Source organism: Vulpes lagopus, chromosome 2 (genome assembly GCF_018345385.1).
Source record: "Vulpes lagopus strain Blue_001 chromosome 2, ASM1834538v1, whole genome shotgun sequence".
Taxonomy (NCBI): domain Eukaryota; kingdom Metazoa; phylum Chordata; class Mammalia; order Carnivora; family Canidae; genus Vulpes; species Vulpes lagopus.
Genome location: NC_054825.1, coordinates 14,145,936 through 14,206,883, shown reverse-complemented (window position 1 = coordinate 14,206,883; position 60,948 = coordinate 14,145,936). Strand labels below are relative to the sequence as shown.

Below are 60,948 nucleotides of genomic sequence, written 5' to 3'. Positions count from 1 at the left end.
TTAACTCCTAATATAGTACTGTCTAGTAGGTGCTACTCATATAATAAGTAATTCAATCACCTGAGTGACCCCATGGGGTAGGAACCATGACTATCCCCATTTTACAAGGGAGGAAAGGTGCTGTGAGGCTCACTAGCCCAAGGTCACAACTAATAAGTGGCAGAGCCAGAATTTGGACCCAGGTGATTGGGCTCTAGATGACGGTACTGCTACGTTATATTGCCACACAGGTAAGATGGGCAGGTTAGCCATTATTAGACATGTTCATTGTTTAATTCATACATATTTTAGGAGTCTGTTCGTAGTAAGTGAATGTGTGCACTCAGAAATGTGTTAAGGGAAGAATACTCAAAATGTATAATCCTAATTTAGAAACATTGTGCCTTTTAAATGTTTGTTATCTATCATCCCAAAGCCTTAAAATAACTTTCAAGAGTGACTCAGTGTGTGCTTAACCAAAATATTGCTAATGATGAAACAGCAAAACCTCAGAAGTTTTAATCACCTAATAGAAGACACACCCTGCTAATTATATCTCTCAACGTGGAGCTAGGAGTGTAGGCTATGGCACATTACTTTGTGGGGCACAGGGATTAAAGGTGGTGTGAGCTCCATGTTCCTCTGGACCTAGAATTTAAATGTTGAATGGTATCATTTTGGAGAAAATCGCTTAATATTTTATAGCAAGGTGATTTTACAAGTAAAAACCTTCAAGAAGAGTTGATGTGATTTTAAAAATCAACTTAGATGCTTGCATTTTGGATTGCTCCACTCTTACTCTTCAGCACATCAACAGGTAAGACTCCTAATTCATTAGTTCCTTAAAAATAGGGAGTATAGTGAGTCACATCCAAAATGTGATTAACATGGACTTTGAAATAATGGCTCTGTTTATATTTTGATTTTTGCCATAAAAGTATCTAAGGGAAATGCGTTAATTTAGTAATACTAAATCTGATGAGTATATAACCATCTGTTTCCAATAATATAAAAGTTGCTGGATTGTCTTGTACTGAGCTCCCAGCTCTGCATGTATTTGCCTATGGACTTGGTCCATAAGGTTCACGAGATAAATAGCTTATCTGTCAAAATCTTAATTTCTTCACTTCAAATATAGATGTGTAACAGTAAATAAGAAAACACATTCATATTTCTGATTTCAGTACCTGTTTCACTGTAGATGCTGAATGAATGAATGAATGCATAAGTAATGCTAATTGGAAATTCCAAGTTGATTTTTTCTATTTGGATCATGATTTCGGGAAGGGATTTTGGTCTGTGAACATTTCTTTTTTTTTTTTTTTTTCTGTGAACATTTCTGACCCGCTAACTCAATATTGACTTGCACTCTTTACGTCCTTATGCATCTCCTATGTATTGGTTGATTTTTGCTGTTTTTACCTCCTTGGTTCAATGGTGATCCTGTAAGCACAACAAAAGTTAGTTGATATGTTTTAACCAAAAGAGAATCAAAGAATATCACACTGTTTTTAGTCTCTGCCCTCCAGCTCTGTCCTATGGGATAAAAGTGGATGGAGCTATTGTTAGTTCTAGATATTCTAAGAAGTGTGCTCTATTTTCCATATTTGTCCTGCTCCCAAAACCGGCCTGATTTGAATGCTGAAAGCAGTTAGATTGATGAGCTCCAGAGCAGAGTTGAGTGAGTGACATTTGCCCTGGTCCATTTTCCTTTATTTGCCACCTTCTTTCCTCTGGTGGTCTCTCCTCCTCCCAGGTTCGGGGCTTCTTTGCCATCTCTACACACAGCCCACCCCTCATAATCCTCTCTGAACAAGGATGATAATATGTTTTATTTTAATCAGCAAATACAATCACCTACTATGCGCCGGGTGCTGTGTTAAGCTCCAGAGACACAGCTGTGATTGACAAGTCTTCTCTAGGCCCATCAGAAATGTACGCTTTTCAGTAGGGAGTGATTTCTGTTTGCAGGTTTATTGGATTGAACACAAATTGTAAAATGGCAACTACCAAAGAATTGAATGCAAATGGACTCTGCTACAAATTTAATGGATGCCAATATAAGTAACAGTACAAATGTGATGTAGACTCAAATTTTTAATTATGGCAGCTCTGTAATGAATATATGTGTGCTGTACAAATATACACACACACACATATAGTCTAAATTTCATATAACTGCCTATGTTTTAAAATTTATTTGGAAGCTAACTCTCTCCTCAGTTCCCTCCTTACTCAGTTTAAATCTCATGGTCCATCATGATCACTCCTTAGCATAGACATTGAACTCTCTGCTGCTCTTGCTTCTCTTGGCTTAACCTCAATCCCAGTTAAATCCAACACTCCATCTCCTTTGTACAGCTGAATGGGCAGCTGAGTGTGCCTGGAGAAAACCCCATACCATGCAGACCGTCTCACTGCGAATTCATGGTTAATCAGGCTGAAAGGGACCTTGAAGCTGCCAAGCCATCTTACTCTTCTCCCCTCGTCTATTCATATGCCTGGCTTCCTGGATTGTTTCATTCTTCTCTCTACTCAAACCTCCAACACCTTCCTGCTCACCCAGCTGATGGCCTGCATTCCTATTTCCACCTTTGTAAGAAAATGGAAACAAAGAGAAGAGGCCTTCCTGGAGCTCCCAGTACCACATCTGACCAGCTACCTGCGTGCACCTGCCCATACATTCTGCATTCTCTCTCACAAGAGATGAGCTGTCCTTGCTTCCACGAAGGCCAGCCCTTCCCCCTATGTATGTGTTACACATCTCCTCTCACCTGCTCAAGGATTCTACTCAACAATACTCTCTTCTATTTCTCCTGCCCCACCAGTTTTCTTCCTCTTTTCTCGGACATTCCCCACAGCACGCAAACGTGTTATTTCACCCATCTTTAAAACCCACTTTTGAGTTGTGTACATGAGGTTTCTTATTTCTCCTCTCCTTCTTTTTTTGAACTCACTCTAATCAGGCTTTCACCCCAGAAACTGCAATTGTCACAGCCACTAGTCACTCCCATGTTGACAAGCCAGTGGTCATTTCTCCATCCTCATCCATTTAGACTTAGCAGTATTTGGTATTCTTGATCGCTCCCTCTGCTAGCAGCAGGTTTTTTTAAGTTGGCTTCTAGGATGCCACACTCTTCTGGATTTCTTCCTGCTCCTCTGATGACTTCTTGGCAGTCTTCTCTGCTTCCCTCTCATCATCTTCCTGATGTTTTAATGATGGAGTGTCCTAGGACTCCATCCTTAGATTATCCCTCTTCTTTACCTGTCGTCACTCCCTTAGTGATCTTATCCATATTCATGACATCAAACACCAACTTTAGGTTTAAGACTTCCAAGTTCCTGTCTCCAGCTAAACTTCTCCCTGGAAATCCAGTCTCATAGTCACCTGTTCCTGTGGCATCTCCACTCTTTGTCTAATTCTTATAGAAGCTACATATGCAGAGCTGAGCTCTTGATTCCACTCCCAAATCTGTCCCTTCTAGAGTTTCTCCATCTCAGTTAATGGCAACTCCAGTCTTCTGGGAACTTCATCCATAAACCTCAACATCATCCTCAACTTTTCTATCACACCTCCCTGCCAATTAATCAGTAAATTCTTTTGGATTCTCCTCCACAATTTATCCAGAACCTGAGACCACTTCTTACTGCCTCCCCCACTACCACCACTCTCTCTTGTCTAGTTTACTACAATAGCCCCCTGGCTGTTCTCTCTGCCTCTCCCCTTCTCCTACTCCAATCTATTCTCAGAACAAAAGCCAACCTAAGTCAGTCTGCATCACTTTTCTTTCCAGGGCCCTCTAGTGACTATCCCCCTCACCTTGGAGTAAATGCTGAAGTTCTTCCAATGACCTGCCACGTGCTGCATGCTTTATTCCTCTATAGCCTCTCTAGTATCATCCTCTGCTACTTGTCTGCCATCATTCAATCCCCTGTTCCAGAATTCAGATTTTTCTTTTAATTTGAGAACGGGACTGTGGTAAGTACACTATAAAATATAAAACCCCAAGAGGAATCCGGGGCAGCACCCTGCAAACAACCACACAACTATTTTTGTGATAAAATCTATGAATATTCATATTATGTGGGATAACGAATGTATATATATAGCCTTAGGTCAGTTTTTGCTGCCAAATGAGTCTGCTGCAAATTGAAAAACAGAGGAACAAGAAAGTCATAACCCTACTTCTTTTCCCCAGAGATTTTTATATTTTGAAACCACAGAATAAGGTGCAGTGGACATGTCTTTCCTCACTGTTCCCTGAGCTCTGGTCAAGGTGGCCTCTTCATAATTCCTCAGTCATCCTAAGCACACTCCTTCCCCCAGAGGCTTGAATGTTCCCTTCCCTTTGTCTAGAATGCTGCCCTCCACCAGAAATCCCTGTACTTTGCTCCTTACCGCCTTCAGTTGTGGATTCAAATGTCTCCTATTTTAGGGGTGCATGGGCGACTCACTTGTTAAGCATCTGACTCTTGACCTCAGCTCAGGTCTTAATCTCAGGGTTGTGAGTTCAAGCCTCATGTTGGGCTCTGGGCTGGGCATGGAACCTGCCTAAGAAAACAAAAAAATACCACTTACTTTAATGAGGTCTTCCCTGGCCACTCTATTTAAACAGTAAGCCCCTCCCCACCTAAACACACGCGTACCTTCATTTTATTTACTTATTCACTGTCCCTACAACCCCACTAGCCTATACTCCTCGAGGGCTAGGATTATTTTTCCCACTGTTGAATCCCCAGTTCTGAGAATGATATCTGGTGCATAATAGGCACTCAAATAAATATTTCTTGAATAAATTAATGAATCTGTTTTAAAGATTTTCATGTCATTAAGAAAGGCTGCTCATGGTAAGATAGAGAAATGACTCATTTAGAGAATGGGAATTAAGAAAATATGAACTGATATGCCAACCTATATGATTTCTTAACCAATTAAACTTAGCTTCACGTAATGTGCTATATTTCAGATGCTCTTTTAAAGAACTTTTAGGTCAAAGAGGAAATAAAACACTTCAATTGCAGAATATATCAAAATATAATGACTCTAGAACTGAAGAAACTAGAAAAAGAACAAGTAACAGTGAAGGAAGAATTTCATTAGTGAAAATAAAAGTAGAGGTTAATACATTGGAAAAACATGAGAAAAGCAATCTAATTGATAGATATGTGTGGTGGTTGCTTAATAAAACTTAAAAAATAGAAAAATAGAAAACCATGATGACAGACTTAAATAAACACAGGGAAATAACCACAGATGTGGAAGAAATTAAAATGATTATACTTATATAAATTGAATTGAAATTCTAGATGGAAATATTACTCTTTATACCAAAATAAATCTCAGATCAATGAACATTTAAAATAAAAATGTGAAACAAGAAAAGTATTAAAGAAAACAGTGACATTGTTAATAATCTTGAAGTAAGGAAGGCTTTTCTAAACAAGAAGAAACCCCAAAGCCATAAAGGAAAAGATTGATCATTTTGTTGAGTAAAATGTAAAACTTCTATAAAACAAAAATATAAACAGCAAACTAGAATATCTTTTCTCAATAGCTGACCAAAGAGGAGCAAATCTCTCTACAATTCAAAGAGTTTTTACAAAAAATCAGAAAAAAGTGCATAGGACACGAAGATCTCACCCACAGATGTGCAAAGGGCCAGAAATGCAAATATATTCAAGTATTTAGGCAATTCAAGAAGTGCAAATTTAAAGGACCCTGGTAAGTTACAACCATAGAAGATATAGAGTATTTACAACATTCTTCATTTCAAAATCCAAACTCACTTCCATAGACTGAATAATGTATTGAGAGAGAGAGAGAGAGAGAGAGAGAGAGAGAGAGAGAGTGTGTGTGTGTGTGTGTGTGTGTGTGTATAAAGCCAGGCAATGCAAAAAATAAAGTCAGTTAGATATTCTAGAAAAAACAGAAGGTTATAATTAGAAAGGCATGATCCAGGGGCACCGGGGTAACTCAGTTGGTTAAGCATCCAATTCTTGATTTCTGCTCAAGTCATGATCTCGGGGTCATGAGATGGAGCCCCAAGTCAGGCTCTTGCTGAATGTAGACTCTGCTTGAGATTCTCTCTTTCCCTCTCCCTCTGCCCCTCCCCACCAATGCTTTCTATTTCAAATAAATAAATCTTTTTTAAAAAGGCATGATTGAATGTGAACTCATTGGTCCAAATAAGAACTGGATAGATGTGTGCTTCAACAGAAAAAACAGAATAGATTCCAGGCAAGAGAAATATTGATGGAGGAGCCGCACTATACTAGGGATACATTGAAGAGGGCACATGTTTACTCTTGCAACTAGAAAAACAAAGGCACCAGAGAATCCAGGAAAATGAAAACAGCACAAGAAAATCATGATCCAAATATGGAGCAAACTAAAATGGCACTGATCTTGAGCACTTCATGTCTATGAAAAGATAATTCATTTGAATATTCTCCTTTGAAAGGAATGGGAAACTGAATAAAGAGTGCAGACAAGGAAATGTAATTATAGCATGCTAGCTGGCTCTGAAAGGAAAAATATTTATCTAGTCATAATAATATAAATTCTGTTTATTGACATTCAATTTTTTGGAGCCAGCCTACAGACAAAACATGAAAGACTTAATTATGATTATAGAACAAAGGCTGAATGTTATCAACTTTGATGGTATGAAAGTCAAAGTGCAGCTGGCAAATCTTGGAAGATGGGAGGAAGACAGGCAACATGGCTTAAAACTTGTCTTGCAAAGGTAGGCAGCCAAGTTATGAGGAGTAGGAGGTATGGATCAAGAAACAGAAGATTACTGGAGCGCCTGGGGTGGCTCACTTGGTTAGGCATCCTACTCTTGATTTCAGCTCAGGTCCTGATCTCAGGGTCTTGAGATTGAGCCCTGCGTTGGGCTCCATGCTGGGTAATGAAGGCTGCTTAAGATTCTCTCTCTCCCTCTTCCTCTGCCCCTCCTGCCTCTATGCACACGTGCACTCTCTCTCTCTCTCTCAAAAAAAAAAAGGTTACTATTTAAGTTTACTGTGAAAGCCAATTAATGAGCTAAAAATAGTGTCATAGGAGAAAGAATTGAGACAATGGACAGCAGGACCTATCGGAGCTCTTGTCCTGAGCTTCAGGCCAGCCCTTGCCTGGCCAGCCTGGGATGCACAACCACAGTTCACCCTGTTCAGCCACTCCCAGAGAAGTGCTGTTGGTAGGGATGCTAGAGGGACACTGAGGCTCCATGTGGGAGAAGGGAGGTGTTCCTTCCTATTGGCTCCTGGTTCCTGTCAGTGCTTTACCAGCAATGACTTTTCACCCCTGCATGAACAATCATCCAATAGCAGCAGGTGGCTCCAGTTTGCAGCCGTTCTAAAAGTCTCAGAACCAGGTGCACGGTGCCCACTCACAGATGCCAACACTAGCCATATAGCCCCCCTCTTCAGGGACCAAACCCCAGCTCTGGAGACAGCACCCCTCCCCCGGGGTTAGCAGCCCTTCCTCCAAGTTTCCTCATTTGAATAACTGAACCTCTTCTGTGTCTTCCACCAGCCCCCTGATAGAAGCTGCTCCCTGCAGTTGTCACATCAGAGCTACTACATGGTTTCCCTTTTTGCCTTCAATACCTGATTGATAACAATTCGTTCTATTAAACTCTCACAGTTAAAATAACCATTGTGATTTGTTTCTTGCCCTGATCTTGTTGGCTGATCCTAATGATAGGTGGGTTAAATCCTCATTTATTATTGAAGCAAGTTCATAGATCATGTGTGACTAAAGTTAATAAATCAAACCTTGGCAGTGTAAGCACGTTATATATACATATGGGGGTAACCACCAGAAGAACTGCCGCCTCTGGAGAGAGAGCTGAGTTTGGGGGTGAGCAAGGGATATTTGATCATCTACAATTTCTTTTTAATGTACAAACACTTCTTTGATTAAAAAAATTGTAATTCTCTATTCTCTCTCTTTATATTTATTATGGAATCTCTTTAACAATGAGATTAGGGAATGGAGAAAACGCAAACTCTCTTAAAATTTTAAAGTAAAATCCGATGGACTCAAAAGTGAAAGACTTATTCAACATTTTTTGGTAAGTGATAAAAGAAAACTCTCAAATTCAAGACTTCGAACAGCTCCTCTGATACTAATAGTCACAAAATGAATAAATGAAAATCAATTTAATAAATAATAATAAATTGAATAAATAATTATTATTATTATTATTATTATTGAATAATATTATTCCTCCCTTAAACAGCAGAAAATGAAGTTGTTTTTGACTATTAAGTGAAAAAGAAAGGCCATGTTGAAAAGGTAAATCAGTCAGTGGATGACAGAAACATTAAGACTCAGTTTCCCAAAAGCTTCTCTTTGTAGAGATGAGTGAGGTGAGCGCCAGAAGAAAGAGACTTGGTTACAACTGAAGAGACCTTTGCTGTCAACTATACTCTTGGGAGACCTATGCTGGACTCTTACTGCATGTCAGGCATAGTGCTAGGCTCTGGGGACTCCAAGATCCCTTTCATCAAAAACTTTCAGTCTCATAAGAAAAGGCAGGAATTCAGGGAATTCACAGTATCCCCTCTTACGTCCAGGCCCATTCACAAGGGCTGTCCTATGTAATAGTTCATTTAGTCTTCCTATTAAGGCTGTAAGGTAAGTGGGATTAACTTCACTTTGCAGAGGAAGAAATGGAAACTCTTAAAAGGTAAAAGAATTGCCCAAAGCCAGGAATGTCTGATTCCAAAGCCACTATGCTCTCCTCTGCCACACTGTGATCTACAAAGTCATGGTCGGAAATAATATGGAAAGGAGAGAGGAGAACATATTTTAAAGAGAGTCTTCCTGAGCCAGACTTGCTTAACTTAAACGCTTATTTCAGTGAACCCTCGTGGTGGGAAACACAGCCTCTCTCTGGGCCTGGTTCCTACGATACTGACACTCCATCTTTTTGCTGCAGGAAAAGAAGTTTGCTATGAAAGGGTGGGGTGCTTTAAAGATGGTTTACCGTGGACTGGGACTTGGTCAAGACAGTTGGCAGGTTTGCCCTGGTCTCCAGAGGAGATAAATACTCGCTTTCTGCTCTACACTAGACATAATCCCAAAGCTTATCAGGTAAGCTCACTTGCTGCCTTCATATACAGGTTTTTCTAAAATAGAAGATGTAGCTCTAGATACAGAAGACCTAGGTTCACTAACTTACCCTGTCATAAACTAATGACTTTAAGGCAAATATTTTTATTTAGTGTTGTGAGCCAGATTTTCTTGTCATATTATTTGTCCTAGTATTTAAATATAAAGACTACTCTGAATCTATTGTTTCATATGAGGTAAATTTGATACTTCATTCAATTAATGTATTCATTGAGAGCCTTCCACGTGTAAGACTGTGAACAAAGTAACTATTATGTATTAAATTGAATAAACAAGATAGTATCCCAAATTTATTATATTAGGGGAAATAGGGTATATAAATAATTAACCTCTGTTGCAGCACAGATGATGACCTGTTACATAAGATACAACCAAAAGAATCTGGGAGCGTAGTGAGGAAGGACTTACCTTCCCCTTGGGGGTAGGATGGGAGCCAGGAAAGGCCTTGAGGAAGACACCTGTTTGAGGTGTGTCCTGCAGGGTGGGCAGGGCTTGCGTAAGCAGAGACATACAGGGAAATGACAAATGAACCAGCGTGGACAAATTCATACAGGAGAGAGCCTGCAGAGTACATCTGATGAATACAACATGTTGAGTTAGACTGGGGATGGAAAGGAAGTCCTCAAATATGGAGTTAGTTAGAAAAGTAGTTTAGAGACAAATTATATAACCCCTTGCTGGGGTCTTTGGAGTTCATCCTGTTGAGCCGTGAGTCTCCCACTGGGAATTTTTAAAGAGGCTGTAGCATATTTACCCTGGTTACAGTGCACCTTCTTGACCAGATCCGGGAGAGCCTGCAGGTGATTGCCAGACCGTTTAGTACCCTGCCACCCAACATGGTAACCATGAGCTACGTAGGTATTAAAATTGAATAAAATTAAAAATTCAGTTTTTGGCTGCACCAACCACCTATCAAGTGCTCAGTAGCTCCAAGTGGCTAGTGGCTACCATTTTGGACAGTGCAAATATAGGATATTTCCACCCCCACAGAAAGTTCTCTTTGAGGTTGCTAGAAAACTATAGTGCAGTTTGAATCAGACTCAGAGAACTAGCCTGAGCCAGAGAATGAGCATGAGTATGACAATAGAAAATTGACATGATAAATATCATAAGCTGTCCTGAGATCTTATACATGAGTCATAGGAAGAATAATGACCCCCTTGTCAAGAAAATTTGATTGAGGATGCTGGAGAATGAGTTATATTTTGGACCAGTGAGTTTTGGGCAGGCTATCACAAATTTTTGTCTTATAGCTCAGTGGGCAGTCTAGAGCTGGAAAAAGAGATTCCAAAGTGTCTTAACTAGAGGTGAGAGTTGAAGCCCAAAGAGTGATATGATCTCAGAGGCAGGGGGAAAAAAAAGCATGATACTAGATCCAGGTGGGGCAAGAGCATTCTCGAGAGCAAGATAATTTCCAGTCTTTTCCTGCATCTGTATAACCTTGAGGCTTACTTTCCATCAGATTTAGCCAAGATGGCCTCTGCTCTGCCTTCGCACCACACAAACAGACTCTGATTTGTAGCTGTCCACTTAATAGACACACACACACACACACACACACACACACACACACACGTATGGGCACCGGGCTCTTCACTGAATATGCCATTTGCTCTGTAGATGACAGCTCTATCTAAAACAAAGAAGAAAAGTCCTACTTTTGGGTACAGAGAAATTTACAAAGAAAGTGTACTCAAAAGTGTGATTTCTATAACTATTAAAAAGCAGAGAGAGGAATATTGCTCAGCGTTAAAAAGAAATGAAATTGTGGTAGATGCTACAATATGGAAAAACCTTGAAAACATTTTTGCTAAATTAGATAAGCTAGACACAAAAGGACAAACATTGTATAATTCCCGTTACGTGAAACACCTAGAATAGTCAAATTCGTAGAGATAGAAAAGTAGAATAATAGTTACCAGGGGCTGGAGGAGGGAACAATGGAGAGTTACTATTTAAAGATGTAGGATTTCTGGATGCCTGGGTGGCTCAGTAGTTGAACGTCTGCCTTCGGCTCAGGTCGTGATCCTGGGGTCCCTCTTCTCCCTCTGCCTATGTCTCTGCCTCTCTCTGTGTGTCTCTCGTGAATGAAAGAATAAACTCTTAAAAAAAAAAAAAAGGTGTAGGATTTCAGTTTGGAATGATAAAAAATTCAAGAGGGATGGAACTGATGGTTGTACAACAATACTAGTGGCTTAATGTTGCTAAATTGTGTACTTAAAAATGGTTAAGATGTTAATTTCTATATTATGTATATTTTACCACAATTTTTTTTTAATGTAAAGAGAATCTATGTTGAATACAAATGTTTCAGAGCGGGTTAGGATGTGTGTGTGCATTCAGGACTAACTATATCCCCTGGTCTTGACCCTCAATCCACTTAGGACTCATTGGTTCTTTATCCTTCTGCATAGTGGCCATGCACTTGAACACTCGCAGAGCACAGGCACTAAAAGAAGTGATGAAGGTCAGTCTTTAGGAGAATCTGGACCACGCTAAAGGCAATGAAAAAATATCAGACACCAAGCACTCTCCTAATAAGGTGACCATAAAGGCAGTATTCCTCACATATTTCCCACTCCCTTCCATTTGGAAAAAAAAAAACCACACACAACAAACCAGATCTGTACCTGAATTATGCAATGGATGGAAGCCTGAGTCTTGGAGTCAGCATGTTTTGTACCAACAGTGAGGATATAGGATAAGTGAAGGTACAGTACTAAAAACCCGAATTGCCCCAGGCTTGACTCACATGCTACACTGTGCAAATCTGACTTTGTGCATGACAAAGCAGAAGTTAACCATGCAATGTTAACATACTCTTTTCTCGGAGGGAGGAATTGTTAAAGCTAAACATGGTGCAATAAACTTGACTCTTCTGAGAGTCATAAGTCTTCCCAGCTACATTTCGGCAAGAATAAATCCAACCTGCTATCCCCTAGAGTGGCTCATACAGTCGCTAGTGGTGACACATATTTTGCATAATTAGTAGTAGTCTCTGGGCCTGCAGCTTTTCTCAAGGCTGGGACATACCTAACTGGTGACTGCTTTTGATTTACTAACAAATGAGATCACCTAGAGTGTAGTCATGCTTTGTAGAATGGGTTGATCTCAGATCAGTTAGGTTCTATGATTCCTCAAAGAACATTAAAAGTAAAGGCCTGAGCACCCAGTTAAACATTGTGACCTTAACTAGCCCTTGCTGAGGGTAACCTGTTCTGTCCCAATGCCCTTGTATGGTTCTGTGCTTGTGGCAGCAGAAGCTGAGGTGTCTTCTTGGACTTGATTATATGATGTTGTTTTGAGTTTCCTGTTTTCTGGGTTAGTATGCCATTTCACAGGGGTGTGCCAGATTGAATAAAGTGAACAAAAGTGTTTTTCTATCTTTCCTATTTTATTAAATTCTTTAAGGCTTTCATGACGGTGGAGGATGCTTTGATCCCACAATACGTGTCAGATTGCCACTTTGAAGCTTTCACAAGGCCCCATATCCAGCTATTCTCACGATGGAGAAAGATTAAAAAAACTTTTTCTCCCAAGACCCCTTTCCCAAATTGATTTGCTTTTTTTTTTTTTTTTGACATAGAAATAGAAATATAGTTGGTGTTTAAGGAGCTCCAGCTGGAGTTGGAATTAACATCTGGATTCTTTTAGATATATAGATGGACAAATGTTTTTGCACTTGGATTCCATTATGCAGCAGAGCAGGGCTTCCAGGAAAGCCCAGATACATCAGCAAATCCACATCTGCTCTGGGCCCTATCAGTATAAAACAGTATGGTCAGATCCCAACTTGAGAGCTCAGCGGTGGAACACATGGCTTCAGAGAAAGACCATGTGGGTTTCAGCCCCCCCACTCCAGGGCTCCTTAGCTGGAGTGCTTTTGGACAAGTGACTTGATTTCTCATTTGTGCCCTCTCCTAATCTGTAGTTAGTACCTACCTCAGTGTTGTGGAGTTAAAATGAACTACACTATAAAGTGCTTAGAACAAGTCCTGGCGCATGGGCAGATACAAGCATAACTATATTATAGTTACTGCATAAACCAACTTAAGATTCTCATCACTGCTTACTATCTCGAAGATACTTTAACTAGCCAGCAAGTTGTATGATTAATTTGCATGTTACTATTAAACACAGGTAGCTAGTAATAGGCTCTTTGTTTGAAGGCTCTTTGTTATAGGATTCACCATTGTCAAACCTGCAATTTGCTGATTAGAGTGTTCATTTTTTTTCTCAAAATAGAATTTTGAGCATTACCTGCATTGTGCCTTTTCATTTTTCTCTTAATAACAAAATCACTTTAAATTCATAGTGTCACTTAAAGTGAGTTTGGTTGGTTATAAAAACAATCCAACAAAATACAAGAAACACAAAAGAAGATTTAAGGCAATTACATAAAATTATCTTTAATATACTATTGTACTCATGTGATGAGATCCTCACCTTTATTCCTCACTTGTAAAGTGGGGTGAACAATCTGTTTTGCCACTTTTGTAGCGTGCTTCTAAGCCTCAAATAGCACATTATTGACAACAGAGATTTACTATACAAATGTAAGGCTGACGAAGTCCTGACTGAGACTGACCCAACATCGTCTTATAAACCTCGCCTTAAAATCAAATACTTTTCTTTCCTTGCCTTGTGATTAAATGTGTATATTGTATTTTATAATGCATTAATAATTTCTTGGTACTTTACAGTGTGTAGCAGTAACTATTTCTTTGGTAAAAAATATATTAAAGAAGGCTGTTAAATCAAATTTAGTGGAAGACTTTTGAGCAGAGTTAGAATAATTCTACTAAATGTCAAATAACATTGAATTATTATTTTACCTTAATCTCTTTTCACTTGAAATAGGAGATCAGTGCAGTTAATTATCTAACTATCCAAACCTCGCACTTTGGAACAGACAAGGTGACCCGCATCAACATACCTGGATGGAAATCAGATGGAAAGTGGCAGCAAGACATGTGCCATGTATGATGTGAATAAACTCTTCTTCATTCTAGTGTAAAACCTGTATATTTAACAGGAATGTAGTTTGCATATATTAATGCATATTCATGGGAATTTGTCCATTCAGTTACATTGTCCCTGTCCCAAGGCCCCATTTCTGCTCACTTATTATGGATTGCATAGATTATAATGGGAGCATATTTCTTTGTAATTATTCTTTGATAAATTCTCACTTTTGATGAAAGATTGAATGATATGATAAATTTCTCACTTACGGGAAAAAAATGTTCCAGGTTCACTCCAAGAAATTAATTTTTCTCTCTTACACTCAAGATTAATAGAGTGCTAACATAGTAAGCAATTAATTATTTGTAAGGCCATATAGTAGAGTCAGATGCCTGAATTTATACCATGGTTCTACTTACCATGGTCGTGGGCAAGTTTAATTAACCTATCTGTGCTTTGGATTCCTTATTTGTAAAAGAGGATTAAATAAATTAATATATGTAAAAGGGTTAGGACAGGACCTAGCATGCAGTAGGTTCTCAATATTTAGTAGTGTTATTTCTTATAATGGAAGCTGTTGCTCAGTCACTTTGGCTTTCTTTAATTCTTATTTCTTAAATACTTATAATAAATCTTTGTATCAGGCGTTACTACAAGTAGAAGATGTGAACTGCATTAACATAGACTGGATTAACGGTTCGCTGGAGTACATCCATGCTGTAAACAATCTCCGAGTTGTTGGTGCTGAGGTGGCATATTTTATTAATGTTCTCACGGTAAGAAAAGTTGCTTTTCCAAAAATCATGTTTAATTAGTTTTGCATCATAATACCAAGAATTTGAGTCTCTTTTTTTTGGCTTTTTTGTTAGCTTACACGCGTTCTGAACATGTGAGATATTAATCATTCGTGTATGGTGAGCAGATAAGGGAAATTACTTCTTGGGAAAGAAGTGACTGTGGTTCTGCAAAGCACCACTTGGTGGCAATGTCTCTTCACAGGCTCTTCACCAAATGCTTCCCCACCCTTAATCCCACCCCCAAGGTCGCTTCTAGGGTCAGCGTGTAGGACCCTCTCTCCTGCTAGTTAGTTTTCATTGCATTGTAAACCTATCCTTAATGTTTATAAACTGTTCCCATTAGACGAATGCTATTTGTTTAGAATGTGAAATACATTTTCCCACAGAAATTGGGCTCTGTGGCAGTGAATTAGTTAGGTCTACAGTCGAGTCCAGGCACAATAACCTATACGTTTTCTAAAAAAATAAAATAGACTTTGCTATTTATGAGGGATATACCCGGAGACATTTATAAATCTCCAAATGCCCTCCCATTATAGAAAGTAATTTCCCACCATAAAATGCAGTGAAGTAAAATCTAAAGATTTATGACCCTTTCAGACTCTTAAGGAGGAGGGCTCACTCATTCATTCAACAAATACTTTTCTCTGCGCTGGCTGTGGGCTAGGCACTGTTCTAGACGCTGAAGATCCGCAGTGAGTGAGACAGTGTTTCTTCTCTCATAATGTGTGGAGACGGTTCCATAAAGAAGTCCAAGGCAATGGGATGGGGGGAGACTGGAGCAGCAGCTCACCTAGATGGGCAGCCAGGGGAGGTGATACTGGAATCCTGAGCACAAGGAGGAAGCAGCTGGAGAGGAATCAGGGAGCCAAGTACTCACCTGTGCCCCCACACTGCTTGTCTGCTCTTCCTGCTGTCAGGGGAGACCAGGGCAGAAGAAGGTACCTAGAATGGGTCTTTGCATTCAAAGGATGAAATCAGATTCATTTCCTCTTCAGAGAAAAACTTGTCCTAAGTTTTTGTGAATTTCTTCGCTGATCCTGGAGCTTGGGCTGTGGGCTCTTCTAGGCCCAGGAAATAAAGAGCAGTGGCTTGTAGGAGAGGAAGTGTTTGCTGAACTGAAGGGGAAAGCATTTGCTGAGGTACATGTTCAGTGAATCAATGGGGACAGAGGAGGAGAAGGGGGTGGAGGGCTGATCTCAGATACCAGGCCATAAAGGAAGAAAGACAGAAAGAAAGCAGAGATTAAAAGGGGTCCTGACTCTGGGAAACAAAGGGGTTGCAGAAGGGAAGGTGGGGGAAGGGTGCAGAAGGGTGCAGAAGGGTGGGGGATGGGGTAACTGGGTGACTGGCATTAAGGCAGGCTCGTGAGGTGATGAGCATGGATGTTATACTATATGTTGGCAAATTGAATTTAAATTTAAAAGAAATGAAAAGAAAAGGAAAAATAACAAAAGGATGGCAGCAGTGGAAGAAGGGGTCTCCTAATGACCAGGAGATATCCTGAGCAGCCATTGACGTGTAAATGAGTGAAAATACTCTTTTTTTTTTTTTTTTTTTGAAAACACTCTTAAAAAAGCAGCACATAATATTGTTATTACTGGTGGGGAAAAAGGCAGAACATTTGATCAAATGACAAATTCATCCAAGTGAAGGCAACTGCTTGATTTTCACTGTTCTCATCAAGAGAACTCAAAGCTTAGATGAAACTTAAAAATGCTTGCTCTTATTTTCCTCTTTAAGTTGTGTGTGTGTGTGTGTGTGTGTGTGAACTCTTAAGCATATAGTCATTTTGTGAATATTCTTGAAAACTCCTCTTTGAAAACCAAAGTCAGCCCAGACATGTGTAGAGTTGCCCTCAAGTGGAGGAGATGGACACAGGTAAGATGGGTACCAGCCTGGGCACGACTACACTTGACCTGTGTTGGAAGTGTGCTGGGTCTCCGGAAGAATGGGCATGGGCTGGAAGCCACAGAGGCAGTGGCTGGGCTGTTCTATTCCTGAGGACCCTGAGGACCCTTAGCACAGGGAGAAGAACCTGACAGGAGGCATTCCTCCAAGCCTGCCTGGTGCTTTCTCCTTCAGCCAGACAAGGGGGGATGTGGGGGTCACTTTGTCCGTTGACTAGTCCCCATCCTGTATGTGAGAGGGACAAACATGTCAAGCATATGTCAAGAACATTTAAGGCATTTGTCCTGGTCTTCTAAAAATATTTGTTCTGTTTTCCTTTAAAAATCCTATCAGAAAAAATTTGGATATTCTCCTTCTAAAGTTCACTTGATTGGCCACAGCGTGGGAGCACATCTGGCTGGGGAAGCTGGGTCAAGGGTACCAGGCCTTGGAAGAATAACTGGTAAGCGCGCCCCGGAGTTGGGCCTTGAATTTGCTTGCACATTGGTCTACACTCAAAATCAATTATCTGCAGTGCCAAATTAAGTAGAGGAGGCAAATGTTAGGTAGGAGAAAATGAGATCCAACGAAACGTAAAAGTGTTTTCAAAGCCGGAGGGTGCAGATCTACAGTTCTACAGAATGTTCACTGTGGCATTATCCGTGGCAGCAAAGTAATAGAAGCTGACCACCAATGGGTACAGGATGGCTGAGGAATTGTGATGCACGCCAGGCTTTGCAACTCCGTACTTCAAATACAAAGAATGCGACAGAGCCCAGCTAATGGTGCTGGAAGGATGTCCTTGACACATCTGGGTCGCAGCTCACAGCAGATGCTGGCTATGTGGTACTGGTTTAAGGACTGTGCCATGCTGTTCCAGTTGCTAAAGTGTTTAATGTTATCCATAAATATACTGTTAAGTCTAAAAATTCATTGCAGGGACGCCTCTGTGGCTGAGCGGGGTAAGTGTCTGCCTTGGGCTCCAGTCACGATCCTAGGGTCCTGGAATCAAGTCCCACGTCAGGCTCCCTTCTCAGCTGGTAGCCTGCTTCTCCCTCTCCCTCTGCCCATCCCCCTGCTGGTGCTCTCTCTCTCTCTCTCAAATAAATAAATAAATATTGCAGAGAGTCAAGTATATATACTGTGAATTAGCATTCACTGTGAATTAGATTTTCGAGAATGATAAACTATTCATATCCCTTCCCTGTATTCTGACTTCCAAACCAATTGAGTCAGATGGATGGAGACCAAAATATCAGCTCCAATATCAACAAGTTGGGCTGGCCTCTCTCTCCTCTGCATCCCCAACCAACATTCAGTCAACAGGTACCAGGCCTCTTGTCTGCTTTGCGCCTGTCTGTCCCTGGCCACAGTCCCAGTTCAGGCCCTCTTAATCACTTGCCTGGGTTTGGCCACTCCTGACTGGTCCCCCAGCCCAAATCCCCGGGAGTGCCACACCAAGTCATCATGTTTCCAAACACAGGCCACGTCACTCACTGCTGGAACTTTCCATTGCCCAAAGCTTCTTAGCTTCTCACATAAATGGTTCATGTTTCATCATGGTTTTTCATATTTCTGTCTCTTGGCAATGTTACTGCCCCTTGCCCTAAAAGGCCACTGTTCATCTTTCAAGATTTATTTCAAAGCCGCCTTCCTCAGGCAGAGTTAATTCTCTGTACTTCCCATATCCTTTGAAATATGCTTCTATTGTATCCAAAAATGCAACTCCTGTATTGCATGTTATGTGTGTGTGTTTGTGTGTGTGTGTGTGTGTATTCATCTGTTTATTTTGATAGACTCTGAACTACTAAGAAAATCTCCCTTACCACCACCCCTCCCCATGCCTGGCACATAATAGGTGCACATTTCCTGTTGCTTAAAACAATAAACTGCAGTTCTGTGGACATATATACACACATATACCTATGCTTTATTTTTTTAAAGAATTTTATTTATTATTATTTTTTAAATATTTATTTATTTATTCACAGAGATACAGAGAGAGAGAGAGAGAGAGAGAGAGAGAGAGAGGCAGAGACACAGGCAGAGAGAGAAGCAGGCTCCATGCAGGGAGCCCGACGTGGGACTCGATCCCGGGGCCTCCAGGATCACACCCCAGGCTGCAGGCGGCGTTAAATCGCTGTGCCACGGGGGCTACCCTATACCTATGCTTTAAATTCAAATTTGAACTTGAAGTATTTTTTTCTAAAAAGAGTTCAGAACTCCAAATTACATGCAGAATGTTTTGCCTCTGCAGCCTCTTGGTATAGCAGACTTTTCCTGCTGAAAGCATCTTCTTTCTCCCAGCTCCCAAATCCCAACCGCAATGCCAGCCGACTGCCACCTTTCTTCTCTGGTACCATAAAATTGTGTTTTTATTCTGAAGTTGCCGGGTAGCAAAAATCCCCCTTTGCTCTAAGTTTTCAAGCACAGGGAAAAGGAGAAATGGGCACATTTGTGAAGATGGGAGTTCCTGGGGCCTGAACAGCCTGTAAGCATTTCAGCCATAAATGAAAGGGAGGAACATTGCTGTTCATGTATTAAAAATTGTGCAGGATTACCATAAATTTGTGAAGATTTTGTTTTTCTCAATTTTGACTTCAAAAATCAGATACTATCAACTCCCAATTTTTCCTTCCGAGTGAATTATCCCATTGAGTAAATAGAAAACAATACATTTTTAGAGGCTCTCTGAAAGTCTGAAGGTTGCTATTATTTGGATGTTGCAATCTATATTCCTCGTAATTGGTTGGTTTTTGAACAGTCATGTTCCTTGAATAACAAAGAACTAAAATTTCAAGAAAGAGATAGTAGCTTTATCATAAAATCAGTTAAAAGCAAAATTAAATGATAGGTTTTAGGACATGAATAAGTTGAACCTTCTGTTGCTTTTCCTCCTGAGACGTCCTAGAAGCACAAATGCAGGACCCCACTTCCCTGCTGTTTGCCTGTCCTCTGATCAATAGTCTGAGGTGTGTCTCCTATATTTGGATGCATCTCTGCAGGGCTCTTGACCTCATCAGAAGTTTGCAGTCAATCAGTGACTACACACTAAACAACCAAACAAACTTCCTGGAGTTGAAGATTGATTCTCAGACTGTTGTGTCTTGTAAGCCTGGTGCACAAACATTCACTTCTCACTCCTGCCACATTTCCACAGGGGTCAGCTGCCACCCTGCTCTGAGTCCTCTCCACTCTGGGATCCAGTCTCCACTTTAAAGCAGAGGGATTTTGCTAAAATGTAAATCTTCCCTTTTGCAAACTTGTAAGAGCTTCGCATTGCCAACCAGATGATGTCCAAACTCTTTTGCATGGTTCAGATTACACCTGGCTCCTGCTTATGATGCTATCTTTCTCTTCCATCCAATTCTAAAACTCTGTACACCAGGCCTCGAAGAGTCTCTTTCTCGCCCCTGGCATGCTGCTGACCCCTCTTTACCCTGGCTGACTCTTCTGGTTCCTCAGGTCTCCACTCGCATTTCCCATCTCCAGCAGAAGCATGCCCCAATTTTCTAAGACTGTTTTCCTTGTTGCTTCCCTATGCTTGCATAATACCTATGCTCACCTCTGTCTGCACCGAGTGCACTAGATCAAGGTGCTTTCCCCATCAAACAGAAACTTCCTTAAGCTTGTACCCAAATGCTGAACCTAATAATAGTGCTTGAAAAATAATTGTCAAATGTGAAAAATGAATGGATATGTGAATGGTCATAACATCCTGGAGACCTCTAGGTGTCTTACCTTTATCTTTATTAGATGTCTGAAAATGAGACAGTCAGCTGAAGGTCTAGACATTTGGGCTTTTAGTTCATTTTGCCTCCAATATATGGTGACCTTATCAAGTCACTTCGCTTTACTGGGTATCAGGCTTTTCATTTGTAATGGAATGAAGTGGAAATAAGTGAGCCATAGCTGAAAACTAAGTTTAAGTGTATTGCTTTGTCGATTGATGTTTACATATTGAAGAACTCTTATCTTTTACTTTTATTTATATTTTTGTATACAGATATTACTTTTGAGATCATCTGCAATCCATAACCTTAATTATGTATACGGTAATCTGTGTACAGACCCTAGAATTTGATTTTTTTTTCTGACCTTGTTACTTGTTTTGACACTGTCTGGACACAGCCTTACTTGTATAGGAATCTGACATTGTAATGTATAGACCTGCATGTATGTACTCAATTTATGTGTCTGTAATTTGTCTTGGGTGGTGTTGGACCTATATAAATCATAAAGGAAAGAATACCTTGCCCTCACCATCTATCTTCCAAAATAACCACACTATGAATGTGTTCTTGTATAGAACATGTCTTGGTTTAATGGGTGCTTATGCGTTTTCCCAGGATTGGACCCAGCTGGGCCATATTTCCATAATACTCCAAATGAAGTTAGGCTGGACCCCTCGGATGCCAACTTTGTTGATGTTATTCATACAAATGCAGTTCGATTGCTCTTTGAGTTTGGTAAGTTTTTAATACAAACAGAAACTACACTGAAGCATGGAAAAGAATTTTAGAAGCATTTATCCTGTTTTTATCTATTTCAGGTGCCGGAACTATTAATGCTTGTGGTCACCTTGACTTTTACCCGAACGGAGGGAAGCACATGCCAGGATGTGAAGACTTAATTACACCTTTATTTAGCTTTGATTTCAGTGCTTACAAGGAAGGTAAATGCTTCCTAAAATATGAAGCTGGCTACTATAACATTCACTTAGCTCCTGCCTTGGACAGGATCCATACTCTTTTGCACATAATATAATATAAAAATATATGGTAGTGCAAAACACAGTCACATGTAGAAAGCTCCCACCAGTTGTGAGCTCTGCAAGATCAGGGTTTGTGTCTTAGTTATCTTTGTATCCCCAGAGCCTATCCGAATATCTAACATATTGTAGTCACTCAATATAAACAAGGAGGATATGTTCATTCATTCTGCAAGATGTATTGAGTGCCTACTATGTGCCAGGCATTATTCTGGGAATAGTAGATGTAGGAATGAATACAAAAGACAAAAAAAAAAAAAAAACCCTCCATACTGGCCAAGAAGGGTCTGACTCCCTCGCAGATTGGTGTGATCCTGAGAGACTCCTATGGTGTTGCACAAGTACGTTTTGTGACAGGCAATAAAATCTTGAGAATTCTTAAGTCCAAGGGACTTGCACCTGATCTCCCTGAGGATCTGTACCATTTGATTAAGAAAGCTGTTGCTGTTCGAAAGCATCTTAAGAGGAACAGAGGGATCCCTGGGTGGCGCAGCGGTTTGGCGCCTGCCTTTGGCCCAGGGCGCGATCCTGGAGACCCAGGATCGAATCCCACATCGGGCTCCCGGTGCATGGAGCCTGCTTCTCCCTCTGCCTGTGTCTCTGCCTCTCTCTCTATCTCTCTGTGACTATCATAAATAAATAAAAAAAAAAAAATTTTAAAAAAAAAAAAAATAAGAGGAACAGAAAGGATAAGGATGCCAAATTCCAACTGACTCTGATTGAGAGCCATATTCACCGATTGGCTCGATATTATAAGATTAAATGAGTCCTCCCCCTCAATTGGAAATATGAGTCATCCACAGCCTCTGCCCTGGTCGCATAAATTTGGCTATGTACTCAAGCAATAAAATCATTGTCTACTAGAAAAACAAAAAAAAAAAACAAAAAACAAACAACAACAACAACAAAAAACCCTCCATAATGGAGCTAATATTCTAATTTGCTGGAAAAACAATAATACATTAAGAAGACAAAGCATAGAGTGAAATATGAAGTGTTGGTGATAATGGGGGTTGAGTGAGGAAAGGAGATTTTTGATAGGGTGGCCAGGGAGTTCCTACTGAGAAGATGACCTTAAGGAATTAGCCACGTGGCTACCTGGGAAAAAGGCATTCCAGGCCAGTGGTTGGGGGCAGCCAGTGTAAAGGGCCTGGGATAGGAGCCTACCTGGGAAGTTCATGGCAGTGAGGAGGCTACTGTGGCTGGAGTGAATTTAAAGGAGAGAGTAGTAGGCATGCAGTTAGAGAAGAGGCAGAGGGAGATAATACAGGGCTTTATGGATCACAGTAAAGATTTCGGCTTTTACTCAAGTGAGATGGGAGACATGGGAGGATTTGGAGCAGAAGAGAGATACGGTTTGACTTACTTTTTAACAGAATCACTATGGATCACACATTAATCACAAATTAAACAAACAGTATTTAACCCTTTATAATAGTTTCCAATGACAATACTATCTATAGAGCCCTGGTAATAAGACACCAAAAGTTATTATTTGGGAATTTCATTATTCTCTGGATCTACATATCATCATGATGTAAATAGTGAAACGTATAATGCATAATACATAAATGCATAATAATATAATGTATGATGATATGGTAATAAATGGATGACCCTAAATATCTCACCATCTGATTCCACATGGTCAGAATATCTTGACGGTGTAATTATTGGACCTTCCAATTGGCTGCTGTAGTGAGAAGATACACAGATCATGACATTGAGAGTAGCTGGAATTTCCTCTCCTCTAGAGACAAATTGCAAAGTTTTAATATCTGTTCTGTAAAGTAAATGTGATTAGAAGTATCTGTTTGCAATACCTATTGAAGAAAAGAAACAATAACTGGTAAATTACAGATACTCAAAATGAGAAAGCCAATTCCACCTAGAAGAGATGAACAAAATTCATTCCAATAAGACCTATTATAAAACTTATTTCTCTTCTTACTTTCTATGTTATGACTTAAAATCCTTTCTATTAGGATAAAATATAGATCATAAATTTCTTTATATAACTATGTACATACACAGAATGTTTGAAATTCTTAAATAATTAATTCAAGTAAAATACATTGATCATAAACTATCATTTTAAGACATAAAACTTCCTACAACTCTATTTAAAGTGTATGTATCATTCATTTTATGATTTAGATGAGTTTGAAGACATTAAGATATTCTATTTTACATTATATTTATTACTAAGAAATCATTTACTTTAAAATTTTTATTTCCCTATATGCTAATGAACCATCTTGTCTACATTACAATTAATTGTGAATATAAATCTGAATATAAAGAGACCTGATGTAAGAGATGTCCTCATTTAAAAAAAAAAAAAAGATGATGCCAATTATTGATCTCTGCTTTCTGAAGTTACCCTGTCTAAGTTATCTAATGGATGACAAACCATCATGGCTTACAAGAGCAATGGTATTGCCCATTGTTCTGAGGTTCAAGATGCAATCAGAGTTCTGCAGAGACTTTGTTGTGAAATGTGAGTCATGTGATGGCATCCAGTTGGGAGCTGCGCCAGACTAAGCTGGGTGAGGGTTCAGCATGGTGTTCCACGTCTGTGGTCTTGGTTCTCCTTGTGAAGTGGCATGTTATCCTTCAGGGCCTTTCTTCCCAGCCAGTTAAACAGGATTTCTTAACAGACAAGCTGGGTTCTAAGAAAGCAAGAGTGGATGTTAGAAAGTCTTTTAAGACTCTGAGGACCTAAACTTGCCTAAAGTCAATTCCTCCATGTTCTGTTGGCCAAAGCAAGTCACAGGCCTAGTTTATAATCCAGAGTTGGGTAGGGGAGTGGGGAAAAAAAAAAAAAGGCTCCCCGCTCTTGAAGGGAGGAAAGATAATCTGTTATTGCCAAGGGGTAAGAACTTAAAAACAGTGATTCATTAGAGGTCACTCTGATAGTATAATGATCTACCACACATACTAAAATAAAATCTAGTTTCTCAAAAATCAAATGAGCTGTGTAGGGCATTGAAAGAATATTCTATGGCAGACATCAAAGATGTTGCTATACGAGATAAATAGCATAAATGACTAGAATACTATGATAACTTCAGAATACAAAAACGTATTTAGATCTATCTTATTTATTATTGCAATAAGCCAAATTATTAGTGGCAAAAATAGCATGCCTGACAATGACAAAACTATCTTATCTTTAGCATTGTTTATAATACCTCTCACTTGTCACACCTTGAAGCTCAGTCGAAAGTGTGAATTGGCTAACGTTGCTGTTTTGTGATCAAATAGGAGGGAGTTCAGTCTTCCTGCAGAAACAGGGAGACAGAACTAATTGGTCTAAGGTAGAAATGCTGTATGCACAAGATACTGAAAAAGCTCTAAGTGCTTTAAAGCCCTAAGTCAAAGATCCAGGAAGTGTTGAAGATATTAGTATCAGAACAGAGACATTTGTATTTGCATTTGTTTATTTACCCTGTTTGAATGTCCCTTGAGATTCACACAAAGAATTCTTTGGTGCAAAGAAAAGGGTATGTGATAGTGATAAACGTTGTGTGGTGTCCAAGTCTACACACAAGACCTGGCTATCTAGACCTCCTAGGTTTTTTAAAGTTACTTTTCTGAGAAATGGTTGATACTATTAGTTATTGGTTAATAGGTTTATTGGTATCAATCAATTATTGGAAATTGTCTTCACAGAGGTGGTTTCCTTCTTTGAGTGCAACCATGCCCGAAGTCATCGCTTTTATACTGAGAGCATTCTTAATCCTGATGCATTTATTGCTTATCCTTGTAGATCCTACAAATCGTTTAAAGTGGTAAGTAAAGTATTTTGCAGTGGAATTTAATTAATAAGTCATTTTTTGAACCATGATCAGCCAACTAAAAACTAGTGCTTTGAGTATGTGGCAAAAAAAAAAAAATGCATCTGCCATTTTGGGAAATAATAGATTCTTCCTCTGTGCAGAGTACTGAACTGTAGCTGGATTGCTGAAGGGTTTAAATAACTAAACCAACTATTTGTATTCTGGTTGTTTCAGCTCTTTTGAAGATTATATCCAATTTTGCTTTTGAGGCCATTTGTTATGCAGTAATTAGATGCTACTGTGTAACAGGCATAAGTCCAGAGCAAACATTTTTCTGTGTATATATTTTAAATGTCATCTTCAAAGATGCCCCAAGAAGCCTGAACCAATCAATAGCTACAACCAAACATATTACTATTTACTTGGAACATGAAAATTATTTTATTAAAATTTAATTATTTATACAGAGCAGAACTAAGGCATGGATAGCTCACAGGAGTTCCACACAGATCAATAAAGGATAAAATACCAAATCTGATTTTGCTTGAGTCATAAAGCACGCGGTGCCAGATCTGAGCTAAATGTATTTTTCATTTGGTTATCACTATGAAAAGGAGAAAGAAAATCTATTTTGTAGTGGGAAGTGGAAAGATTTTCCTTCTTATGCTTTACAGACCTAATTCCCTGTTTTATGAGGGTAGAAAAATGTGGGGTCTCCAGCTCGAGTGTATTGTAAGTGATAGCACTTTGTGAATAAGTGCAGGGTCGGGACAAGAATAAGCATTTCCCCCCTCTTACACAGCAATGTGACTCGATGCCCTCAGGCCAACTTCTCCATCTCCGAGCCAGTTGTTCTTACTCAAAGCATGGCCTGGTGACCTGCCATGCTCAGGAAGCTTGGCAGCCAAACACTAGCATTTCCCCAATAACCTCCTTCTACGCCTCTTCCTCCTTCCAGCCCCAGATGCTGCTCTGTGTGGCTAAAGAGGATCTTGGCACTTACACTGAAGGCAGGTAGGAGAGGCCCTCAGAATCACAGTATATTCAGAGATAATGGGGCACAATTTGCAAAACGGGAGAAGCTTAGGCTCCTGTGCCACATGGATGCTAAGTCTGGCTACAATCTAGAGAACATTGCATCAATTTCCTTGACGTGTTCTATTGTGCTTCTACCCAAACAGCCATAAAAAGGAAGTGAAATGAAATAAATAGAACAGAATAAAATAAAATAAAATAAAATAAAATAAAATAAAATAAAATAAAATAAAAAGATGAAGTAGGAATTCTAGAACCAGACTGTCTGGTTCACATCTGTGTCCCCTCACTTACTAGACACCCATCATTGGACAAATTGTTTAACTGTTCCACATTTGGTTTCCTCATCTGTTAGATAGGAGGCTAAAAGCACTGCAATAATAAAGAGCTTGTGAGGATTAATTAGTTAAATGCACGTAAAGTGCTTAAAAATGCCTGGCAAGTGGTAAGTATTTAATAAATATGAGCCCTTTTATTATTATTACAAATTTTTTCTTTGTTAAAAATAGAGTTTTACATGGGATGTTTTACTACAATCCTAGCCTAAATGTTCATGGTTTATGAATCTGTTCAAAACCTAAAATAACAAATATTCAAACACAGCTACCCATATTTTTTAAAGTTAACATTTTGTTAGTGTCGCTTTAGATTTTAAAATACAGGGTTCAAACTGAACTACCTCTCATTCCCTTCACACCCTCCCCCGAGGCAAGGTTTGAAATGAATCCTAAATGTATCAGATAAATAGTATTATACTGTATCTTTCTGAATTTGCTTTTTTGTTGTTCAATTTTATAAATTTGAGATCTACATTGATATATGTAAATCTAATGTATTTATTTTATAGGAATCAGTCACAATGTATTTATTCATTTCTCTACCAATAAGCGTTTTGGTTGTTTGCAGTTTTTGTTATTAAAAACAGTTCTGCAGTAAACACTTCTGTATGTCTGCTAGTGTGCTTGTGCAGAAGTTTGTTTATGTCATGTAATACAAGTGAAATTGTCGAAGCTTATGTGCATTTCTGTCTTTTTTTTTTTTTTTTTTTAAGATTTTATTCACTTAGAAAGAGAGAGAGTGCAAGCCGGGAAAGGAGCAGAGGGAGAAGGACAAGTAGAGCTTGATGCAGGGCTTGATCCCATGTCCCCTAGTTCATGACCTGAGCTGAAATCAGGAGTCGGACACATAACCGACTGAGCCACCCAGGGGCCCCACACTTCTGTCTTTGTTAGACATTACCAAATTGCTATCTGCAATGTCTGTCCATTTACATTCCCATCAGGATCAAATGAGAATCCTACACATGTCGTCACCACTACTTGATGTTGCAGATTGTTTTTATTTTTGCAAATCTGCTGAGTATAAAATTGTATGTTGTTTTAATTAGCACATTCCTGACAACTAGTAATATTGAGCATCTTTTTACATAGTTATCAACTATTTGACTTTCCTCTTCTGTGGATTATCTATTCATAGCATTTACTTATTTTTCTAAGAGGCTATTTTTCCCCTCTTGGTTGTTTTTATTTATTTATTTTTTTGAAAACAGTCGGGCAATTTAGTCATTTTTAAATGCATATGCTTTATTTAAATTTCAAAGCTTTATTGTAGTTTAATAATGTAAAGAGTTTATTGAAGATCAATATTTCTAATTACATTTCTAACTACCTCCTATTTTCTTTATCAGGGAAATTGCTTCCATTGTCCCAAAGAAGGTTGCCCAACAATGGGTCATTTTGCTGATAGATTTCACCTCAAAAATATGCAACCTAATAGATCATATTATTTTTTAAACACAGGGACTCTTTCCCCGTTTGCCCGTAAGTATTGTAGCTCTATTTTATTGTAATGCTTTAAGATACTTATCTTTAAAAATTCAACAGTTTTTACTGAGTGTCTACTAAATTATGGGGCATTGGGCCAGACTCTGAGGATGCAGTGAGGAGCAAGACAGTGAGTTTAGACTAGTGGGGAGTTTCAGTCCCAGGTCATAAATGTTCTGCTAGGAGACATGCAAAGGAGGGACTGCCACAAGTCAAGGGAGCTTTCTGAGGGAAGGTGATTTCTAAGTAGATTCCTGAAAGATGAGTCCGTAGGAGAAGGAAATGAGAGCATTCCAGACAGAAGGAACTGCACACATCAGTGCCTAGAGGCGAGAGAGAGCTGAATCTGAGAGAAGAACACCTTATCAGGACTGTGGAGACCAGGAAGAGAGTAATAGGAGATGAGGCAGGAGAAGTAAATTAAGTCAAATAATGAAACTGTGTGTCATGTGGGGAGCTCGGACTTTATCTGTAAGCCATGGAAAGCCTGAAAGGTCTTAAGATTATCAGATTTGTTTCTTAAAAAGTCATTCTAGTTGTTGCATGAATTAGAAGGAGACAAGATGGAGGCAGAATGACCTGTTATGACAAGTGTTGCCTCACCACCATGTAACGTGATGGGTATGTTAACTAACCTTATAGTACTAATCATTTCACAATATATTGTTATAGGTATATCACGATGTACACCTACACAATGTTTACATCTCAATAAAGCTAGACAGAAAGGTAGGAGACAAGGAGAAAGTGCAGACACAGTTGGCTGATGAATGGATTTGAAGGATGCAGAGAGTCGAGAAGTCAAGGATGATTCTGGCTAGGTGACTGATATTCCATTCGCTGTACTTGATAACACAGGAAGAAAGGCTGGCTTGGAGGAAGTTGATGGGCTCGGTTTCTAACTTAGCAGGTTTTGAGATGCCTTGGGATAGGGGATGGGCATGCCCACAAGGCAGTCAGAGATATGGGCTACCGATGTGATCTACAGATAGAGATGTGAGACATATACCTGTGTGTAGACAGCAATCAGGGCTGTGCAGGTGGATGATGTAATTACCCAAGAAATGTGAATCAAAGGAGAAGGGAGCAGAGAGAGAGAGCCTGCAAAGGAGACTGAGGCAAGTCTCCATCTGTTTCAGACGGACAAAAGAAAACAGGTGTGGAGAGCAGTAAAAGGAGTCATGAAAAAAAAGACACATGAGGAAGGGAAGGACGCATACACTGCACCAAATATACTAAGAAGTCAGATGAAATAGAGCCCGAGAGCTCATGGGATGAAGCACCAATTCCATCACGGGGAGTCTGGGGAGAGGGGTTTCAGCGGAGGGGGGGCAGTGAGGTAGGCTGAGGAGGGAAGGAGAACTCTGGCAACGATTAACTCAGGAATTGAAAATGCTCTCTGGTAGATTTTTTCTCCTTTCAGACATTTTTCAAACAATTTTAGGAAGAATTGCGGTTTTGTTCAACGCGTTATTAAACATACAACAATTTCAGAATTCACAGTAAAAGATCTGTTCCGTTCCAGATTTTTCAAAGTGACACTTGGCCACTTGCAAAGGATTTCTTCTGTTAGGATTTGTGCTATCCCCGGCCTGTGCTAACTGGGTATTCTGAGCACATAGAGAGAGCGAGCGAGAGAGGAAGGGGCAACTCTCTTTGCCTCTCATTATAAAAGCACAGGCCCTCTTGCCTGATAGGTTTTCTAGATTTATTCTGGATTAGCTGCCAAACCAGAGCCAATAAAAACCTGGCTGTGCAAAGTATGTGTGCTGCAGAATACAAATGTAGTAGAAGAAAGAAAACACATACTTCCACTTTAAAAAGTCATCAAAATGCTTCGAAAAATTAAAGAATTTTCTTTAAAGACTATCATGACACTATTTACTTTTGTAAAATGAAAACATACATTTATATGTATTTTTAAATGTAGTTTTAAACCAAATTCACACAAGCTATATAAAGTTGTACTTTTTAGTGAACACAAACTACCTTGTTCAAGGCTGAAAGTTGTGTTCCCGTCAAAGTGCCCAGGAGGTCATGCTTTTCTCATGTTTTCACCTCCTCATTTTCTCTCATTCTCTCTCTCTCTCTCTTATTTTTTTTCTTGCATTTCCAGGTTGGAGGCACAAATTATCTGTCAAACTTGATGGGAACAACGTCACTCAGGGGAGCATATTTCTCCGTGTAGGTGGAACAGCTGGCAAGATGGAAGAGTTCGTGATGGCCAGGTAGGCCAGTGCCAGACTAGAGAGTGGCAGGTGGCACAGTGCTGGGCACTCGGGCAGCCTGGATCATTCAGCAACTCCATCTTTTCCCAAAGCAGAATGCCACAGGCTGTCATGACATATTTGACTTTTCGCTTCTGGTTTTCCAGATATAAAATTGAAATCATAGGCTCTATTTTCTTTATGGCTCCACCTACAAACAGAAAGGTTAGAAAATGATGGCATAAAATTATAGATCCAGATAATAAAGCAAGCAGGCAATAAACAGATATTGTTAATCCAGTCCATTAACGTTATACAGATTTTGTTTTAGGTTCCAATTACTTATGGAATAAAACATTTATATAAACAGCCAGATTTCTAATAAGCTGTTTGAATAGCATGCACATAGGACACATGTTGGAATAGTCAAAGGTGGGAATAATTCAGCAGAGACATTCACTGTGTACCTTTGGCTAAAGTCCCCTTTTCTCTTTTCTTTGGTCGGCCTTAGCATTTTTGTATCAGATTCCACTTATGTTGTTTAATTCTGAATCCATTTCTGAATTAACGTTATGCACACTAATTAGAGGCTGCCTTTTTGCAAACCAATGAATGGATTCGATTTTTGCCTCTTTGCTTTCCATCATCTTCAAAGAGTAGACAAAGGCATGAAAAACAAGAGATTTCTGTGATTATTTTGTCAGCTGAAGGATGCATTCGATTAATCATTCTGGCCAATTGTGCACCTCACCTTCTCTCAGTGCACCTGCCTGATCTAACAGTTCAGCCTGTGATCCTCTGGACCCTGGTTCGTGCATATGCTCCAGCTGCCTTTCCAGCCTGGTCTCCCACCATCTGGCTTTTTCAGCTTTGGCTCAACTAGATTACCCTGATTGCAGGACCCAGCATTGACTAGATCTCATCCTTCCCTTTCTTCCCGGCTTCACTCATGCTGTTGCTCTGTTCCAATACCCTTCCCTGTCCTAGCATATCTCATTTCCACATGTTCTTCATGTCTCCATTAAGCTAGTTCTCAGAGAGCAGTTCAAAACAATCGATGGATCCCATGCCTGTGGCTCTGAGGCCCACAGGATATTGCCTAAGGCTAGGCAATTTAAGCCTTGCAGAAAGGCCTCCGACCTGGGGCAGGTGGGAACAAATAGGCAGTTCCCACCCTCCTAAAAATGTGTAAGAATATTTTGGGGTGCCTGAGTCAGGCTCAGTCAGTTGGGCATCCAACTCTTGGTTTCAGCTCAGGTCATGATTTCAGTGTCGTGAGATGGAGCCCCACTTGGGGCTCCACACTCAGTGGGAAGTCTGCTGGAGATTTTTTCCCTCTGCTCCTCCCATGTGCTTACACTGGCACATGTGCTCTCTCAAATAAATAAAATAGTTTTTAAAATGTATAAGAATATTTTGAGATCCCTGCATTTCTTTTGCGTATATGTAAGGAAGCTGTTTGTCATCTTGGTGCATAGCCATCTGATCCTGTTTTAGGAATAAGTCAGCATTTCTGATTCACAGGAGATGTCTCATCTCCAAATGAAGTCAGATAAATGCATCTGCATGCTCTCTATTCCTATTTTTCAATCAGGCGTCAAGAGTCTGGCCCCTCCCTGTGGATTATAGTTTAGTCATGTGGGCTTCTAATGACACTGTTATGAAGGTCTGCACAATAGGTTCACCGAGTGAAGGCAGTTCAGGGAGCAATAGGGAGATTACCGCTAAGAAGCTGAAAGAAAGTTGCCTTCTGGTAATTTAAGCAATTAATTCTATATGGAATGGAATAAGTCCCCAGGAATAGCAACATTCATTCATTCACTCAACAAACATTTAAATGCCCACTGTGTGGCAAGAATTGTTCTGATTGCTAGGAATACAGCCACAGGTCCTGTTCTGGTGGAGCTTTTCTTGCAGTGAGAGGAGCTAGACAATCAATGAACAATGGAAGAAGGAAACAGCAGGAATTGGGAAATCACATCTGGTATAATTTTGCCTTGGAAAAGAGATGCTTTATGCCTCATTTCTCTGTTTTATTGCCATGCTCACCAAAACATCTTTTGATAACTACTTTGGTTACACAGTTCTTTTCATCCAGATAAAGAAGTTATCAGGGAGAGAGAGTCGGAGGACATTTCAGTTAATAAAGAGAAAGCATTTCTCCATTGTGAACAGATAGATGAGTTTTCTGTGAATTTAGCTCCTCGTTGACAGTTTGATCATTTCTGGGTGTCAGTAAAATCTGGTTTCTGATACTATAAAGCCACGTCCAAGACCTTTCATTGTGGAGATCCAATCAAGATAATGCCTCTGTAGACATTCCGCAACATCAACTAGTCAGGCTTCCCATTTACCTCACCCTTCCTTTCAAGCTTCAGAACTCTGCTATTCCAAGAGGCTGATTGATGTGGACGAAAAGGTTAAATCTCTTGTAAGCAACTGCCAGCGGATATAACTACCTTTTTCATGGTACACACAGATGTGGCTTCACTTCAGCATCAAGAATACCCAGTGTGACCTTAGGAATCTTTTTTTTTTTTTTCTCTATTTACAGTGGAACACTTAAGCCAGGCATGACTTATACAAAATTAATTGATGCAGACGTTAATGTTGGAAATGTTACAAATATGGAGTTCATTTGGAAGGAACATTTGTTTGGACGTTCTCAGAATAAGTTGGGAGCAGAAGTGGTGACAGATATATCTGGAAAATACGGATACGAGTAAGTAGTACTTTTTCTCTTGTATTTTCAAACAGAGTCTAAATTTTTAATAGTATTTAAAACTTAATTTGAAATTTGCAACTAGTATAAAAATTTGTACATCTTGAAGTCTTGCAAAGAAAACTTATGTAAGAAATCAACATTATATTTGCAAAAGTGTTCATAAAATAATACTCATTAAACTAGATCAAGCATGTCTCTTTTACCTCCTAGAGTCATATTAATATCCTTTTTATTCCCCTTAAAATTTTTCAGATCTACCTTCTGTAGCCAGGACATTATGGGACCCAATATTGCCCAGATCCTGAACCCATGCTAATCTCAGATACAGTCTTGATGGATTTGTTTAATGGGAGCAATGAAAGAAAGAATTTCCTTCTAGTTGGTATCTGAACCACACTTGGCCTTGGTGAATGAAATAGAAAAATACAGTTGTTACTGTTTTCTATATAGAATGTTTTTCTCATTGATAAACTTTGTAAGTGCCTTGAAAACAGACTGAGTCCTAGGACAGGGTACAGTATGGTAACTGTTAGAATCTGGATATCGGTGACAAAATAAAGCCTTGTTGGAATTTTCCTGAATGAGAGGAGGTGATGCCAAAGCGTGATGGTATAAATTCACTGCGCAAAAGTTGGACTCTGTCTGGTTGAGTACTTGAAGTACATATTGAATATTTCCAGGTAGCATAATCATCGTCCTGAAGTGATTTAAAAAATATTTATTATGTTGTTAAATCCTGCTAAGACCAATCATGGCTCCCGTTCGTGCTATGTAGGTGATGATAACCCTGTGGGTTGATATGTCTATGTATTAATAGTGAAAACCGATGAGTGTACTTTCGTATTTCCAAGATGCTCCTTGGTCTTCAGATATGTGTGAAGGGGGGCTTATCTGTGACTGTCCAACAGTTAGCAAAAGGCCCTGAGGATCATCAGCCCCCTTCTCTAGAAGCACCCCTGCCTTGAGAGAATTACTCCTCTCTGGGCCTTGAAAGCCCCATTACAAATTTGCATTTTGCCTAAAGGCACGGTCTCATTTGTAAAGCACTTGACTATCCCTTTGTGTTTGCAGTAGTAGTACTGTAATATTTAAGTATGTCAATTTTTTAAAACCTTGCTTCAATTTTTTTTTGTAATCCAGTTGTCCTTATCCAGTTCAAATCAAAGATGACTGTTTTTATTTGCTCTATTTTCTAATGGGTTTAGTGTTTAGCCCACAACACCGCACTATAAATGTTACTGAAAAGAAATGATGACAGATCCTTTGCAGAAGTTTTCTTGATTCTCCTTGGTGCCCTGCTGCCAAATGAACCTCAAGAAGAGGCCCCTGGATGTTCTTGAGCTTGTGTTGGGGCAGAAATCGGAGATCCAAGTGGCATGGCTCTTTCACATTTGAGGATGAGACTCAAGGAGGAAGGAGGAAAGGAGATGCGGACATATTTTGGCATGATCTGGCTGATTGTCTGCTGTCTGGTAGGCCTGTCCACCCTGGGCCTCGGCCCGCCCAGGAGCAGGAGTCCCATGAGCAGCCCCGTGGGAGGGTCTGAGTCCTCCTGAGTGACCGTATGGCAGCCCCAGTTTCTCAGCAACCTGGTGGTGGAGTCAGCCCCAGGCCTCCGGGGTCAGGAAACTTTCCTGTGCAAGCAACTGTCCTGACCCTGCACTGTTCTCTGCTCAGCCTTTCTGGATTTTTTGGAAAAGGGCTTGGCCACCAGCGGGAAGAATTATGGATCAAGAAGCAGCATTAGGCTCTGTGAGTCCTGGCCTGCCTCCTAGCGCAAGAGGCCTCTTGGCTGGCTCTTTCTAAGCTTGAAAAAGACAAATGAGAGTCAATTAACTTCTGGAAACCTATTTTAATAAAACACAAACTTCTGTTCCATAGATCTTACTATCTGTTCTTTTTATTCTTCTTCTTTGCATTGTAAGAATGTTGCGGGGATGAAAAATTGTGCATGGAGTATCTAGGCAAGGGAGTTCTGAAAGTTTAGAATGACAACATTGTTTTCCTTGTGTATTGTTCCCTAAGAAAGCACTAAAAAATGATGTCCTTTCTCCCTGAGTGCCCTGCACTATAGCAACTCAGTATTTGGAGGCAGCAGATGTTGGAGCAAGGACTGTTAGGAAATTCTACTCCTTGAATGGTCTGCCATTTATGGTGAGAGTGGCTTCCAATCCAGTGAGCCATTAGGCCTCCTCCACCCCTCATTGCCAGTAATTTGCTGATGTCTTGTCATCATATCACCCCGAATGCTCAGCTCCAAACTTGTTGACATGAGCGTCCCGTTCTCTGACCACAACTCTGTCTCTTCAGGCTCCCCAATGACATTCTCAGACATTCTGGCTTCTGATCTATTTCCATTACCATCTAGTTTCTCTAAATCCACCAACCAACCCAATTTCCTTTCATACCCAGCTTAAGCTGGTTGGTAATTAGATCAATAATAATGCCTAAAATGCCCTAAACACCATTTTTCTCTCTTTCTTTTTGTATCCTGTTAAGTAAAACTTCTACCTGAGAGCACCCTTTCTCTAGGCCAGCACCTGAACAGTTGAGTGCTACCGAGAAGGTCACATCACAGGAGGGCTGATGTAACTATAAGTCAGCCATCAACAGTCCTGAAATTCTACGTATTTTTTTGTGGGGTCTCCCACTCTGAACTCTCCCTCTACTTTGTACAAAAAAAAAAAAAAAAAACAGAGGACATCAGAGAGCAAATCTCCTCTCTTTTTGATCAAGTCTATCAGGTGCCTACATCTGCATCCATTCATTCCATCCTTTTTCTAGTAAGGAAGCAGCCCTGTTCCCATCCAAGGTCAATGCCCACCCCATGCATTGGCTCTCACCATCTCCTGCTTTCTTGGGAACATTGCCCTATTGGTAACATTCTCCTTCTTTTGTATATGCAACATTTCATTGCATCAGATTTTTAGAAGTCTAAGTCTCTTCCACTGGGTAAAAAAATTATTTTCAATGCTAAATTGCCCTTTACTCCCATCTGACCACGGAACAACTCTCACTAACATTCCCAGTGACCACCAATCACTAAGTTAATTCAGAGATTTTACTCATTTGTTCCATCCCTCATTAGAATTCAACACTGTCATTGACTACCTCCTGCTCTCTTACTTTTTAAAATTAAAAGAAGACGCCTGGGTGGCTCAGCGGTTGAGCGTCTGTCTGCCTTTTACTCAGGGCATGATCCCGGAGTCCCCGGATTAAGTCCCACATTAGGCTTCCTGCATGGAGCCTGCTTCTCCCATGAATAAATAAATAAAATATTTAAAAATATACATAAAAATAAAAGAAAAATGCTTTTTACTTTTTATTGTAGAAATTTTGAAATATTTGCAGCAGCAGAGAAATTAGTTAAATAGAACCTCTGAGTTCTTGTCAAACAGTTTAAGAATTTTCAGATTTTGCCAATTCTGTTCTATGAGTATGGACATAAACACACACTCCATGTTTTTGTTGTGGGTATTTTTGCTATAATTTTTTTAAAAAGATTGTATGTATGTATGTATGTATTTATTTATTTATTTATTTTTGAAAGAGAAGAGGGCAGGAGAAGCAGAGGGAGGGGAAAGAATCTCCAGCAGATTCCATGCTGAGCACAGAGCCTCACTCAGGCTCCCCATCTCACAACCCTGAGATCACCACCTGAGCTGAAACCAAGAGATGGATGTTCAACCGACTGAACTACCAGGCACCCCTGGAATATTTTATTTTTAATATATTTTTAATAGTATTATGCTAAGCATAATACTGTTTCTTCCATTTATACTTCAAAAAAAAAGGATTAATAATCATCCTTTTTCTTTAAAGTAGGTTCCATGCTCAATGTGGAGTCCAGAGAAGGACCTGAATTTACAACCCTGATATCAAGACTTGAGCTGAGGTCAAGAGTCAGATGTTTAACTGACTGAGCCACTCAGGCACCCCCAACAATAATCATTTTTAAATGAACTTCAGATTAAAAAATCTTAGATTTAAGATTACTTAATATCATCTTATATTAAGGTTGTTTTTATATTTCTAAGATTGCCTGAAAAATGTCTTTTGGCAGTGAGTTTATTTAAACTGGGAGCCAAGCAAAATCCATACACTGCCTCTGATTGACTTGTCCCTAAATCTCGTTTCATTTATACCAGTTCCTCCTTGCTCTTCTCACACACCAGTTATTAAAGAAACCAAGCCACCCATCCTGGAAATTTTCTCACATTCAGCTGATGGAACCCTCTTAGTATCATTTCCCACATTTCTCAATCCTGTGTATTTCCTGTAAACCAGTTCTTATGTTAAGAGACATGATGAGACTCAGGTTCCTGGGCAGAGGGATCTGAGCACCCACCTGCATGGCCTGCAGAATGGGCCATTTCTGCACCCGACTTGTAGCTCTCTCTCACTTACTCATGCTTTCTCTCTCTCTCTCTCTCTCTTTCTCTCTCTTTATAAAGAGTTGTGAATGTATTAGCACCTTATATAGTTGAAAGGTCTATACCACTGAGAGTTGTGGGTAGAAGAGAATATCAGATGGCTGTGCACCTGGTTATTAATGCATAGGCTAAGAGGAGAGAGTGCCTGAAGAAAAGTTTGCTGGCAAGAGTTTGTGCTCTGGGAAGAGTGGAGGAAACAGCAAATGGCTGTGTGAAGATCCAGTTATAGAAGAGGCATCGAACTCTGCACTCTGTCTGGGGCGAGAGAAGGTAGACGAGAAAGACAAGCTAAGGAAGCTTCAGATACCCGGCTGAGTTGTGGGACTCTCTCCCCAGGCTTGTAAGATCCAAGCAGTAATAGGAATTATTACCCTGCTTCCCAGAGCCCTCGGGTTTTGTTGACTCTGGAGCTCTCCAGAACAAGCCCAGGGCCTCGGGAACAGAAACGTAGGCCAAGTTATTGTTTCCCAGCCTCTTAAAACCTCAGCTTGTGTTAGACAAACATAAAAAACTCATGTCCCTCCTGGGGTCTTTACTCCTCCAGTTGGGAAAATCAATCTTTTTTCATAAACCTTCTGACTAAAAAGATTTTGTAAATCTTCACTTTCTATGGATTGTGTAATAAAAATGATAGGTGTGCTGTTTGTGTTATGCTTTCTCTCCCCACCCCCCAAATACATACTCATAACACCAGATGGGCTTCTTTTTATTTTACGTGTGCTTCTCTAAAAGTTCCGCTATAAGTGATTTAAGACTTAGGAGAGTGGAGTTTCTACTATTTCTTTCCAACATGAGAGGCTGAGTGTCTGGGTCGACTGAGCCAAAGATGTGGGGCAAAGATTTTCTTCCTTGCGCAGCCTATTTTCTATAGTTACGCTTTACAAACATTTAGCCTTTACCTACTCATATATGTTTCCTTTCTTTTCAGAGACTTTCCTTTCATTGAACAGACATTTACTGAGTTATCCTCCCATTATCCTCAGGTGCCGGGCATTGTGCTAAGTTAACCAGGTTATACGAAAAGCACAAGATAGCCCCTGCTCCTGCGCTCTGCACAGCACCAAGGAGGACACGGGAGAGGAAATGCTTGCTTATCCTACATCCTGGCAAGCACTGCGATGGAAGAAAGTACAGAGTGTGGGAGAAGCAAAGCAAGCAAGGTGCTCTTCACACCTTCGCCCTCTGCTCATTGATCTCGCGTGGCAGTGACAATAGCAGAGAGAAGTCAGCCAGCTTTCATTTATGAATTCTGTGGTCATCACATAGATTGTTACAAGTGATTCTGTTTTTGGAGTTTGGTGTACTTCATGGTTGCAGTGGCTACGACCCCGGAGAAATAGAATTTTGCTTACACACACACACACACACACACACACACACACACACACGTATCTATCCATTAAGGATCTATTGACTGTGTGCTGTGACCAGAGGGGCAATCATTCCCTTGAGGGTCCCAGGCAGAGGAACCAGACGCCATGCCCAGTACACTTAGGATGACATCACCTAGAGTGTGACCAACACGCTCACCTCAAGCTCACCTCAGGACACACGGCAGTGGCCCTAAGTCAAGGGCAGAACTATGCCTGTTGATCACGAAAACAGATGGAATTAGCAAGCTTTAGTCTGTTATTTCTCAGCAACCACAGGAAACCCCACACTTACAAGATTTTTTTTTTTTAAGTTTGAAAAAGAATTTAAGACTAGAGACACGGGAGTGTGTGGCGGAAGAGAATGCCACTTGAACACTCATGGCTCAAAGAACAGTAGGCGACGCTTCTGGACACTCTTCATGGGTTCAAGACACTCAAGCTCTATGTTTAAGGAAGAGCTCCAACCAAATCGTTATTCCACATGCAAGTGTAAGAAAAGGGAAGTTTAGTGATTCCCTTCTGGCTTAAAACTGAAAAGACATGTGTATTTATAGCTTCCGGAGAACAGGAATTTCGATTTTATTTCCATGACAAAACATATTTAAGTCAACTAACCAGAGTTAGACCTTTCTCAGGACCAGGGTTACTTTCACAGAATACAGCATCATTACCTAACTCCAAGTGTTTTACTAACAACATTTTTATCATGCGCAGCGCCCTTTGCTTTTTCTCTGAAGCTCAAGGGAAAATGCAACATTATCTCTGTCTTATTTACAGAGGTTTCTCTTGTCAGCACTGACATAGGCTCTTGGATTTTCAAGACCAGAAAACTGGTTATCACAGAGAGAAGGAGACAGGCCTAAGGAATCCAAAACACACAACACGGAAAAAGCAAAATGCAGAAGACAAATGGAATATGGGACAAAGTATTTTGTAACAACTGTGCAAGATGATGTTCTCTGCCATCTCAGAAACAAGTTTATTCCTTCTTGAGCTTCTACAGTATTTTAAAACTTAAAATAGAGACTAGAGCATGGAATTATGAATATGAGGATCTCAGGTCTGGTCCTGATCCTAGAATCAGTTAATGGTGTGGACTAGGATAAATCATTTCTCCCCTTTAGGTCTTGGTGTGTTCATCCCTAAAACGAAGATACTATTTATGATTTCTGAGATTGCTTTTCATTCTGAAAACTTTTGGTTAATTAGGTGATGATATGTATACATAAATGAATGAATAGATGGGTGAATCACTTGATAAAAAATAAAATTTGGATGTTCTTGTGTGGTTATAATTCTCTCCAACCATATAAAAGCCCTAATTCAGTATTTATATATTTTTGGTTTTTTAAAGATTTTATGTATTTATTGGAGAGAGAGAGAGAGAGAGAGCAAGCATGAGCAGGGGGAGGGGCACAGGGAGAGGAAGAAGTGGACTCCCTACTAAGCAGGGATCCCAACATGGGGCTGGGTCCCAGGACCCCAAGATCATGCATGACCTGAGCCAAAGGCAGACGCTTAACCGACTAAGCCACCCAGGCACCCCTATTTCTACGTGTTTAGGATGTATACTGACTATACACAATAAATTCATGTTTTCCTAAGTTTGATTGGTCTTTTTGTAGTGGAAAGCCTTGCTCGCTTGGTTTAGTATATTTGTAAAGGTGCCCTCTAGTGGAAGAGTGAGCATATTGTGTCTTTCTGGTGCCAGCTTTATGATCAACAAACCACAGCATTGTATGCATTTTTAATGAATCAAACTTCTGCCTATATGCAGTGAAGCTTTTAGTTCTCAAGCTCTTAATGTCTTACTCTGGTTAAAATTCTGGCTTGGAACCAATCTTGAAATTTAAGAGTAACAGCATGTGAAAAGAGAGAATATTGTTTTAAAAAAAATGATTGTTGCTCTTGGAGTCTTAACAGTGTGTGTCAGGCTATATAACACATGGAGGGAGCACATTTCACTGTGTTCACCAAATGCATGAATTGCAATCAGTAAAGAAAGAGAAGCTCGAGGACCATACTCTGCCGGGGTACTGGGAATTGTCTTTAGCACATGTTTCGGGTGGGACGAGGACTGTACCCGTGGGCCAGGGCATGTGACCAGTAAGTGTAATGGAGATACTTGGACTTCACAGAACGTCTAGGGCATGGGAGCAGAAAGGGCACATGTTGTGGATGTTCTTCGGCATCTGTCACAAGGTTATATAAGAACTTATAGGTCTTACCCACTGGCCTTGGTTTTGATGTAATTGCCATTGGTATAGTAATCAATAAAGATATTTCTCTCCAGAGACTGAACTTTCCCCTTGATTGAACAGCAATCACCCAAGTGTGCAGACAGCATTTAAGCTTTGTCGACAAACCAATTTAACACGATTAACTGGTAGGTTTTGTTTTTTAAAAAGTGACAGGAGTGTTTTAGTCAAGCGACAAAGTTTATTTTTTTAACAGAATTGCACTAGCTATTGATTTCAATTTAATACTGTATTGATACGCCAATTCATCCGAAATATCACATTGCTTGTGTGTATAAACAGTGTTAGGGAGGAAATAAAAAGCTAGGAAAAAGGTACAGCAACTTGAATGCCATGGGTTAAATAAATACCTTGATTAGTATTTTATAAGGCAACATAAGTTTCTATTCTTCGAGTTAAATTTAGGTCCCTCTTCATCGCAAAAGAGACAATCGGGGGCCCCCTGGCAGCTGATTTAAAGTTAGGTGCATTTCCATTTGTATGTGACGATGGAAAAATTCTATGACTACTGAAACCTTGGGGTGCTGATACTTTGCATCAAATGGGGCAAAACCTTGCCGTTTCTTTGCAGCCCTTGTCATCTGAGTAACTCATGTTTGTAGAGCTGTATCCTCAATTCTGACACATGCCCTCTCCTTTGGTTGTTCACTCCACTGACAACAGGTTGGGACCCCACACTGCTGGGGAGGTTTAGAAGGAGGATAAATGGGGCCAGTGGGTGAAGTCTGGGTTGGTAAAGAGGGCAAATGCTAGAAATCGATGCTAAATGTACACGGTGTAACCCCCAAGCATCAGATAGTAAGGAAGCCGCTAGGACAGAGCTGCCAAATTTTGCTTTCATTTGAACTTTTTATTGAGGTATAACAATGTATTCAAGAAAGGGCATAAATCATAGAGGTGCAGCTCAATGTATTTTCTCAAAATAAACACACCCATGTAAATTCTTTCACAAAGACTGTTAATGCCATCATAGAAGTCTCCTTTGTACCCCTCCCAATCATTACTCATCCAAAGTAACCACTATTCTGATTTCTGTTACCACAGGTTGGTTTTGTTTGTTGTTTAACCTGGACACCAATACAGTATTTATTCATTCTTGGCTTGTCCAATATTATGTCTATTACAGCTGTTGCAAATAACACTCATTTGACCTTTTTCAGGGCTGTCTAGAACACTTATGTGAGTTTATTTATCCTTTCTATAGCTGATGGACACTAAAGTTGTTTCTGGTGTTAGGCTCTTACAAATAACTCTTCTATGAATATTTTTGTATGTACAGATATTTTTGAACATATGTTTGGTATGCATTTATTTTGAGTATAAACCTAATTTGGGATTACAGATTGACAGAGTAGGCTTGTATTCAACTTTGATGGGTGCTGATTTCCAAGGTACTGATTTAATTTCCTTTGGGTATCTATCCAGAAGAGGGATTGCTCGGTTATACGGTAGTTCTATTTTCAGATTTTTGATGTACTGTTTTCCATAATGGCTGTCCCAATTTACATTCCCACTAACAGTGCACCTGGCTTCACTTTCCTCCACATCCTCACTAGCATTTGATATCTCTTCTCTCTTTGGTAATAGCCATTCTAGCAGATGTGAGGTATCTCATTGTGTTTTGTTTTGTATCTCCATGAAGATTAATGATTTGAGCACCATCCTCAAATACCTATTGGCTATTTATTAGCCATCTTTAGAAAATGTCTATTCAGGTCTTTTGCCCATCTTTTAATCAGACTATTTGGGGTTTTGGCAGGGAGGGACCGGTTGTTTTGGTTTCCTTTGGTTTTGTTATTGAGTTGTAGGAGTTCCTCACATATTTTATATATTAACACCTTATCAGAAATGTGATTTTCAAATATCTTCTTCCAATCTATAGGTTGCCTTTTCATTTTATTGATGTCCAATAGCTTTTTAGCTTGATGTAGTCCCATTTGTTTAGTTCTGCTTTTTGCCTGAGGTCTTTGTTTCCTACCAAAAACTCATCACCAAGAAATGCCAAGAAACTCACTGCCTTTATTTTCTTCTAGGAGTTTTACAGTTGCAGGTCTTTAAGTCTTTAATACATTTTGAGTTGATTTTTGCATATGGTATATGAGTCCTGCTACACTCTTTTGTATGTGGATATCCAGTTTTCCCAGCACCATTTATTGAAAAAACTGTCCTTGCCTCATGGTATGTTCTTGGCATCCTTGTCAAAATTAGCTGATCATTTATGCTTGGGTTTATTTCTGGGCTCTCTCTTTTGTTCCATTGGTCTAAATGTCTGTTTTTATGCCAGTATCATATACTGTTTTGATTACTATATTTTATAATATAATTAGAGTTCAGGAAGTGTGATGCTTCTAACTCTGTTCTTCTTTCTTAAGATTGCTTTGCTTATATAGGGTCTTTAGTGGCCTTTTCAGTTTTGAAAACTTATCAGCTAGTACTTTTTCTAATGTTGCTTTTTCCTCATTCTTTCTTCCCTCTCCTCTGGGAAATCACACACACGTACTAGATTTTGTCTTTGTGTACTATATGTTCTTTACGGCCTTTCTATATTTACCAGGTTTTTTCTCTGTCCTTTAATCTGAATACTTTTTACTGCCCTTTTTTCTATTATACTAATTTTCTGTTATTTCTGATATGCTAGTAAATCCATACATTGGACTCAATTTTAGTTACTTCATTTTTTGTTCTATATGTTTCTACTTGGTTCCTCTTTGTAAATTCCAGTTTTCTAGTGAAACACTCCATTCCTTTATCTAGTCTCTTAAAAATTTTAATCATAATTACTGGGATCCCTGGGTGGCGCAGTGGTTTGGCGCTTGCCTTTGGCCCAGGGCGCGATCCTGGAGACCCGGGATCGAATCCCACATCAGGCTCCCGGTGCATGGAGCCTGTTTCTCCCTCTGCCTCTCTCTCTGTCTCTCTGTGACTATCATAAATAAATAAAAATTTAAAAAAAAAAAAAATAAAAAAAATAAAAATAATCATAATTACTATTAAAGCCTCACCCAATCCCCCAAAGTACTCAAAATATGTAGCTATATAACTAACTAGAATTAGTATATTCTAAACTTCTCTTTTAAACTGAATTAATCTGAAAGCAGTTTTATTTATTTATTTTTATTATTTTTAATAAATTAATTTTTTATTGGTGTTCAATTTACCAGCATACAGAATAACACCCAGTGCTCATCCTGTCAAGTGTCCCCCTCAGTGCCTGTCACCCATTCACCCCCACCCTCTGCCCTCCTGCCCTTCTACCACCCCTAGTTCATTTCCCAGAGCTAGGAGTCTTTATGTTCTGTCTCCCTTTCTGATATTTCCCACACATTTCTTCTCCCTTCCCTTATATTCCCTTTCACTATTATTTATATCTGAAAGCAGTTTTATCTGAAATTTGTATAAACCTGCATGATTAGAGACATAATTGTGGTAATTATAAAATACCATACATAAATTTTTAAAATAAGCTCATATCTAGTCCAGAATCTTTAAGTGTAATATTGAAAATCAAATATCAATCATATGTTTTTCAGTATTTATTAAACTCAAGTCTAGCAATGTAGTCATATAAGAAGTAAATTACTGGATTATATGTTAAGTGAGAGGTATCGATCAGATCATTTGCATTGTACAAGGCCTAATTATTAGGCCTAATTAAACTCAAGTCTGGCAATCATTTTAGGGAATTTACAGAAGATTAAACAGGTTGACATGATCTTGTGCAGAAACAATCTAAAATTAGGAAGAAATCAGCAGAATAATAATAAAAACTGAAATCCACTGGGCACACATTGTATGCCAACTATAATTCCAAGGACTTTGTACATTTTCTGATTCAATTTTCAGGACAACCCTATGGGATAGGTACTTATGCAGATGGGGCATAGAGGCACAGAGAGGTTAAGTTACTGGTTGAAGATCACACTACTAGTCAATGGCAGAGACAGGAATCAGACTCAAGAAGTCTGACTCTAAAGTCATTTAGCAGTACTGCAAAAGGTGAATGCTTTACACATTTTGGACCGTGATGAACCAAAAAGACATTTGGAACTTAACCAAATAGAGCAAACAATCCCACTGAACCCTGAAATGAGGGCTCATCATTTCTGGTTGCCTTGGCAATGAACCACTTTGGTGACTATGAAGGCAAAATATTTTGCAAATTACTTAATTACTAACAGTAGAAGCAGCAGAGAAACAGGGGGAGTAGACAGCTCTACTGGAGGGGAATATGTGTGGAGGCATTTGGGGAAGACTGTGCAGCAAACATGGTAAGGCAGCTTATAGAGAAAAATCCGTGTTCCAAAAAATGAGGCTAAAATTAACTGTTATGCTCCAAAACACATAGGCATATCCATTTTCTCTCACTGATTTGATCAGCAAAGATCCAGTAAATCAAAAACTAAAAACCAGAGTACCTGGGTGGCTCAGTTGGCTAAGTTTTTGACTCTTGGTTTTGGCTCAGATCATGATCTCAGGGTCCCCATGTCAGGCTCCAGGCTGGGTGTGGAGCCTGTTTGAGATTCTCTCTCTCCCTCTGCGTCTACCTCTGCTCATTCTTTCTCTCTCTCTTTCTCTAAAAGGAAAGAAAAAGAAAGAAAGAAAAGAAAGGAGGAAAGAAAGAAGGAAAGAAAGAAAGAAAGAAAGAAAGAAAGAAAGAAAGAAAGAAAGAAAGAAAGAAAGAAAGAAGAAAGAAAGAAAAAGAAAAAAGGCAAAAAGTAAAAATCTACAATGTCTCACTTTTTTTCTGTGTGTCATCATTGCTAGAAGGGATGATTGCAAAACTCATTCTCCAGGTGGCCTGTGCAAACTGAGTGGAGGTTGGAGACATGAGCATGCCTCTTGGATGACTCTCCAATATGGTGCTTTGTGCCCTTGTGGCCAAATGGCAATATTTGCTGAAAACAAAGCTTATTCATTATACATATATTTTACTTAAATAAATGCCTTTTATATTTCAGTTGATGGGTTGACATTTCTAAAATATTATTACTAAAAAAGGCAGATACATAAATGCATCAACTTGACTGCATTAAAAAAATAGAAGGTCGACTTTTAAAAAAATTAGTTGATTACCAATGGCAAGGAGGGAAGTACAGTGAAGGCAGAGACAAAACTTGGCTTTCTGAATGAACTTTGTCTTGTGGGTTTGACTTTGGAATCATTGTTTACCGTGATTACATAACAGAATAAACTAATAGAAAAGCAATCCTTCAATATCAAAAGCAAAATCAAATAAATGAACTTTAGTGTGTATCCAGTTGATTTTCATAATCACACAAAGAAAAACTACTCCAAGTGATTTTATAATAGTTATTTGATTCATATCCCTGTGGGATAACCCAAAGGACAAAAAGAACTTAAAAAAAAAAAATGTAAGGGCACCTGGGTGGCTCAATCAGGTTAAGCATCCAACTCTTGATCTGGCTCAGGTCATGATCTCAGTGTCTTGAGATCAAGCCCCTCATCGGGCTCTATACTCAGCAGGGAGTCTGCTGGAGATTCTCTCTCTCATCCTCACCCTCTGCCCCTCCACCCCACTCTCTTTCTCTTTCTCTCTCTCAATAAAGAAAAAAAGAAATCTAAATAAAAACATGTAAACTGTTTTTGATATTCATATTATTACTGATGTTTTTGATATTCATTCTATTACTACTACTGATGTTATTTTGAGGCAGACGTGTGAAATTACAGGATGAAATGAAGGAAAAATTAGGTTGGTATAATTGAGAACCAATAGTTTGGGCATGGGAAAAATATATATACTGATGCAAGATTAATGAGATTGAGTAAAATCCTAAAGTATTAAATTTAAATTGGAAGTTCCAAGGTAAGCTCATAATTTTATCTTTTAAAAAAGCTTTTTTTCAAGTCAGTTTTTAAACGACCAATTAAGGATGACCAACCCAGTAATGATGAGCACCCCTGGCATCCAGACGATGGCCTTAAAATGCCTTTTGCTACCAAAAAGAAACAAGGCTCCTTGGAGCAATGGTTGATTCTAGGTAAAATAGGAAGCTAGAACCTCTTGTCAGACCTAAAAGCAAGGAAACTGAGGAAACTGTCAAAGATTAGTACAGTCATGTCAAAAAGATTAAGGAGCCATTGGCTTAAAGAGATTCCCACTGGTTGCAGAGGGAACAATGTGATGAGCTTCAGTAAACAGTAGTCACATGACAATGCACGGAAACGCTTTATGTATGGCTTTAGCCATGAGCTCAGAATGATACTAAAAAACAAGGCAAAAATTTCATTGATCAGCTTTGCAGGATGCTAACCTCATTACTTTGAAAACTGACAAATAAATGGGAAAATCAATCATTTATCTTGCCTTTCCTGTACGAACTATAGCTCAGGGTAATTAAATAGTTACTAAAGAGGCAAATAATAGAAACAAAGAAATAAAGATCTCTTTATAGAAATAACCCAGCTAAAATATGAAAAGAGGAAAGATATAATTAGAATACTATTATTTTCAAATCCTACTGAATTAAAGGATCTAAGCAGTGGTTTTCAGTGACTGCCAATATCCCCAGGACTGGGATAACCAGATATCTAGACCTCTAAGTCTGAATTACACTATTTCACCTCACATTGCTGTGTAAAATCCCCGAGCAGTAGCCTTGACAAACCGCTTCCTAGGCATTGTGCCGGGAAGAAGCCAGATTTCAGTTCCCCCTAGCAGATTTTATCCCCGTTTCCCAAACTTGTGTGCATCGGAGTCATCAGAGGATTTATTTTTTAATACTGAATCCTGAAAATATGATCCAATAATCCTCCGTTGAGGAACTGGTTTTTATAAAGTTTCATGGGTATTTCAGGTGTTCAGACAAGTATGAAAACCACTGATTTGTGTCACTGATGGTCCCCAAAACCTCATCTACCGTTCTGCATGGAGCCGGTTGAAGGCAGGATGAAGCCTTGGGATATTTGGAGAATCCATCAAAAGGCTAATATCCTCAATCCCTCCTTCAGCTCATTGCTGGCACCTTAAATTCTACCATCAGCACCCAAAGAGTTTAGTTTTCTGTTGTCAGAGTAATGAAGTAAAGATGGGAATGAAAACACACGGCCAAAGCGATATCATTTTTCACCCCAGCCCGCTACCCCACGACAATCACCAGCCTGTTTCCCACTGAAATCAGATGTGACCTCAAATCCTTCTCACCCCAGTGCCCTAGGCAGTCACTACCAGTTAATTATTGTTGACATACAAATCAAAAACGATTTGTCATCCTCAGCTCCAGGTATGACTGCTAGCCCTTGAGCACTTTAAGTAGATGGAAAAATAGAATTCCTTTGCATCTACTTCTTCACAGGTATGAGGGCCTAAGAGTAGAGGTGATAAAGTGGGAGAAATGGTGGACACTACCTGTGGCTGCAGCCGGTAGTGGTGGAGGTGCTCACTTCTTCAATGAGTATCTGCAGAACTGACCATGCCCAGGTCCCAGGCTGGGCAGCAGGGTTTGACAGGGGGAAATCCAGAGGCGGTCCTATCCACATGGAGCTTCCTGTCCCACATTTCTCAGAGGGCGTTGTGTCAAGGGGTGAGCATATGGTTTGGAGGTTTCAGAGGAATAGAGTTGAAACGAATCTGTTCACATAATCTGACAAATAGGAAATGGAACATGGGCTTTTATTTCCACAAAATCTTCCTTTCTTCCTAACAAGGGTAGCATGCCCTGTGAGGATAGAGCCTGTCCTTTGGCCTCAGCAGACAGTGCACTTGCAAGGGCATTCTCCTCAGATCCTCACATCCTCTGTGAGTCTAATGCACCAACTGAACGTGTTAATTTGAATAATTTGTTGTTACTTCTGCGTTTGCTATGACCCCTATTTCACTAAAAAGGACCAATGGCTCAAGAGTTGTTCATTGAGATGGAAAATCAGAGATGACAAGAGTAGCAAATATCACAGCACCGAATAAAACAATAAGCTTAAAACTGGCTCCGGGTCAAATGACTCTGGAAGAATGAGAGAGGAACACACTTAAGAGCAAAACTTTTTCCATTTTCCTTCAGGTCCCTAATATACAAGTATTTCTGCAAAGTGGCATAGATTTTTGACATTCTCATGACATTTTTTGGCAAAATATAGTGACCTCTTTCTTTAGAGTATTCTTTAAAACAAGCGGAAAATAATACTTTCCGTGGGGGGCGGGGGTTGTTCATAGGGGAGGAGCTCAAGGGCAGGACGGTGGCATTCAATGTTGCTGTCCTTGGAGCAAAAACAGGAGCAAGTTACAGCTTCATGGAGGAGCTTATACAACCAGTCTCAAAGGCAGTGACAAATATTTTTGAGAGAACACAGAATATGCTATTGGTGAAACTCCTTTATCGGATGAAATTGTTGGATGTGTGTAGCATTGTCAAGGGGAAACAACGTCTCTCATCCTTACCCTTTATGTTCTCAACTGGGACCTCTGTAGCTAAAGACAGAGAAAGTCTACAGATTTATTTCATTTAAGGCTTATGTGGCACGGGCGTCTTCGTAAGGAAAGGAAGACCTGAAGGAACCACTAACCTGAGGGTTGTGTGCTCGTTCTGATGAGGAGCTGGAAACAGTGGAAAGATACGAAAAGGCAGAGTATGAACTAAGTGGAGCAAACTGGGGGAGACACAGTAAGACCTGTTCATTCACATTCCTCTCTGGGTCCCTCTGTTCAGGGATGAAGATGCCCCTTCCCTGCCAATGGCTTACTGGACATTCCTACTCCCTGCTCTAGGGGAAGATCAGAAAGCTCTCCTTGCACCTGCCAATTTCCAAATTCCTTCAGCTAAACATGTTCAGTATACCCCAAGGTGCCCTATGTTGAGGGTAACATATCCTGAGCCCATCGGTATCAAGAGTATACCAGTGCTGCCACTTGTGCATGCCTCAGGCCTCTAGCTGTATACGATTTTTTGTATTTATTTATTTATTTGAGAGAGAGAGAGAGAGAGCACAAGCCAGGGGAGGTGCAGAGGGAAAGGAAGAAGCAGACTCCCCACTGAGTGGTGACCCCCCAATGCGGAACTCAATCCCGGGACTCCAGGATCGTGACCTGAGCTGAAGGCAAGATGCCTAACCGACTGAGCCACCCCGGGTCCCCAGGCCTCTAGCTGCATAAAACCATGGAGATGGAGAGCAGTGTGAGGGAAGCATGCTGTGACCTCTCATCCTGTATCGCTGGAAGCCCATGACCTCCATCCAGCTGAGGGATGGGTTCCCAAGCCATCACATGACAGAGATGGTGTGTGCTGGGACCACGACTATCAGCACCAGCTATGTTCTCAATGGAGAGGCTGTGACTGCACACCTGACAAATGTGGCCCTGGAATGCCTGTGACTGCCTGGCTGAATTTGCAAGGGATGGTTGGTCAGCTTTCAAATGCCATCTAATACCGCCACAGTGCGGGAAAGGTGGTGGTGTTTGGACTCTGACGGTCTCGAGGGCACGGGATGTGCACCAACCACGCTGTGGGGACAGTGGTCACGTTCTGAGGATGAGTGTGCTCTTGAGGAAGAGACAAGGGCCTTTTCAATGCCTATTTTCAATGCCTCTGATGTTATCTATTTCATGGTTTCAGGGGAGGTACCTCAGCAATATATTCATTTTCTGCCATAGCCTGAGCCTCTCATTTCTTGGATAAAATACAAATTTTAATGCTGACAATAAAATTTTAGAATTTTCAAGAAGAGCCAACTGTAGTGAAAAACTGCTTGCTCTCTAAGATTTTATTCTTTCCCGTCACTGGCTGATCCCCCCTCCACCCCAGTGCCCTTACTCCTGCCATCAAATAGACACATTTTTAAGAATTAAGAAGAAACTTCTTTAACATCCTCTACTCAACAATATTAAAAATTGCTGGATTCTCAGATACTCTTCATTCTCTCTTTGAAACACATTAAAAAACTGATATCTACAGCATAGTGATCCGATATGTCCCTGTAAGTTCTGTGTGATCCCGAAGATACCTGCCCATTGTGTTTATTAATAGAGGTAAGTGACTTAATTAAACATTGTGCTAAAATCATTATAAATGATTATAACATATCACTTTAACTACTGATCTAAAATCAGCAGAATCTCAGTGGGGAGCTTTAAAAATCCCAACATCCAGACCAGTGATACCAGTGCCACTGGGGGGTGGGTCCCAGGCATCAACACTTTCTTTAAGGATCTCTAAGTGATTCCAACGTGTGGCCAAGGTTGGGAAACAAAGATTGGTCACAAAGCTATCTTAGGGAGGGAACAAAAGAAACAGTTTGGCACAAATGATTACCTGGGTGAGATTCCCTCTCCCTCTCCGCCTCCCCCTCCTCCTCTTCCTCCTCCTTCATCATGGCTCACAACAATCATGTTGCCTTCACTGGATCTGAGAAACTCTTATGTCTTTCCTTTTTTATCCTTTTTACTATCTAGTGGCATTTGGAAAGTCATATGATCACCATTTTCGGGCGCTAGGGTGTACCCAGCTTCATCCAACTGCAGCTGATGTTTGAGATCTGTCTTCCCCACTGCCCCATCCCAGCCCTAGGGAGTCTGGAATGTGTCCGGACATTAGATACGTTAACAGCCAGCTTAACAGTCAGAGGATATTTTAAGGAGTTTTGAGGGGAAAATAGAATGAGTGGGGGTGGGCTGGGGGTGCTGGACTGGAGGGTCGTGCAGGACAAGATTTTGTGCCCAGAATAATTACTGTACAGAAGCCCACTGCTTGCCAGTGTCACCCTCTGAGGTGCTGGTGCCAGAGGCTCCGGGGTGTTGGCAGGCCTATGGGAAGTAGGATGTGATGCTTCTGCTGGAACAATGTGGAGGTGACAGGAGAGCTGAGACGTAGGCAGCCCTGTGTGTCCCCGGGGCCTTGTGAGAATTTCACTGCTCAGCTGAGCACATTGTGGGACCATCCTCATCCCACTGCCCTGAGGGCCACCGTTAAAGACACGGGAACAGTAGTTGGTTTCTCTGTAAGACTTTGTCAGACATCTAAACTCACGCTTGGTTATTCAGCCAACAAATATTTGCCTAAGGAAGGGGCCTGCGTGGTCTGTTTGAAGAACAGCAAAGAGTCCAGTGTGGTCAGGTCCAGAGCAGAGGCCATAGTGAGAAGAAGTGTCAGGGAGCAAAGAGACCTTCCTTGTAAGACATGTAAGGAACTGGGAATTCATTCCAAGGGCATCGAGAAGCCAGTGGAAGATTCTGAGCGTCTCCTGTAAGGTAGTTCCCCAACAGAATAACTTTACCCTTCATGTTTGCAAAGCTGTTGGCTGAAGATTTTCCCAATTTTTGTGAATAGCCTCCCCATTTACAAGCTGATTAAGGTCGGGTAATCTTGTGTGTGTGTGTGTTTCCTTTAAATTCCGATTGGGCGTTTTATTTACTCTTCTTCCAAAGAATGACTTTGCATAATTTCTTTGCAAGTATAAGTCTTCCTTCCTTTCCTAAATGCGTTGTTTCTGAGTCTTTCGCCCCCCCTCACACAACCCACAGGCCTTAGCAGGATCCCTGTGCTCAGGAAGGAGAACAGAATCATGAGTATTGCCTGCCCTCCCCACCCCTCCATCAGCAGTTGTGACTGGCAGGGACCTGAGCTGGGCAAGGGTGGCCATGGCCAGGCCATCCGGAGATGGGGTGTGCCATTGGAGGACAGGTGTTAGTGGCAAGACCAAGCAGCCCAGCTGTGGTGTTTGAGGGCCTCTGAGTACTGGCCCATGGGACAGCTTCAGTCTTGCAGAAATGGTGTCTGGGGAGGCAGGCAGCCCAGGGTAAATCTGCACTGGGATTTTGGGTTTGGCTTGACCTCAAGCTACCTGGGAATCACAATTTCTTAGGCATGCTCCATAACAATGGTCATATTTGAGGGCTGTTCCAAATCATGAATTCCAGGTAAGTTAGGAACGGCAAATGGGAAGAATTTTCTAATATAGAATAGCTCCTTTCATGAGACTAGGATTATGTACAAATATTAGGTCTTCAGAAATATTCGAAACTCTTGCCTGAAACATAAAGGATGTCTGTAGCCCAGTAGGAGATTTTTTTAAACTTGAACTTTTAATGGACTTTAAGGGGAAATCAGTGAATAATGAAATACTGAAATACTCTAAACTACTTTTCTACTGGGAAATAAATGGCACTCTAGAGGCCTAAATAAATCATTACAGCTAATAAAATTTCCTGATATTGCCTCTAGTGGATTTGCACCAGGAATATTGAATTTGTACAGATTTATACAGTCAAATAAGGTCAGTCTATATAAAAGAATGCTGTTTAGCCAGCATTTGGGCAACATAAATTTAGACTATTCATTATGTAGCCACATCTGCGGTGAGTGCCCTTTGTAGCTTTCTGATGAGATCGGAGAATAGAAAGCTTGCATTGCTAGTAATGCTTATCACTGCCGGTAAGGGAAGACACTGCAGGATTCATTCCCAGGCAAAGTGACTCAAGAATCTGCCTTTAGTCTTTGCAGGCTTTTTATCAAAATTATATCTCATTTGAATTTTCATTTTTCATTACTCTATTTTATTATTACATTTTAAATATTTTGCTTTTTATAGATAATTTTTCCTCATTATATTTCATAGATTTTTCAATTTCTGAATATCCTATTTGCGTACTTTGCCTATTTTATCTATATGGTTTGTCTTCCTTATTGATTTGTAAAAACTCTTTGTATATCAGGGCTATTAATTGTTTTGTCTAACACATATAGTGCAAGTGTTTTCACCAGGTTGTGGTTTGTCTTTTTTTTTTTTTTATATAAGTGGGGATGTTTTCAATTTTTATGCATTCTCAGAGTTGGTGTAAGAAATGAGGTCAGAATGGGCAGCCCCAGTGGCGCAGTGGTTTAGCACTGCCTGCAGCCCAGGGTGTGATCCTGGAGATCCAGGATTGAGTCCCATGTTGGGCTCCCCGCATGGAGCCTACTTCTCCCTCTGCCTGTGTCTCTGCCTCTCTCTCTCTTTCTCTCTATGAATAAATAAATAAATCTTATAAAAAAAAAAAGAAACAAGGTCAGAATTAGCTTTATTTACCTTTTTTCTCAAATGGTTCACTAATTATCTAAAATTCATCATTTTCCATCAATTTAATGCCATCTTTATATTAAATTACATTTCAATAGATACCTAGGTCTAAGGTTACATTCTCTCTCCGTTCTATTCATTGGTCTGTTTTAGTTTCTAAGACTTGGCACTTTGACATTTTGGGGTCAGATTATTCTTTATCTGTGCCAGATTATTGTCAGGGGTGGGAGAAGGAGGGTGTCCTGTGCACTGCGAAATGTTTAGCAGCATTCCAGATCTCTATCCACCAGATGCCAGTAGCACATCATCCCTCAATTGTAACAATCAAAAATATCCCCAGACATTGCCAAATGTCTTTGATGGACAAAATTGCCCCAGATAGAGAACCTTGCTCTATTTCTACCCTAGTACTTCATTATTTTAATGACTAGAGATTTCTAGTATATTTTAGTAATAGCTAGGGCAGGCAAGTCCCAGCCCCCCACTTGTTTTTCAGAATTTCCATGTTTAGACTCCAGAATTTAGAATCACTTTGTGAATTAACAGAAAAATCCTGCTATGAATAATTAATTATATATCAATAAATCTGCTGCATAAAAACAAATTTCTGTCAGGATTTTATTGGGTGTGATTTAACTGCAATATAATCTAATAAGAACGGACATCCTTCATGACATGCTATCATCCTCTTCAAGCTTCTCCCCACTGAGTTGGTTGTTTTATGAACCTTTAGTAGAGTCCTACTGGTTTTCTTCGTAGAGCTAGAACCTCACCTAATGGTTAATATCCTGATTCTGCTGTGTTCTGTGAATGGCTTTGGGAAGCTACTGCACCTTTCTGAAGCTCAGTTTTTTCAATACAAGATGGCTCTAACAGTAACAATGCTTACCCATATTTTGCTTTAAGGGTTAAGTGATAAGGTAAAATTCCCCCACCCTCAGCTGGTATTTGGTTTTAGTTACTACTGGGATTTCTAGATATTTTGTGCCTTGTCGATTTTGCGAGTGGAATCTCCTCTTTCATAATATTAAGTGTTTCCATTAAAAAGAATCTGTTACTTTTCCATGTAGATTCTATGACTGACCACCTTACAGAATTCTCTTACTGCTTTCAGTGGTTGTTCATAAGAATAGTGATAGCATCTGAAAATAAGGGAATATTGACCCCCTCCTTCCCAGCTGGTAGACTGCTTGTTATTAGATTTTTGCATTATTTAGCACTTTCAGAACAATATAAATTATAATAAATAATGAACATAATTTTCTCGTATAAATGAAATGGCTTCTTAGGAGCCATTAAGCACTGGCTCCTGAGAAGTATCACTGCTACATTAAGGAAGTAGCTTTCTATTCTTACTTCCTAAAGTGCTTTTAATTGGATATTGTTAATCAAAAGGAATAAAGTTTCAGGTGTGCAAAATGAGTAAGTTCTAGAGCTCTGCTGTACAACATTGTGCCTATAGATAAGCATCTGTATTGTACACCTAGATCTCATGTAAAATGCTCTTACCACAATAAGATAAAAATTAAATTAAGAGAATAAATATTGAATGAAAGGGTAGACAAAGACATCAGTGGAACAAAAGACATAGACCTATATAAATATGAAAACTGAAGATGCAAACCAGCAGGAACAGATTGGATTTTTCAATAAGCAGGACATTGGAGATACATCTGAAGTTAAACCTCCTGTATCATATTACACTTAAAAAAATTGATTTTAGGTAAATGTAAACAGAAGAACTATAAAACAATTAGAAGATAGTGTCAAATATCTTTATAACTTCTGAATTTAAAAGGATTTCTTTGAAAAAACATAAAAATAAGTATCTCATAAAGGAAAAAATTCATATATTCAATTACACTAAAATAAAAAGAATTTCCTTTTCATGAAAAGAAAACATAAAGAAAATAAAAAGCCCACAGTCTCATGACTGGGAGAATATGTTGTAACACATACAGTTGACAAGTTATTTATGCTCAGAATATGTAACGGATGCTTATAAATAAGAAAGAGAAAAACAACCCAATAAAAAACTGTCAAGAGATACTTTACAGAGGAAGAAACTCAAATGCAAAAAAAAAAAAAAAAAAAAAGGAAGAAGAAGAGGAATATCACTGTCCTTGATAATCTAGAAAATGCTCATTGAAACCACGAGGCTGTTTTACTGCTAATAGATTGGTAAAAATGTAAAAGTCTGGTAACCTCAAACTCTGAGGAGGATGCAGAGCAATGAGAATGGTTATATAATGCTGAAGGAAGTGTACATTGGAACAATCTCCTTGGAAATAATTGATACTATCCAGTAAAGACTATGAACAAAAGACCTTACAACCTATCAAGTCCACTCTTAGATACATAATCTAAAAAAAAAAAAAAAAAAAAAAAAAAACAACTTACATCCTTGGACAGGATTGCATATGTTCATAGCAACGATTTTCATAATACCAAAACTAGATACAATCTAGATATCAATAAAGAGCAGGATGGATAAATCAACCGTGGTGAAATCACACAATAGAACATCATACAATGGTGAAAATTTGAATCAAAGGTACAGATGACATGGACAGATTTCCAAATAGGATGTTGCGTGAAAAAAAACCACATTGCTGAAGAATGCATATGGTACAATTGCACTTCTAGAAAGTCAGAACTATGCAACACTAAATGGTCTAGTTTTAGGGATACAAACACACTGTTTCACATACACAAAGTTTAACACAAAGTGGGGGAGGGATAAATTTGAATGTGTGGTCACCTGATGGGGAGGGAAGAGGCTGGAGTAGAGGAGGATCATGCAGGGAATTAATCCTATGCTTTCAACTGCTGGGTGGACACAAGGGCGTTTCCTCATACACGCATTTGACAAATATTTATTTGGAGCCCCCTGTGTAGCAGAGAGATGGCAGTGAACAGCACAGACATTTTGTCCTTTGTAGGTGACTTCTGGTGCTTGGAGATGGACAACGGATATAATTAACAAATAACTTATGTTATATAGTGATAAACACTAAGGGATTTTTAAAATGAAGCACAAAAGAAGTGTTGACTGGGGTAGGCGTTGAAATTTGATGCAGGCTGGCCCCGGAAGGGCTCCCTGTGGAGGTGGCATTTGGGGGAAGCCCTGAAGGAAGTGGAGCCTGGCCCTGTGGCCTGTGTGGGGAGGTGAGTGACAGGCGAGGAGCAGCAGAGATCTGAGAAGGAGCAGCCTTCAGGAAGTGGGGGTGGCTGGAGCCCAGAGGGCAGGGAGTAGGAGGCAAGGTCTGGGAGGATCATAGTGAACATTTTGGTTTCACTGTGAGGGAGACGAGACACTAAAGGGAGTTTTTGAGCAAAGGATGAACAGACACTTAATCATGATTCTTTATAACATACACATATCCTGTAAGTATTCTTCTGTGACAATTCAATATTAATTTTTCAAAAAGTGATTTAAGGCCTAAAGTGCCTCTCTCTCTCTCTCTCTCTCTCTCTGTCTCCTTTATAGAAGGGGAGAGAGGGAGCACCCGGGTGGCTCAGTCGGTGAAGCCTCTGCCTTCAGCTCAGGTCATGATCCCAAGGTCCTGGGATCAAGCCCCACAAGGGGCTCCTGGGTCAGCAGGGAGTCCACTTCTCCTTCTGCCCCTCCCCACCCTCACTTGTGCTCAAATAAATTAAAAAAAACAAATAGAAGGGGAAACAGGTGATTATATAATTCAAATGGTTCAATTAGTAAATATGCTAGGAACACGATTAAGAATAGCAAAGGCTGCCGTGGGGATTCGATGCTGTGTTTTCTAAGCAGCAGGCAAGAGATGCTGTGCAGATTCCCCTTCGTGGCAAGCCCAGGCTTAGTCTCTCGCTGGGACTCAAAGGCTGGCTGGAGGCTCATGAGACCAAACACCTTGAAGAATTAGGACTCTGATTCTTCGAAGTTTCCGTTCTCTGATGTTTTAACCCAGTTTTGAGATAACAAGAGCTCATGAAAATCCCAGTGCAAGATTCTACAGGCAGCTGGTGTGATGAGTCCCACGGTACAAGGTAACTGACTCCCTCAATCCATAAAACAGGATGTTATCAGCACCAGTGCTTTCCTCCACGCTGTCATTACAAGCAGTCACTCACCAAGCCTCTTGATCACTCATTGCACACAAAGTTCTCTGCCCTTCTATTCATCCTGCTTTCTTATTCCCACACCTCATGTCTCACGTGGGCACTGAATCATCGTTTCTAGTGACACGTATTCAGGATTGGTGGCACTGACTCCCTTAATGTGCCACGAGTCCCTTGCCACAGGGAACTTAGGAGCTGTCAGACACTGGACACATGATCTCAGATTCTCCTCCATAGATCTTTACTTTTTATTCCTCTACATTGAATTTTCCCAATTGAACCTCAGCTTTCTCTCACCTAATTTCATCTGGTAACCTGTAACTTACTCTTCCTCCAGGCTTTACCCACAGCTCCTTCAGTTAGCTCCCTTTTTCTTCTGCATTGTTGAGAGGTCCATTGGCCAGGCATGTTTTATTCTTTCATCCCTTTTTCTAGAATAATTGAATTAAATTGCTGGTGAAGAAGAATCTTTAATTTTCTGCTTCTGAATTGGCTGTGGGTTAGACAAGCTGTTCACAGAAAAAATATGTGGGCAGGTAATTTTTAGTGTTTGTTTGGCAGGCTCCCTAACAGGTTGTATGGTAGCAAAGCTGGCTCAGCCGTAAGCACATATATACTCAGAATTGCAGAATTAAAAAACACACACCCACACACACATTAGTAGAGTGACTTATTTAAGCATTGATTACCCAGATTTAATGATAAATTATATACATTTATGAGCTTCCCTCAGATACTATTGATATAAACTTTTAAAATGGGAAACATAGCCCTTGAACCTTTTCTCTTTTTTGTGTTCTTTTTCTGTGGAACTAGAGGCAAAAGGAAACATATACCTTTTAAATGGCATTTATACTCTAGCATAATATGTAGAATTTCGTAGAACTGCCTGGTGAGTTTGGAAAACGTGCCCTATTTTAATGAGATATTACAAATGGTTTTTTAAACATGCAAAATTTATTTCATACTTATCTATATTTAAAACAAGTTTAAATATATCATGGCTTGGAGCTTTCTGAGTCATATTTACTTAAAAATATCACTGTTACACAGCTTTGAGGGTTTTTAGGTATAATTTATATATAGTACAATATACATATCTTAAATGTTTGGTTTGATGCATTTTTATGTACACTGTATAGCCTTTACCCAGATCAAGATGTAAAATGTTTCCATCATCCCAGAGAATTCCCTCCTGGTACTTTCTTTCACTCAGCCTTTCCCCTGCTAGAAGCAATCACTTAAAAAAATATATTTTATTTATTTATTCATGAGAGACACACAGAGAGAGGCAGAGACATAGGCAGAGGGAGAAGCAGGCTCCCTGCAGGGAGGCTGATGTGGGACTTGATCCCAGGACCCCTGGATCATGACCTGAGCCAAAGGCAGATGTTCAACCACTGAACCACCCGGGTGCCCCTAGGTAATCACATCTCTGACTTCATCACCATAACATAGTTTTTTCCCTCTTCTATCCTTCCTATAATAGGAATCATGCAGGGGTGCCTGGATGGCTCAGTCAGTGCTGTCTGCCTTTGGCTCAGGTATGATTCCAGGGTCCTGGGATCAAACCCCACATCAGGCTCCCTGCTCAATGGGGGGCTCTGCTTCTCCCTCTCCCTTTGCCCCTCCTTCTGCTTGTGCTTTCTTCCTAGTTCACTCTCTCTCTCTCATGAATAAATAAAATCTTTAAAAAAAATAGGAATCATACAATAGTATTACAAGTGTTTTTAAATTTTTAAAAATTGAGTTAATGAATAAAATTACCATATGATCTAGCAATTCCACTTCTATAGACCCAAAGAAATTGAAAGAAGGGTTTTGAAGGAAATTTGTAAGCCCATATTCACAGCAGCATTATTCACGATAGTTAAAAGATGGAAACAACCCAAGTGCCCACAGGTGGATGAATGGATAAGCAAAATGTGGCATATATACGCAATAGAATATTACTCAGCCTTTAAAAAAAGGAAATTCTAGTATCTGCTATGACATGGATAAAACTTGAGGACATTATACCAAGTAAAATAAGCCAGTTACCAAAGAACAAATATTTTATGATTCTACTTATATGAGGTACCTCAAGTAGGCAAATACATAGAGATGGAAATTAGAATGGTGGTTGCCAGAGACTGTGGGAGGGGAAAGTGTGGAATTATTACTAAATGGACTCAGAGTTTCAGTTTAGCAACATGAGAAAAGTTCTGTGGATGGATGGGCGTCATGGCTGCACAACAATGTGAATGTCACTTGATGTCGCTTAATTTAACTGACCTGTATACCTAAGAATGGTCAAGATGATAAATTTTATGTGATATGTGTTTTAACACAATTTTTAAATTGAATTATCTCAGTTATTTTTTCATTCTTTTAAAGGGAGATTCGACATTTTTTTTTGGTCTTTTTGTAGATGTTGGGTGTAATGGCAGATAAATAAAATTCCTGTGTTAAAAGAAATTCAAAAGCTTTTGTAAAGTGATAAGAATCACTTTGGAATGACTCATTAGGTAAAATTTTGGATATGCCAAATATTTTTCCTTTGAGGTCGGTATCCACAAAATAGTTTTAGAATCTTGAAATTCACATGTTGTCATGTTCAAGAGTGCACTGACATCCAGGATACCCTCAGCTCAAGCCATCAGGGGCAAGCTCAGCTATGCATAAAATG

General features: G+C 39.8%; 1 protein-coding gene across 1 annotated transcript; it reads left to right on the top strand.

Moving 5' to 3' along the window:
* The first annotated feature begins 600 nt into the window (after positions 1 to 600).
* On the top strand, positions 601 to 33,874 carry PNLIPRP3 (pancreatic lipase related protein 3). The gene is made up of 12 exons (XM_041745389.1): positions 601 to 796; positions 8,928 to 9,082; positions 13,982 to 14,101; positions 14,731 to 14,862; positions 17,128 to 17,236; positions 21,123 to 21,242; positions 21,326 to 21,448; positions 25,220 to 25,338; positions 28,049 to 28,181; positions 30,301 to 30,412; positions 32,946 to 33,113; positions 33,369 to 33,874. The coding sequence occupies exons 1-12, from the start codon at positions 748 to 750 to the stop codon at positions 33,430 to 33,432; spliced, it is 1,404 nt and encodes a 467-aa protein (XP_041601323.1). The 5' UTR covers positions 601 to 747; the 3' UTR covers positions 33,433 to 33,874.
* Positions 33,875 to 60,948: the final 27,074 nt, after the last annotated feature.

Coding starts and splice junctions, on each gene's coding strand:
- PNLIPRP3 (XM_041745389.1), top strand. CDS start 748: ATGCTTGCATTTTGGATTGCTCCACTCTTACTCTTCAGCACATCAACA. Junction 14,102..14,730: donor GGCAGCAAGACATGTGCCAT/GTATGATGTGAA, acceptor TCTTTGTATCAG/GCGTTACTACAAGTAGAAGA. Junction 30,413..32,945: donor GAAGAGTTCGTGATGGCCAG/GTAGGCCAGTGC, acceptor CTCTATTTACAG/TGGAACACTTAAGCCAGGCA.